Source organism: Lissotriton helveticus, chromosome 4_1 (genome assembly GCF_964261635.1).
Source record: "Lissotriton helveticus chromosome 4_1, aLisHel1.1, whole genome shotgun sequence".
In the NCBI taxonomy this organism is placed as follows: domain Eukaryota; kingdom Metazoa; phylum Chordata; class Amphibia; order Caudata; family Salamandridae; genus Lissotriton; species Lissotriton helveticus.
In genome coordinates, this window is record NC_136063.1 from 1,239,176,292 (window position 1) to 1,239,248,380 (window position 72,089).

Below are 72,089 nucleotides of genomic sequence, written 5' to 3' on the forward strand. Positions count from 1 at the left end.
TGGAAAGATTTTTTTCAAATATGTACAGATACATAGCTATTGAAAGAAGAAAATAGGGGGCCCAAATGGGTTTGCCAAGAATACCATGGTTGATAGGTTAAGGGATGAAGATGGATGCAACATCAGTAGAATTTATAGTGAGTTGATCGTCATGCAGCCAGATGACCTAGAAAGATTGGCCGAAAAATGGGACCAAAGGCTAGGGATAGAAGGATCCGGCTTCCTTGATTCCTTAGTCAAGGGACATAATATACTCTGTTCATCGGAATTTGTATTATACACCAGACAAAATAGTAAAGTTGGGGGGGTCTGTGCTGCCAAACAGTTAGGGCAGATGTGGTGCACATGTTCGCGACCTGCCTGCGGCTGGATGTTCTTAAAAAAGGTATAGAACATTTCCTAGGGCTAACCCCGAAGGTGAATGTGGTTTTAACCCCAGAAATAATGCTACTGTGGGTTAGTAACACAGGATCAGATGGTGCCCAACCATACTTTATGTTTTTGGCAATGGCAGTGGTCAAAATCTGTATCGCCACAGCATGGCTAGACCTGGTGGCCCCATCTTTTCTTGCCCGGCTCCTCTCCACTTTTAATCTGGGGAAAGGAATCTATGAAAGAAAAGGCCTAAAGGCCCAAAAAATGGGAAAAACAATATGGGCTCCAGTCTATTGGTGGATGGCGGAGGTTGAAGTCCCCAGAAATAATAACAAATTGAAATCTTGCTCACCAAAATAATGCTGTTATTAATATACAGGTTTTTTACCCCAATGTCTATATTATCTGAATAATCATAGCCTCTAAAAGGTAATAATGTATTGAAAACATCATGCATATATGAAAGTTATGTTGCTACTTAATGTATACGTTTATATCCCAATGTATATTTTATCACTATGGAATCTCTCGGAATAACTGTTTGTATATGAATTTATCTATGTGCCCCGTGCAAAAATATTTCGAAATAAAAGAAATTAAAAGAAACAGTAGAGCAGTGAAAACATCACCCAAAAAGAATACACTTCTGGTTAGAAAAATAGAGATTCAGTTCATGCACAAAACAAGACCAAAACAACAAAAATCTAATAAGTAAAACCGAAGTTATGACTTTTTAAAATATCTTTTATTTGGCTATGCTTGACATGGTCAAATCTCAAAGTTCAGGCCGACCGCGATTCACCATGAGTCGCATACCTACATGTTAGGCAAATTTCAGATGCAGACCAACTTAAATCTATTTTATTTTGAGCAAGGATATGGACATCAGAGCAACGTGTGCCATATAGAGAACGCCTTATGAAAATCTTATCTCACCAGTTGGCTTTTAGGATCTCGTGGATAGCCCATGTTCAAATAAGACTGGTTAAGGCAGGATTGGCCACATTTTGCCTCAAGTCAACATCAATAACCAGCAGATCCTGTGATCTTATCAAAAACCACTACTGGAATGTGGCTCTAAAATTTCTGCTGTTCCCTCGGGCAGTCTAATGGATCAGTGCCTATCCTCTAAATGTGATTTTTATTTCGAATATTTTATCAACTCTGTCAATATGCCATTGTCTAGGTCTCTTTATATTAAATTTAGGCTGGGGACTTTACCAACTGCTTCTTTTACCTCCTCTCAGAGAAGTAATATTAATCTTTGCATCATATGTTTTCGGTCAGTGGAGAACAGTGAGCGACTACTGTTCTTCTGTGGTACATACACCAAATGGCGTGTCCGCTGCACTATCCCTCTGTAACCACCTCCTTAAGCTTGATGATGGCCCCCTTACCTTGAGAATATACAGGACAGATACTAGTAGCTATGTTGTTTACTCAGCTACCAGTTACTTAAACTCAAAGGCAATTCGGAAATAGAGATATCAATATGGTAACGCATCATGCACTTTAGGTTTAATTGGGTTTATGGCTCCTTTTAAGTTTTTTTAAGTGACTTTTATGCTTTTCTACATACATGGCTGCTAGACTATAGGGTTTCATCCAAAGTCCCTGTTAAGTTTCTCATTTGTTGGGAATAGAATGTTCTTTTAATGCTGTTTGTTGAATTGAAATGTTTATGCTCAGTCATGTTTTTAAACCTATGCTGTTATGTGTACTTTTCTAGTTCTTTAGAACCAAAATGAAGGCAAATAGTGATGATGATGACTTTATTGTAGTTATATACCTGGGATTACAGGTCTGGTGGAGCAGGTCAATAGAACTTTGAAATAAAGAGTGGCAAATGTGTATGCTTCTACGTCTTTGAAATGTCCTGTTGCTTTGCAACTTGTGTTAATGAATCTACGCTGCACATCTGATCAAAGGACAGGATTCTCTCCCCAGCAAATTATCATGGGCAGAGCATTGAGCTTGCCGGTTGTACATGCAAATGCACTTGTGAACATTACTGGTGATCTGATAATGGACTACTTCACAGGATTGACTGATTTGGAGAGTTCTGTCTCTCATCAGGTTGAAGCCACCAAAGCCCTGCCACATCAGGAGCAACCATGAACTTACTTCTGGAGACTGGGTCTCGGTGAAAAAGCATGTACAAAAGAGTTGCCTGGGCATCACGTCATTTCCGCATTCGACGGTAGTGAAGGATTACGAGGGCGCCGAAGGCTCGAGGCTACTACACCAGTAAAGTAGAGCGCCTACAATGATAAAGAAAAAGGAAACACAAGTGAGAACGGAAGTACAAACACTGGAAGGACCGACCCCACAAAAACCTGGCATGAAGCCTCAGATTTGGCGCATGGCACTGCCATATGGGTGTTAAAGACGTCTTATCAGAAATCTAGTCCAGCCCTGAAGAAGACCTTTATGACATGGAGTGCTTGGTCCCACCTACATAAGGTCAAAACGCGTCGGCACTGATCAGATAGTGGTTCGGAGCAAACTAGGATAAGGAGAATTAGTTTTGGTCCCAGGACTCTGTTTGAATTTAAGAGTATAGGACTACAAAAGCGAATTGTAAATTTAGTTTGTGCACCCAAAAAAATCACTTTTGAAATATAATTGTTTTTTTAGTCTTGTCATATATTGTGTATATATCTTTGTATTGTAAGTGTGTTTAATCATCATAATTATGTATATGTCTTAGATATAAGTGTTTTTGTATATAAATCCTTTCATGTGTTAATATAACAAAAAGAGACATGTAAATATATCTGATGCAGGAAACTCTAGAAAAATATGGTTGAAGCAAATAAGTAAAATATTTTGTTGCCCCAGGTCAATAAAATGGACTTTTGTGGCCAAATGAAACAGTGAGATCCATGGTATTTAGAGGTATCCTAGTTTATGAATTTGTTAATATATGATTCCAGCCTCTAAGTCCCTAAATTGAATCATCCCATTGTTATATGCTTCGAGCCTTGCTGGCATGGCCCTTTTCAGGGGATTTTAGTCACTACAATTGCCGGGAAGTGCAGAGGTCTCCCTTACTGGGTGCATACTGCCCACCATTACCCAGCACCTCTCATAGAAGTCCTGCTGTTGGTTGAGAGGCTGCAGGAGCAGATTAATTTTTAGGCGACCAGCAAAAATCTGAAACAGCACATGTTCAACCGAAGAATTGGGGACTGAAGCTGAAGCTGGAGAGTCTAGTCCTCTGGTTGTGACTGAACCAGACTCGGACCCCAACTAAGGGTCTAGTGCTGTAGAACTGCGAGTGGTAGCAGGAGAATGTTGGTCAAGGAATTAGGAGAGAGGGAGACTGGTTCAGCACAGAGAAGGTGGGATTCAGGCAACTGATCTGCTTGACTAAAGAAGTGACGGGACTGTACAAGGTTCATTCCCGAGGTCATCCTAAGTCGGACAGTGGCTCAGCAAGGTAGAACCCCTGGGGATACGTTTGGGTATATAAACATCACATCTTGCTGAGCTAGTCAGAGGAGATTACGACATCCGTGAGATGCTGAGTTTCCTGCATGCAGATACTCCAGCTCGTAGTCATCTAGCATCTCTTGCTGGGTGTCCAGCATGAAACCAAGACGGGGTCCCACAGTCTCTCACTTCAGGTAATAGGGTTTAATTTATCCTAGAGGGATTCTTGGCTTAACACCTACATACATCCTACATACACTTAGGTCAATCTAGTTAGGGTAGCATCATAGAATTACACATTTTATTGTCATGTATTTTATTTACTTGTCGGTATTTATGATTATAGCAAAATGGTAGAAATCTACCATCCTTTTACTTTCCTAGTGCTTCTAATCATTTATATCTGTTACTGTCTAATGATTGTTTCAGCACACCTATTTAACACTAGAATAAAGATGGTTCAATAAATGCTTATTGAAAAACGTCCCTACCATTTATTCTGTGTATCTCTTGGAGACTAAGTGAGCATGAGTGACTGCGCGAAAAGTATTGCAATATTTCCACTGTCCTGAGGGATCAGGATTGTCATGTCAGATAGTTACCAGGAACTATTCTCTCCTTGGTAAGATGAGTTTCTAGTAGCACTGTGAGCTAGCTGGTATACAGGCCAACATACCCGGTGGGGGTGTCTGGAATCAGTCAGGACACCAATCCTGCAGTGTATGTTGTCTAAACATGCAGGACCCTGTATAGGTTTTATAGGAACTACATGACAGAGTTGCCCTACACCATATCTACGAGGCCATAAAAAGCCGCGCAAAGTGATTTTGCAAGGCCTTCTGAAACCCCTCGTGATAATTGCATTTTGCCTAATATTCCTAATTGTGGTATTTAGGGGATATAAGTGTATGAAAGTCAGTTGGGGAATGAAGAGAAAGAGAGCGGATGGAGAGATAAAGGAAAGTCAGAGTAAATTTGATGACAACATGAAACATTTGGAAGAATCTAGAAGAAAAAGTCTAAGAACCATAAGAACTGGAGCAGCCAGAATTATGCTGCTCCAGTCCCTGGAGCAGCATAATTCTGGCTCCAAACCTCTTATGCTTTGACCATGCTCTATATCCGTGCACATGATCTCATATATTTGTGTGATTTAATATCATTAATGTAATGCAGTGCGCTTTAACACATACAGACTCTGTTGGAAACCAAGTTCCCTAAAGTGCAAGCTACAATAGTAATCACATATGAAGGAATTATCACAAGTAAAAACCAAGTCTAAGATTATAAAAGATGTGAACTGTCCCAAGAATCACTATAATATTTACTAAGCTCGTTACTATTACTATGATGCGACAAACAAGCCCCACAAACAATCTTTATGTGATTTTATCACATCCCAATTGAATGTCTCTTGCAAGTTTCTATTTTTTTTAAATAGGAAAACCAACTCTCTGCATGGAGTGTTACTTTTTACCTAAGGTTCTCTAAGCAAACTCAGCACCTAAAACAGCACATACTCCCTGGCCCTTTAACCATGCTAAAAGCCCCAATATTATGATTTTGACGATAATACTTCATTCCTTATCACAGTTCCATTGCTGACCATTTTATTCTTTGTAGCCGGCAAGTACTGATGGCTGTGCCAACTATTTGAATTTGTATGAGTGTAGGTGTTTCTCCGGGGGGTGGAACATGACAGCCATGAGGGGTCACTTGTTGGAGAGTGAAGCACTTGAAAAATACTTACCCACATAAAATCTGGGTGGACATCCAGATATAAATAATCAGTGAGGCAGAGGAGCTTGTTGTATGTGTATAGAAAGGTGGTTGATCATTAGTTCCTCCTCCATTAACGGTTCGTAGATCCAAAGCTTTTAAAATGGCGGCAAACTTCTGACCAGTTTCTCTCTTTGAATGACCAAATGCAATCTCCGAACTGTCCAATAATTGTCCTCTTCTTGCTGCCCTGGGGATATTTGGTGGGTCTCAAGCAAAACCGTTTTGAAGGACCTGCCAAAACCCACATTTTTTGATGTATTAATGGTGTAGGGTATTGATTAGTTTTAGTATATAAACATGATTGTTTTCTTTTTGGATGGCTTAGGATTTATATACATGTTTCCTATAATAAGTGGTGGAGTTAATTATTGATCACCCAATGAAGTTGCGGTTATCTTCAAGAAAATATGGCCTGGTATTATGCAGTGTGGACCAAAATTGAGACACCTGCAGAAGCATGTCCCCCTATATTAGAAGAAATGGCCATTGAGCAAAATTAATTATGGTCCGGCCAAGTCTTGTGTGACGTTTGCCATGTTTCTTGCAGGCAAATTATGTTTTTACAACTTATTTCATCCAGGCTCAAGCTGTCATTTACGAAAGACTTTTGGCTTTGCATGTTCCATGAGCACATGTGTAATTAAGAATTTGGTGTTTGTTTCTTAAGAGACCCTCGTTCTCATTTTCCCAACAGTCTCTCTCTTGCGAGATGAACATCAATGGTGATCCCTCGACAACCAGCAGACTCTCTTATTCGTTGGTTGGTCCAATGAGATTGTAATTTGTTCTACTGATAATCGTGGGGAGGCTGAGCCCTTGGGAGCACAGAGTACAGAGTCAAACTGCTGTGTGGCCCTATGTTGTACAATGAGATAGGAATATTTGATACTTATATTTATCCTATACCCTGCCAAATTCTTCTGAAGCGCTTCTGCCTTCCTGGTGATCTCTTTGTTTCTGAATAGTACTTTTGTAGCATCTTGTGCACTCTTTTTGATTACAGGGACAAACACAATGTAGATCAAATCTTACAAATCCAGTGCCCCCAACTCAGGTAGGGATGACTATAGTTTGAGTAAATTGCCCCAATTTAGGTTATCTTCTTACCCACGGGAGACATATATTCAGGTTGAAATATTAGGATTTCCTCCACATTCTCAGGCTCTTGTTGGTCCAGTTTTTTAAGGAAATCTGACAGACAGAGTTCATGGACAGAATGTATCCTCTGAGTGAAGGCCTTGAGAAGAAATTGGCAAGGTGGTTACTAGTTCAGACCGTATTGTATGTTTAATGGTCATGTAGGCTTTTGAATCCCCCTGAATGGATCTTACATTTCTTACTGTCTTAATTGTTTAGATGGGGAGGCAAAGGACTGAATCAATTCTAAGGGTGAAGAAGGTTTAATGGGTGGGCACTTTCCGTCTGAAGTTTCTAAAAATGGGGTAAAATTCTATTTTTGAATTTTGTTTTGCTTGTTGTTTTATTTCTTATGGCGTTTTCTATTCCTTTTTTTAAAAGTTTGTTTGGAGTAATATTGGCTTTTAACACGTTGCCCACATTGTAATTGACATTACAGTTTACAGTGCCTTCATATTCAGTATTTAGTTCCTGGATGCAATTAAAGCCATTCTGATCCCCATTCCCTTCCACTTGATTCCGTTCCAGAATCTGATCAATCGTTTGCTGTGAACCAGGCAATACTTTGTCACTGTAATGAGCATCTCCTAAAGTGGGTTTTAAATTATTGAAATTATTGCTTAATGTATTACTTTGTATTCTGCAAGCAGTTCCAACATAATTTCCGAAAGAGCAGAATTTTGTTTGAGAAGTAAGTAGCAGGAACACCCCTACAGTGGCTTGTCAACATGTTGCTGTGCATTGATTATGAATTAATTTAATGTACCCAAATCAAAATTGAATATTCTTCATGTTTTTGCCAAGTATTGATGTATTGGAATCTGCAAGTCCAATTTATCAGCATGCACCATTGTCACCTGGCTCTTAGTTGTTAACGTACTGTCTATGACAGACCACCAATTCTGTATCTGTAAGTCCATATCCAGTCTGCCCTAAGTGGGCTTTTCATCCTTCATTGATAGACCCGAGTTATCAGTGCTGTCTTTGTGGGGCAGTCATTCTTCAATGTTTCCTTGTGCAATGGCCAGTTAGGTTCCCTATGAAATCTTCTGGTGAGTAAATCCTAAGCTTAAGCTTCTTTTCCTTTAATAGATTTAAGCTTATTGTATTCATTGCAACTATTGCTGGATGGTACGTCAAATGGACCAGTTGCATACAGCAGTTCTTCATCCCTTATATAAAGATCCTCTTCGTTTTCCAGTTTCCGAGGGCCACTATTTTTCCCATTCCCCGGCAGGATAGACTTATTCGTATAACCACTTATATGTTTTCCATTGTGTACGACAGAGGTAGGAGTACTTTTGTCAAGGACAAGAAGCACTAATGAACAAAAGGAGGACTACTGTCCATGCTGATTTGGGAGACAGGAGGAATCCAAGGACGTTCTGATGTGAGGACCAAAGGAAAGGAGTTTTAAGTGTAGTTGCCAAGTTTTACTGTGTGCAAGTGGAAAGAAATGAGACACATGATATGGGATTCTTGAATGTTCTTTTGTACGATTAATTGGTGATCACAATTAAGTTTCAGTTAGACTCCCATTAGACTGACACAGGTGCAGACCTCTTTGCTTTTTCTCTGTTGTGTGGCTTTTTGCCATGCAATACTACTGATTTTGGAGCACTTCTACATAAGTCTCCGTAATACTGACACGTTTCTGCTTTACTGGCTCTAATTGGGGTTTCCGCAATTAGAGCTACATAGAGAAGGCCAAGTCTAGATTACTTTGATTTACTCATGCCTAGGCAGCAGGAAGGCAGCTGCTGAGACTAAACTATATAAGATGATTTGGTCTGGCAGTAGTGATTCTGTATTTCTACAATGTAGTCTTGAGGTTAGTGTATATCCGTTTGTCTTTGAATTTGTAATAAATCCATACGTATTCTTATTTGTCGACTTTGGGTCCTCAATATGTGGCCAAATTAGTTACACTGTAAATTGAATTTGTGTGTGATGTGAACTCCCTTTTATTCCTCAGGCTCCTAAAAAGGTCCATTGGAGGGAAATTTCGAGGTAGGGCTCAGTGCTCTAGCACTCACAAAGCATGCAGTTCTTTCATCTTTGCAATATCGATGTTTGTGTCCAGAATTTGTTTCCAGTACGGGAAGACTGTGGTATCCATCTTGAAAATTAAGATTGCTCGAATCTCGCATTCAGTTGCTGGCACGGTGGCGGCATATTTACTCAATTGATCACTCCTAGGGGTTCCACACTTTACTGCTTATGAGCTACGAGTGATTATTAATCACACCAGAGTGGCGAAAGTGAAGTGCCTTGTGTCAGTAATGTAGGCTTTCATAACAAGCAAAAGAAATCAATGCGCTCGGCTCCTTACTGCTATGTACACATTCTAATAAATATATTCTGACCTGCTGTCTTTTTTTTTTGCAAGGGTATCAATGCAAGATATTGTGCTTCAGCAAAGTCCTTCATGTCGCTCAAAGCCTTATGTGTCACAGTCGAAGTAAATGTGGATTGAGAGCGAAAGGCCGAGTTAAATCTTAGCAGGTACATTTCACACTCGTTTACTCTGGACTGAAAAGTCTGCAAACCGTTTCTGAATCCAAAAAACTTTGGTGTAAGGGGCTCAAATCGCTAGTGGGTCTGCTATATGTGTTTATCATTAAAAAAATCTCGTGGTACTTAATTGTGTACACTTGTAAAGACTGAATGTAATACCTGTCGGTCAAGCACAGGGCAAGGATGGAGCTACAAAAAAGAAAACTCGTCATAAAAACCGCTTTTAAAACGCAAGTCATTGGCTGTAAAACCCTGCCATCCCTTTCCCAAACACGCTGTAACGTTATTGCTTGTTTACTAGACTGCTCATCTGTAAAAAGTCATTTTCTTCAGCTCGTGAGAAATGAGCTGTGTTCCCTGCTTGCGATAAAAAGTATGAACAATGAAATGTGAGGAATGTGTGATTAATTCAGGAGGAGGGCTGTTTGTTACCTCATGTCCACTTTCATTTGCAGTTTGCAAGCATCCATTTTTGGCTGAACTATATTTTGGCACACAAACATTTATGAGTTCAGTTTACTGAAGTAATGCGGGGCTGAAATTTTGATTTTTCAAATAGAGAACAGGATTTCTTCTGCCTTCAGACAGCTTCATGATTCCAATAAGAAGGGACATGAGCATGTTCTTGTATGGATGTATGACATTACAACGCATGCTTTTACCACGCATGCCTTTACAACGCGGTTTTTACAACGCATGCATTTACAACGCATAGTACTTAGGGGTGCTGGATAGTGAATAGTTTAATTTACTATTCCAACTCCAGTCCCCGTGGATAGTAGGGAAGGTGTTGGATAGTGAATTAAATCTATTCCCTATCCTAGAGCGCCCCCCAGCGCAATGCGTTGTAATGGTTTGCGTTGTAAAAGTTGCATCGTAAAGGCACTGCGTGGTAAAAGTTGCGTTGTAAAGGATGTTTCCCTCTTGTATGGTGTATGCAAAATATCACAGAGAAGGCCCTTTGAGACTAGGGGACAGATTTATCAAATTGCCACGCAAAGCAGCGTAGCAAGACACCTTGCTGCATGACAGGGAGAGGAGGAAGGCTCCATATTTAATATTATACTGCGCATTCCTGTCATCTCCTAGTGCTGGTGCACTATGTTCTGCCTAGGGCCAGCGCAGGTATCCTTGCAACATGTTACCTTACTACACAAAAAAAATTATTTGAGGCTTTTTCCTTTCTATGTGTGAATGCAGCACACATAGAGAGTGGAAGGAACAAGGAGAAAGAAATATATTTCTTCTTGTTATGTCCCCCCTAGGAATTCGTAGCATTTTGACGTTTTCCCGGGTCCACCACTCATGATAAATCTAGGAATGCACCAAAATCCATTGGTGGAGTGCATCGGTACACCCACACTCTACCCATGGAACTCGTCTTTGGGGAAGAGTAGCGCAAGGCAATGACTTGTGCTGCGTTGCATTACTCCAGATTTACCATGCCACACATGGCTATGAAAGGTGGCCTTGTATTTGCTTGACAAATCTCATTCCAGGTTTTTCATGGCCCTGTGCCCCCTTGAGTGGCGCAAGGGCAACACAAAACATTTGATAAAGATTCCCCTAGGTATGCCCCTCTGGGTTTCTCTAACCCTGTCATGCGCTCTCATCATTAATGCAGCCCACACTGTAGACCATTCAACTTTGCTTACAGAGTTTTTGGTTTAGATTTGTTATTGGCCTTTTAGAGTGAACACATGAATACGTTTCCGAATACCCTTAACAACAGAGTATGACAGGCATTTTACACTGCTGTGCATTTTCTTGGTGGACTGGGGCACCTATAGCCCGGTTTTGAAATCCCAGTGATGCCCCTTGTGCCTCTGTCACTTTATCCATATTCCCCAGAATGGCTGTTGCAGGCACAGGGAGGCTTCAAGAGAGGAAAAAAGGGAAACCTAGAGGATAAAGGTAGAGACAACATGATCAGAGAGAAGGAGAGAGAATTGATAGGTGGAAAGTGAGAGATAGTGCATCAAGAAGAAAGGGTGCATTGGTTTGAGAATTTTTGCCAAGACTGCTAATAGTTCCCCAGTACGGCCTCGCTTAACAACCAACTTAAATTTACTTGTTCACTATGTACAGTATATTTACAAAAAACCTCTCATTTTGCAGATGTGAGGAAATTGGGTATTTTATGGTGTGGTTGTGCAACACAGTGCACACAAACCCATCTTGTGTCCAGTCAGGCTTGTTTGCTAAATCGCTCAACCCATGGTAGTTGTGGATTCGAGCAGTCAGAAAAGAACAAGTGTAAAGCATTGAAGAGTACCAACACAGTTGAATAAGAAAGAAGCACAGCACAAATAAAATCCATCAAAATGAACAAAATCCACCTGAGGGGTCCAGAGTTATAAATTATTAAACAAATAATAAATCTCTGCTTTTCATTCGAATCGCAAACAAGCATTGCAAACCACTGCAGTTAGCGATAACTTGGACAACTTTTAAAAACATTTGCAAAGTTGTGCTCGACTACTCATGTTAGAAGTCATTTTCATGTGCAATAGTGATACTACATCTCCCAGAAGCCTTAGAGGGAAATGTGGGTTGTGCACTCTCCCATACTGCTCTGGGACTGGTCAGGTGATTGAGAGGATTTAAGCCAGCAGCTGTTGTGCCTCAGTGCTTGGCTTTCCTCTTTTGGTATTTTGCTCTGCTCTCCTTGTTTAGAGATTTTTCGCTGTGAATTCTTGTTTCCTTGAAGTATTGAATGCTGTCACGAAGACGCTTCCATCATTTTAGACTTTCTAAACCTACAGTCCCCTGAAGCACGAGGTTGCGTTGGGACTTTAATCCTTCTCTCTCCCGAAGCCCGAGGACATGCTGTGACCCCCTGCTGATTTCCCTCCCCTGCATTTCAAGGTATGCTTTACGCGACTGCTTAGCATGTATAGTTCATGCTACTTTCTTCTACATTCTACTCGCCGTTGTTTAGAAGCGAGTGTGGATTTCTGAGTGCATACATTTTTTTTTATTATTAGCTCGGCTGCCACCCATTTTTCACCCGATAATTCCTGTCAGATACAACGCAAGTACGCGTTATTTCTGCACTCGGAGGCGACGCCAGCGGGGGACGCCCCGCCTTTCCTTTTGAGCTCCGCTTCCAGGAGCAGCCGATGCCGCCTTTTGCCTTGGCCCAGAGTAAGGGCATTGATCATTTTTCATATTGTTTTCTTTAGAACGCACGACTGCGCGTGTTTCCAGGGCATTGTTTGCTGAGCTTGTTCAGTTCCTCCTGCATATACCTACAAGCCAGATAAGCGCTGGAATGCTTGAACTTTTCAACTCATGGACGTTGTGTGACCCCTTTCCTGGAATGTCAATAAACTCTTCCTGAAGATAAAAATCATACTAAGCACTCGTAAGCCCTATTTTTGATTTCAACTACAGACAACAAGAGTATTATTTCAACCTTTTGCTTGCTTTCACAAGACCATCTCTTTAACGATCTACCAACCTTTAAAGACAAGTAAGTGTGGAGGAGTGCACAATTTGTAGAGTTGGCTTAAGTTTTGGTGTATAGTGATTGTTCAGATATTAAATATTGTCATCACTAATATATATATTTTGTTGTTCCTTCCACTAGAAAACTTCCACAACTTATTGGGCTTGACCTTCTCCCTGTTGTCTGTTATTGGGACTTCTCTGGTGATCCTTCTTGGTCTCTTCATTTTTTAGGGATATTAGCTCCCTTTCGTGTCTTCTGACTCAAGCACAGGGGGGCTGTATCTCTGAGAAAGGAAGGGGCATTCTCTTCACTCTCGGGGAATGAGCTCTTTGGCTACGAGCCCTGTTATATGCCAACAACTCAAGACCGCTTTGGGCAACCAACTCTGGCAGGGATCAAGTCACAGGGGCCAGTGAGGCTTTAGGTCAAATCAGTTTCAAGTCCAGATTTGGATCTCCTCTTGGGGCGAACTGCCATAGACTTAAGTAGAGTGGTCTTGACGCAAGGGATACAGGATACTGAAGATGATGGAGGATGCTGATCTGGTGGTGAGATCTTTCTGTGGTGACCTTTGTCACAAAGGTCAATGTTCCTCAAAGTCCGGTTGAAGTCCAGCCGAATATCATTATGGTCATCTGTTCTCCAGTTACAGCAGAACCACTGGTTCTCATTAACTAAGGCTAATATCTATCTTGGATGACCAAACTGCACTACAATGAGTCTCCTTTGTCCAGCAGACATGGATTTTTTATTCCTCATTAGCCTTGATTACCAATCAATGGTGTATCGTACTCCAGGGCCTCCCTTTGATTAGCACCAGCCAGAGATCTTTGTTCCACACTGAAGATGAGTCACTCTATACCATGCCTACTAACCTCTAACCATAGAAAATTTCTTGTCATCCTTCTACTGCAAAGTCACCAAAGGAGTAATTAAGCAATATAGTATAGAGGCCTATTCATTGGACTTGATTTAAATACATTGCTTCACCCAGTTGTCATAAGGAAGCCAGAAATCATTTTGCTTTTTCTTCGGTGACCTATCCAACAAGATTAGTGTATTTGATTGACTGTAACCATTCTATTTTTCTCAAAATATTCTAAAACACAATTTTTGCAAATTTCTCTGTGGGCCAAGAGTATCAGGTGGAAAATATTTTTGGGTGGTATTCGTCATAGCTTCGCCATGCTCCATCACCCCAAAAACTACAAGGACTTTGCTTACCTGGAGTGGCTCTCCAAGTATAGAAGATATTGTGTTACTCGCATCCTCCCAGAACTCCTGAAGAACAGGGCACTCCAAAAACGTGTGAATGTTGTCTCCCTTTTCCTTACCACACTTTGAACATCTGGGTGTGGGGCCTTTCCCCATTTTAGCCAGTTTATAAGGAGTCCAGTAAACTCTGTGAAGACTGAAAAGGTGGTTCTTCCTTAAATTTGCAGTACGGACTGTGGAGAATAAAAAGTTACATGATACTTGCCATAATTCTTCATACTGCCCTCCAGGCAAGATCTTCTCCCAGAGTGGCGATGGTAGATTGAAGTCTCCATCTGCCAATTCCATTAAAAGCCAAAACCAGCTTGCCACTTCATTTTTCCGAGATATATTCAACGCCATCCTTGATTTCAAATCCTTTGTTAATCCAACACTAGCCCCAACCAAAAGAAGCCGTCTTTTTATTTCATAGATATTTAAAGCTCATTGTTAGTTATATCTTGGCATTTCTCCCATGAGATCAGTGTTCCATCCACTAACAGATGACCCCAGTGTTCTATTCCAACTCAAAGGAAGAGCTAGACTGTTTGGACCTCTCTGGTGAGCTGGGCGAGGTACAAATAGAAGCCAGTCCACTGTAATAGTTCAAATTTAATTCGTTCCTGATTTTGTACCATGTTTTTGCAAAGGACTGCAAGATTTTAAGTCTCAATCTTTTGAAAAACCTTGGGTCACCATATTTGAGAATAAACCCATATTTGCCCCCTTCCACCTCCTGCAGCATTGCTTTAAACATATTCCCTACATCAGAAGAGTCCGGGAAACTGAAAAGCATTTTCCCTGATTTTAAGAGAAATACCCATGCGTAATACAACAAATCTGGCAATCGTAGCCCCCCTTTATCATATTTCCTCCTTAACTTCTTCCTTGAAGTGGGGACCCCTTTTGATGACCAAATAAAGCTAGTAATTTTGGATTGAGTCTTATTAAGCCAGATTTTCTTAAACACCATCGGATGATTCTGAAACAAGAAGGTATACTTGGGAAGGATGGACAGACTGATTTGCATATAGCCATGTCTGAACTGGGGTGCCAGAGTGGGCTAAAGAACGGTGATGGATCAAACCCAGATCTTTTGACTGGGTGGGAGTGTTTGATTGGTTCAGATGCTCCGTCCATCACCACCCCCTTTTGTACTTCTGAGTTTTGGGACATAGTTTCACAGGCTTTACTTCGGCGGTCAGTGAAAGAGAAGCAATTGCGACTGCACACTCTCCAAGGCAGGCATCTTCAGCTTTTGTGGCCCTGTAGGTGTAACAGGAAGTCAGCCAGCTGACTGTTGGGGTCACTACTTCTGTCTGGGCTCGGGGCAACTTTTAGCCAAGCAGGGCACCACAGGCACATTTTTTCTAGCCCAATGATTATAGTCAAGTCTGTGGTACAGCCTCTCTTTTCTGGGTCCAGGGAACACCAGAGCAGTCCTTTTTCAGTCCTCTCTTCAGTGCAGACATGAACACAGTTTTGGATACCTGGGGTGCCATTTGTATGCCCAGGACTTGCCCTCAGAGATGCAGTGACTACTAGCCAATGGGCTATCAGGTCCCCTCCTGCCTGATAAAGGCTTCCTGCATGGCATGGCATCTGGCTGTCCCAGAAAGCAATATTCTGCCCAATACCAAGATAGCAGAAACCCTCTTTTGGTGATAGCCCACCCTAGATGTATGGTTATCTGAGGACTACATGCCTACAAGAAAACTGGCTTGGCAACTGAATCTCCCTAACTGTCTCTGACATCAATCTGTCTACTGGAACAAAAGAGTAGCACCTCTTGTGTGTGTCCACCAGTTGCCTTTCAAAACTGCAACCCCTTTGAAGCAAGCCTTTTAGGCTCACACCATGTTTGGCTTTAATGCCAGGGAGAGGTAACACCTCTACCAAAGGCAGGTTGTTTGTGTTCCTTCCTGAGATTCATTAATTGCTCCCTCCAGGTGGGCAGAAGTCTGTCTCATGGCCTGCAACTGTAAATGGGCATTGAAAAACTTGGACAACAGAGTGACCACTTTCTAAAGTTCCCATTTCATTAAAAGTGACGTTAAATTAGACCTGGGCATCAAATTGGGTTGAATGTAATGATTCTATTGATACACTGAAGTACCAATTTAATAGACCCATTCAGAAGTTAGCACAGCTGAATTGTCAGCATGTAACCCTGTACTCATCAATGGGACTACTAGTCTTTCTACAGAAAAAAACAACAATTTCAGATTTTTACTGTTAGGACACATAAACACACATGTCCTCCTTTTAATCATACAGCACCCAGCCATTAGGGCTCAATAGGCCTACCTTAGGGGTAACTTATATATATTAAAATAGAAGGTCTGGACGTTGTCATTACTTTAAATGGCAAAGTCACGTTAGCAGTTCTAAAACGGCTCTTCCAGTCAGCAAAGGCAGGCTTGGAATCTTATTTTGCTTTGTCACACTAATAGAGGCACAATAAGTGCTGCAGTCTATGAGGGACACTTAAACTTACAGGACAAAGGTACTCATGGTACCATATACCAGGGCCTTTTGAGCAAGCTAACATACGCCAATTGTGGGTGAACCAAACTGACACATACCTTTTAAGGGTCAGAGCACTGGCACTGAGGTCCTGTCAGCAAGCCTATGTGCACCTTTAGAGTCAAACCACCAGCAACATCAGTCCAAAGCTTTGGAGGTGAGCATGCAAAAAGTGGCATTTCCTTATAGCAGACTTTACTGTAGTTAGTTGATGGTCAAAAATAAGTGATTATGTATGCTCCTGTACTCCCCTATAAATGTCCCTAAAGAGATAATATAAATTGTAGCACCCAAATTGTTTGCCATATTCTTTTAAATGTACAAATACAGGCTCTAATGTTGTTCAATACTGGCTTTAATGTTAGCAATTTACCTAGTTCTTTCCTTTGAACTTTACAGAATGTATTTTGGCTGCCATGCTTGCTTTATGGATGTTGATTTTTGTAAAATGTGTATTTCCTCATTATCCTCAGCGCTCCCTTATTTTCCCATTTCTTTTGTGTATACACAATATTATTTTTTCATATTGTTTCACTATGTGAGCACGTGAACACTAAGAGACATAATTACTAGAAAGTTACAAAGGGCAGGAATGTGCTGTATTTAAAGAATCAGATGCATTCCTGACTTTATCAGTGCGCTGGCACCATTTTGGGTGCTTAGCACCAGTGCATGCACTCTTTTATCATGGTGCAAGGGTGCATGTGCTGTACTGTACTGTAAGGTAGATTGTTTTTGTGCAGAAGGGGCACCTTCCTGCATAAAAAAAATCCACTATGGCATATTCCTCTTTGTATATGTGCTGCAGAATGTAGCACACATAGAAAGAGGAAGTAACAAGAAGAAATAAAGATATTTCTCCTTGTTATGTCTCCCCTCAGAAGGTGTATCTTTTTAACACATTCTCAGGTCTACCACTTTGGTAAATCTGGGAATGCATCAAAATCTTTAGGTGTTGCTTGAGAACACCCACACAGCGACCATGCAATGCCTTCCGAGGGAAGATAAAGCGAAACACATCAATTTGCGCTGCATTGAGTTCCTCCTGATTTATGAAGCCAAGTAAGGTGCCCTTACGTGGCTTCACAAATCCCTTTTTTGACTAAGGTGGCTATTGTACCACATTGAGTACTGTAACAGCAATGCAACTCCTCTCAAAAATATGCCGCTAAGTACTTCATTGAATCGTTTGTCATGTTGATTATACATAATAATAAAAAATGTGAGTAAAATATTTTCTCTAAAGCAAAATATATTCAGCACGGCTCATTATAGAATTTTTACCTCAAGCCGATTCTTAAATGAATGTACAGTTACAAGTAATATGTAAGTGAATGTATATCAAATGATAACACAAATGTGATTGTCTGATGACAAACTGCATGGAGGCACTGTTATTACCTCCTCGTCCTGGTCTCCCCGTCCCATTCCTGATACGTGAGCAGCTAGTCTGCTCTACAGAACCCCTACCTAGCTGAGCTGTTGGCACTTCCCCCTAGGGTGACGTCACCATCACGTGACTACTAAAGGGGGAAGTGCCGGATGAATCATCCTGTTTTCTTTTTTCTGCAGTCTACGACCGCGTTCCTGGCTGGGCTGTTTCCTGGAGGCTTCCTTTTTCTGACGGAAGAAAAACGGGTAAGTCTCCCTGCTGTTTGTTTGTTTTGTACGGCGACCTGCTCTAGCGGCCGCCTCTGTTTTATTTTCACTGCCGCTTCCCCCGAGCTACATTGGGCTTCCTTTCCTCATGGGGGCATTTTTGTTCCTCGCGGCTCGCGTTAGCGGCCGGCTTTGTGTTGGGGGCGCTTGGTTGCACGCGGCTCGCGTTGGCGGCCGTTTCTGTGCTCTGTGCTTCTGGGTGCTCACCTGGCTTGGGTTGGCCTGCTCCAGCGGCCGTTCCTGGGCATTCTCCGGTCCGTTTTCGCCCTGCTTTAGCGGGCAGGGGCTTTTCCATGGAGTTTGGTGTCTTGCACCATTTAAGGGGGCGATTTTGGCGGCTGGCTGGGCTTCTTATACTGGCCCAGTTTTCTTTCCCCTCCCATAGGTTTTCGGGTCCTCGCCTATATCTGGGGTCCTTTTTGGGATGTTTTTTGTCCTTGTTTTTTGCCTGTTGGGAGTGTTGTTTGGACTTGTACTTCTGCAATGGATTCAGTCGCTTCTTCTTCTGCGACCCCTCTGGATGCCCTGCGCCTCATTATTAATGAGGCTGTGGCTGCTGCTTTCCTGGCTAGGGACGCGGCTGAGCCTCCTCCCAAGGTGCCTCGTGTGTCTTTAGATCCACAAGATGCTCCTGGGGGTGACGTTGATCCTGGTGAGGATGAGGGTGTCCGTGGTCGTTTTGTTCAGGGTGCTGAGCTCGCTGACCTGTTTGCCCATGTGAGGTCCAACTTGGGTTTTTCTCCTCCTGCGGATGCTGTTGTTGAGGATGAATTTTTTACGCAGTATGTCCAGCCTGCTCCGGATTCTTTGCCTTTGCATGGTGCGGTGCGTAATGTGCTGTCCCACGAATGGAAGGAGGTGGACAAGTCTTCTTTTCCTCGTTTCCTGTCCAGACGTTACCCTCTTGAGGGTTTTTGCTGATGAATTCCCTCAGGCTGTGAAAGTGGACAATTTGATGGCTGGCCTTTCCTCTCAGGGATTGGTTGTTTCTGAGGACGCCCTTCCTGCGGACGCTGTGGATAAGCGTGTTGAGGGGGCGGTGAAGCGTTCCTATGCTGCTTCTAATTTCTCTGTCCGGGCGACTGCGTATTCCAACTATATGGTTCAGTCTCTCCTTAAGGACTTCCAGTCCCTGTCTGTTCTGCTGTCCGAGGGCGAGGATGCCACTCCTCTTCTGTCTTTGATGGAGTTGCAGGTGCGTTACCTGTCGGACATTTCCTTTGACAATTTGGGGGCGGCGGCCGCCGCTTCTGGTGCTTCCATTGCTGCCCGGCGTCATATTTGGATGCGTTCCTGGAAGGCGGACTCTTCGCAGAAGTCGGTCCTCCTTAAGTTGCCTTTTGAAGGTTCTAAGGTGTTCGGTCCTCAGCTGGAGGGCATGGTCAAGCAGTCCGCGGAGAACCGCAAGCTGGTGGCTCCGATCCGTCCTCCTGCTCGGGGGCGTGGATTTGGTTATCGTCGCGCTTTTGGGCCTCCTGCTCGTGGCGCTGCTCAGCCCTTTCGTGGCAGGGGTCGTGGCCGGGGGGCCCCTGGAGGTGCCAAGCCCCGGGCCGCTGCCGGTGTTGCCACCCCCGCTTCCTCCTCTCCTCAATGACTGTCTGCATTTACCCGTTGGTGGTCGACTCCAGCGCTTCCGCGCCCAGTGGTTGTCGGTTCCGGATGCCTGGGCGGTTTAGACTGTTCCGGAAGGTTGCCGGATAGAGTTCTCCTCTCCTCCTCCTCCGGCTTTTGTTCAGACTCCCCTGCCCCGTCTTCCTTTGCGAAGGGTGTCTTTGTTGGCGGGTGTTCAACTCCTGTTGGAGAAACAGGCTATTGTGGAGGTTCCACCGCTGGAGAGGGGCGAGGGTTGCTACTCAATCCTCTTTCTGGTTTCCAAGAAGGACACTTCGGATCTTGGTCCTGTTCTGGATCTGAAGCGTGTCAACCGCTTCGTCGTCCATCGCCCTTTCAAGATGGTGACCCTCCAGTCCATCCTGCCTCTGGTCCTTCCGGGTGGCTTCCTGGCGTCCCTGGATTTGATGGATGCGTACCTGCATGTTCCTGTCCATCCTGCCGACCAGCGTTTTCTGCGCTTTGCTGTGGGGACCCATCACTACCAGTTCCGGGTGCTGTCTTTCGGCCTGTCCTCTGCGCCCAGGGTGTTCACCAAGCTCCTGGCCCCTCTGGTGGGTATTCTTCATTCTATGGGGCTGCTGGTGTTTCCATATCTGGATGACTGGTTGATTGTCTCTCCGTCTTTTTCGCAGGCTCTGTCGGATGTGGCCCAGGTGTGTCATCTGCTGGGTTCCTTTGGGTTCCTTATCAACCACCGGAAGTCCTCCCTGGTGCCCTCTCAGTCCCTGAAGTTCCTGGGGGCTTTCTTCCGGATGGACCTGGGCATGGTGTTCCTCTCCCAGGAGCGCCAGTTGACTTTGTTTCGCCACCTTTCTTGGCTTCTTTCCCAGTCGCAGGTGTCTGCCCGTCTCTGGTTGCGGAGTCAGGGGGAGATGGCGTCCACTCTTCATCTCCTTCCTTGGGCCTGACTGCATCTGTACCCCCTGTTGCATCATGTCCTGTCTCACTGGGATCCCGCCTCCTTGGACTTCGAGACTCTGATCCCTGTCACTCCGGGGATTCGGGCGGATCTCCAGTGGTGGTTGTCTCCTCTCTCCCTTTCCGGGGGGTTCGATCTCCTTCCACCTCGGTCTGTGGTCGTGTTGTCCACGGATGCGAGTGCTTTGGGATGGGGGGCTGTTCTGGGTTCTTCCAAGGGTCAGGGTCGGTGGTCCCGATTCGAGTCCCTCCAGTCCTCGAACTGGAAGGAGCTGAGGGCGGTCTGGATTGCTCTCCTTTGGTTCGCTCCTCTCCTTCGGGGTCTGGCGGTCTCTGTGCAGACCGACAATCAGGTGGTTCGCGCCTATGTGAATCACCTGGGGGGCATGTGTCATTCTCTCTTTCTCCTGTCCCGGGAGATCGGCCTTTGGGCCGAGTCTAATCTGTTGTCTCTGACGGCGGTCTATCTTCCAGGGAAGGAGAATGGGCCTGCGGATACTTTGAGCAGGGTGTTCCCCTCCTCATTGTCCCTCTGTCTGTCCCCGGATCTGTTCGGCCAGATTGTCCTTCGATTCCGCCTCCCTTGGCTGGATCTTTTTGCCTCGGAGGATTCCGCACTTCTTCCTCTGTTTTGCAGCATCATTCCGTCTCCGTTGGCTTGGGCGACCGATGCTTTCTCGATTCCTTGGTCGGGGGGTCTGCTGTTTGCCTTCCCTCCGTTTGCCTTAATTCCGAGGGTCCTCCGGAAGATTCGTTTGGATCGGGCGGAGGTTCTCCTGGTGGTTCCGGAGTGGTCTCGGCAGTCTTGGTTTCCCCTTCTGCTGACTTTTGCCGTTTGCCCTCATTGGAGGTTTCCCCTGTCCCCCTGCCCCCTGCGGGCTCCTCTTCTCAGTCTTGCCTCCCTGCGTCGCCTCCGGCTGGGGGTTTGGCACTTGAGAGGTTGAGTTTGCTGGGTCTGGGTTGCTCGTTGGAGGTTGCCCAGTGTCTTCAGCTTTCCCGGCGTCCTTCCACCTTGAAGTCTTATGCCCGTCACTGGAAGAATTTTTCCACCTGGTGTCTTGGGAGGGGTCTCTCTCCTGCCTCCTGTGAGGCCGTGCGGGTGTTGGACTTCTTGCGGGATGGTTTAGTCTTGGGACTGGTGGTTTCTTCCCTGCGGGCGCAATGGGCTGCCGTTCTTGCCTTTCGGGGTTCCTCTGTTTCTTCTGTCTCCCCGTTGGTGGCTCGCCTTCTGAGGAGTTTCTTGCTTCAACGTCCTGTCTCCCGTTCCCCTGTGCCTCCTTGGGATCTGCCCTTGGTTCTTCGGGCTTTGACGGGTCCTCCGTTTGAGCCTTTGGACTCCGTGGCCCTGAAGTTCCTTTCTGCCAAGGTTATCTTCCTGGTGGCCATTACCTCTGGGCGTAGGGTTGGTGAGATTGGTGCGCTGATGGCTTCTCCCCCCTTCTTACGCTTCTGCGCTGACAAGGTTGTTCTCCATCCGAGTCAGTTTTTTCTCCCTAAGGTAATTTCAACTTTTCACTGTCAGGAGGATATTGTTCTCCCTGTGTTTTTTCCGGCTCCTGCCTCTCCTGAGGAGGAGCTTCTCCATTCTTTGGATGTGTTGAGGGCTCTCCGCATCTACTTAGAGCGTACGGCTGGTTTCCGTAAGGTTGATTCCCTGTTCGTCACCTACGGCCTGTCGGGTCTGGGGCTTCGCCCTTCTTTGTCCACCTTGTCTCGTTGGGTCAAGGGCGCAGTGGTTTCTGCTTATGATTCGGTCCACTGCCCCCTGCCTTCTTCTGTTCAGGGTCGGTCGACTCGGAGTGTTTCGTCCTCCTGGGCCATGTTCAGGGGTGCCTCTTTGCGAGACATTTGCAATGCTGCTACATGGGCTTCTCCCCACACTTTTGTTGCCCATTATCGTCTGGAGTTGGGGATGGCGGCCTCGGCTGCTTTTGGGACTAGTGTTCTGTCTGCAGTACTTGATTTGTAGTTTTGTACTGTTTTGATTGATTAAAATGGACCTGTTTTTCTGACATTCTTCTGGTCTGTTTTTTTCTTACAATCACCTTGTGCTTGGGTATGGGCTCACGTATCAGGAATGGGACGGGGAGACCAAGACGAGGAGGTAATGCCCGGTTACTCACCGGTAATAACCATTACTCCGAGTCCTGGTCTCCCCGTCCCATTCCTGAGCCCTTCCCTCCCTCCCTGGTTTGGGTTTTCCGTGGGTGATTGTATGTGTTTCGTTCTGTTGTCTTTGGTATTTTCAGGATGATTCATCCGGCACTTCCCCCTTTAGTAGTCACGTGATGGTGACGTCATCCTAGGGGGGAAGTGCCAACAGCTCAGCTAGGTAGGGGTTCTGTAGAGCAGACTAGCTGCTCACGTATCAGGAATGGGACGGGGAGACCAGGACTCGGAGTAATGGTTATTACCGGTGAGTAACCGGGCATTTACACATAGTGATAATCTAGCAGTGATTTGGCACACAAATTATTCTGCCCAGTCATCTCTGCATTTGGAAAAGAGGTATTGGTGATTTACCTAATTCTCTAGATAGGTATGAAATAGAGCAGAGATCTCACCTTCTGTTAAATATTCTATACACTGCCCTCCCTAGTGTGTTATCTCTTACCTCCACCCATCTTGCTTCCAATAGATACTCTAATATTGGCTTTGAAGCCCTGTAACTTTCAACTTCTGTAAGAGGTAACTGGAATTTTTCTAACTACAGGTTCTGGCTCCATTGTATATTTAAACAATCTTTGTTGGGCCTAGATATATCACTGCTCTACTTTAAGGCACTTACAATTTAGTTACTCATTAATCCCAGATTGGTGAGAAATCTGCTCTTCTCAGAATACCCTACTCTGCCGATGAAGTCTGTAAACACTTGGCTGGATAACCTCGGCATTAGTGATTTAACCTCAAATAAAGATTCTACTGGATTGGTGTGCAATACATTAGGCCTGTGTGAAATTTACATATTGTCCTTAGTGGAAATAATCCAAATTCCCGAAAAACTATGAGAAGTTATGTTAAGTGCCGATCCAGCATTTCACGCAGTTTAGCGTGAAATGCATTTTTTTCCATTATTTCTGGATGCAAGGATGCATTTCATTCTTACAAATAGAGCAAAAACACTTTGACACAAACAACAGCCAGATCCATTCTGTCTCTTCAAGTTGTTTCCATGCTCCCGCAATCGGATTTTTACCCAAACTGAATCAAATCTAAGTCATGGTATGCAATGGCAAAATTTCGGGCATTTCCGTAATTACCAAAATGCCAAATTTGCATACAACGGTGTAGACAAAATTTCACCCTGGCTCACAATAAATGTCTTTCCATTACCATCCATAAAGGTGTTTTCAGCAATCCCTTGTTACGCATTCTTCATGATTATTTCAATGTGAAACATCTATAGTATTCCTTCACGTCAAAATACCCATAATTATCGTAGCACTATCATGGCTTTTTGCCCTTTCTATAGAAACCCTCATATATATTTGTTCAAATTCCTTTTTGTCATTTTACTAACCACATTGTCCACAAGCTATTACATATAGTTACATTTAGAATGCCAATTTTATTTCTCTAATTTAGCTTGGTCCGGAAGCCCAGTGTGTTTTGATTTCCCACGCCAACTTCCTCTCTAAATTATTCAGCAATGGTTTGGTGTTCTCTTTTGCCATAGCTGAGGCTGATTGAGTTATTTTTAAGTCGAGCCTGGGAAGCGCATGCTCTGCTATGCGAGGCATGCTGTATTCGAGTATGGACCTGACGCCCCGCCCATATTTGTCATTGGCTTGTGTCATTGTCCTTCATGAATGCTGACTTCTGATTCGTTATTAGGCTTGTTAGTCCCACCGTAGTACTGCCTTGTCTTAATTTGTAATCTCCCGGATGTATGTCATTACGACGCAGTGATTAGACAGCGCTACCATTACAATGCAGTTATCACAACGACTTGCGTTGGAGGGCGCTGGATTGTGATTGTTTTAATTTTCTATTCCAACTCCAGCCCACGTAACAGTAGGGAAGGTGTTGGAATAGAAAATTAAAGTATTCCTTGAGCAAGAGTGCCATCCAGCGCAAGTCATAGTAATGACTTGCGTTGTGATGGCTGCGTCGTAAAGCCCCCGCGGTGTAAACATCGAGTTGTAAAGGATGTTTCCCAATCTCCCATTAGGATAGGCCTTTCACTTCTGTTGTTACCAGGTATGTCTTTTTTAGTCTGTTAGCTCTATTTTCTTTAATGATTTTCTCATACTACAGTCCCAGCGTTCTTTCCTGCAAATTTCAGTGCACCATGCGAGCTTCAACAGTGCACCATGCGTGCTTCAACTTTCCAAGCAGCTTGGAACAATGGTGGCCGCTTCTTTGAAATGAAAAAGGTCTTGCATTTATAAGGGTTTGAGCCATATGCACTGTAAATGACAATGCCATTTATTTATGTGTTAATTATCAAAAGAGATAAATAAAGGGCTTAGTCATTTACAATGCCAATAGCTTAAACTCTCACAAACGTGAGACCTATTGCATTGCAAATGCTTGTTTTACCTATGTATGTAATGTATTCATCTGTCCATTTGAATGGCCAATCTCTCTTAGCCTTTTTTGTTCTTTTATAAAAACCAGTCCACGTTTTTTCCCTAATTCACTATATTCCCTGAAACCTTGTTAAACTGAGTGGTCGCATCCATTTAGGCTTACGACTTTTATTCTGACACCATCAATAACATGTCACCTGCATATAACAACGTTTTTATGTCTTTCCCCATATATTAAACCATTATGTTAGTTACGCTATTGCAGTGCTGTAGCCATGGCTTCTTATTTCAAATAAGAGTGGTGACATTGGGCATCCCTGTTTTCTCCCCAATTGGAATGAACATGATTTAGATCTGAGCCAAACTACTACTATTCCTTCCCTAGACCCTTCATTAAGAAATATTACGTTACAGCTGAATTTCTCACTGAACACATTTTCTTTTAAGTTCAAAATAAAGTTTATTAAAATAAAAGAGGTGTCAATACAAAGTCAAAGTAAAATACAATATCAGTGGCGAGGTCAAATACAGAGAAAAAAAGAAAATGCATGAAACAGTACATTAATGGCTAGAGGAAAAAGATATACAATACATGAGGCTATCTGAAGGAGAGCAAAACAGAAGGCATTTGTGAAAATTAGCGAGCTATAGAAGAAAGAAATGGAACGAAAGGTGAGTCATGGAGGTTTAGAAACCTCTTGCTGAGAGGGAGATAACCGGGTAGAGCGTTTAGCACAACCATCTAGATAAAGGGTAATGGGAAGCCATAAGGCGTGTCTCTTCGGGGCTAGGGTAAGAGGGTAAACAAATGCAGTGTCTAATCTGTGATTATGGCAAACATTAAACCACCAAGCTTTGAAGGTAATATTGTTCGAATTCTTCCAGTTAACAGTTATCTGCTGAAAGGCAACAGCTAGTAATAGATCAATAATTTGTACATTAGAGTCAACATGTGCCCAGGAGGGAGATAGGCTTCCTAAAAAAATGTCAACAATAGAGAAGGGAGAGGTAGTATGGAATATGGAATTGATTTGATCCCAGACTTGAGTCCAAAAGGTGTGAGTAGAAGGACAGGAGAAAAGCATGTGGAGGAGTGTGGCATTAGGTGCAGAACAAGACCAACAGGAGTCTGGGGCTGAGGGAAATCATTTGTGAAGTAGAGATGGAGTGTAAAGAAGTCGGTTGTATATAAAGAAAAGTGTTTGTGTGAGGGAGGCAGCTCTGGAAGATTTGCGAAGTTTAGTCCAGAGTTTGTCCCATAAGGAGGAAGGCCAGGACGTGTTGAAGCTGTTTCCCAAAGCCGTTCCACCGTTGACTTCGGTCGGGGAGATAAGGGTGTATGAAAAGAGTGATAAATGGAAGAGGCTTTAGGTCCAGTGCTTAGCAAGGCGTGAAGACATGAGGTTGGGTTAGGGGGGTCAGAGAGGGGAGGGGATCGAAGAAGAGAGTTGTAGGCAGACAAGACCGCATCTTTTAACAAAGGGAATTTATGAGCGAAAGAAGAAGGGAGTGAAAAAGTCTGACTTAGGACAGAAAAAGATAAGATATCCGAACCTTGAAATAGTTTGGAAACCCAGAGTAATCCTCGTTGTCTCCATGTTTTCCAATAAAAATGTTTTTGCTTAATGAGAATGCTATTGTTGTATCAGATGGTGGATTTAAGAAATTCAGCGACAGAGGCAGGAGGGTCCGGAGAGGAACAAAGGAGTAACTTAGCGGTGTGTTTGTGAATAGGGGTAGAGAGAAATTGGGGTTTGCGGGAAAAGGAGAGGTATTCAGCGAAAGAAAATGGAGAAAGGGAAAGACGTTCGATTGTAACCCATAGGGGGGATGGCTCAACGGGATCCTTCAGCTAAAGGGAAGCTTGCCGGAGGAGGAAAGCCTTATGATAGATGGGGAAATTTGGAAAGTTAACCCCACCCTCTAATTTAGGAAGACGAAGTCGGAGCAAGGACATACGCGGTTTCTTATGGGACCAGAGAAAGGAGGAAAGAATGGTATTGATTTTCCGAAAGAATTTGGTCGGGATAGAAACAGGGATATTGGAGATGACGTAAAGGACTATTGGGGTCAACATCCTCTTAACAGTATCAAGCCGGTCCCACCAGGAGAGGTAAAGGGAATGCCACCTGGAGGTGAGATCGGAAAGTTTCTGGGAGCATTTGTTGAGGCAGAGTGAAACGGTATCTGAAACAGAAGGGGTAATATGCAAGCCAAGATATTTTATGTGAGTAGGACTCCATGTAAAGTTGGATGCGGCAAAATCTGGTTTAAAGGTAAATTTGGTAAGGGGTAGGATCTCGCACTTGTCATTGTTTAATTTATAGCCAGACAATTGAGAGTAGGCCTGAACTTCAGCGAGGAAAGTGGGGATAGAGACAGAAGGGTTGGATATGAAGAGGAGAATGTCGTCAGCGTAGGCAGCTAGTTTGATATGGGTATGAGAAAGTTGAAAGTCATATAAATGGGGATTCTGACGTAACCTGGAGAGAAAGGTTTCGAGGGCTAGAATAAAGAGAAAGGGAGAAAGAGGGCAGCCCTGACGGACTCCTCTACCTAGATTGAAAAAGGATGAGATTAAGCCATTGGCACAGACCGCGGCTCTGGGGTTAGAATAAAGGAAAGAAATGAGGGCGATGAAATTGGGTCCAAACCCAAACCACTTTAGCGCAAAGAAAAGGAAAGACCATTCGACTCTGTTGAATGCCTTCTCGGCATCCAAAGCGATTGCAGCCAGGGAATCGTTGAAACGTGAGGATTTGGAAAGGACGTTAAAAAGGAGTCTAGTATTATCTGTGATATAGCGGCCTTTAACGAATCCGGATTGTTCGGGGCCTAGGAGTTCTGGAAGGAAAGGATCTAATCTGATTGCTAAAGACTTGGCATATAATTTATAATCAATGTTGACAAGTGATATTGGTCTATAATTTTTGCAGTGTTGTGGATCTTTACCCTCCTTGGGTATAATACAGATGTGGGCGTCGGAGAATGTGCCAGAGGAAGCACCGCTAGATACAAAGGAATCAATGAGGGCATGCAATTTTGGTAAAAGTAGGGAAGCAAAATGTAAATAGAATTCGACCGTGAATCCATCTGGGCCTGGAGCTTTATCTTTTTTGAGAGAGTTGAGGGCAGTGTGTAATTCGCGTGTGGTTATGGGTAATTCGAGGGTAGATAAATCGACTGGAAAATTAGAGGGAGGTTGAATGCTTGCAAAAAAGGTATCAAGGGAGTGAGTAGAAGGGTGGGTGTCAGAAGAGTAGAGTGTGGAATAAAATCGGGAGAACTCCTCTAAAATATCAGAATCTTTATAACGTAAAACAGAAGTAGTATCAAAAACAGATTCAATGTTCAATTTGTTTTGTTTGACTTTCAAATAATGTGCAAGAATTTTCCCCGCCTTGTTTTTCCCACCATAAAATTTGGAGCTAGATTTCAACAGGTATAATGAGGCGTCTTCAGTAGCTTGCTTGTTGTAGTTCATTTTGGCGCAAACAAGAGCATTCAAGCTGTCTCGGGAATGGGAGGTATAGAAGGAGTGTTCTAGATGCTTGATTTGAAGTAGGAGATCACTGGTATGCTTGCGTGCAGCTCTGCGTTTTGTGGCAACGTGTCTGATAATGAAGTCCCTGGCAGCAGCTTTATAGGCATCCCAAATGGTGTGTTTGGGTAGAGAAGGGGTGTCGTTGAGGGTAAAAAATTCAGTGGAGAAGTCCGTGAAGGATTCAGTGAATTTGGGATCAAGGAGAAGGGCATTGTTGAAGCGCCACCTCTTGGGTCCGATAGGTTTGGGGAGGATATCGATATTAATGAGTACCGGGGCATGGTCAGAGAACATTATGGGGTCAATATCAGCTTGAGTGAGGGATTGCGATAAATGATGGGAAAGGAAGATGTAGTCAATACGAGATTGTGAGTGTTGTACAGGGGAGTAAAAAGTAAATTCTTCAGAGGTGGGGTTGCAAATTCGCCATGCATCGACAAGTTTGTGTTGAGAGATGGCATATGTGAAAAGTTTGTGCGATTTATGAGGAACAAAAAATGAGGTGGATTTCCTATCTAAAAAGGGATCAAGGGGCAAGTTACAATCACCAGCTAAAATAAAATTGTCATCTATACATTCAGTAATACGAGTGGTAAAGGAACTCCAAAAGGCGGGATTGCCGCCAGTGGGGGCGTAAACATTAAGCAGGGAGAGAGAGGTGCCCTTCGAGGAGAGCTTAACAAACAACCATCTACCTTCGGGGTCAAATTCAGATGACAGAACTGAATGAGTAAAAGATTTGCGAATTAACAGGGAAACACCATTCCTCTTACCATCACCAGGAGCGGAGAACACAGCCCCCACCCAACCTCTTTTAAGTTTGGCAGCTTCAGTGTCAGATAGGTGAGTCTCTTGCAAAAAAGCAAAATCAACATTCAGTTTAGCTAAATGGGAGAGAATTTTTTGCCTCCTAATTGGGGAGTGCAAAGCTTTAACATTCCACGATACAATACGTAATGACATTAAGTAATATTAAAAGAGTAAAGCGTGAAAGAAGTAAGAAAACAAGAAGAATCCTCAAATAAGTGCGTAGTACATATAAATGGAGAGGAAAGACAGAGATAAAAAGGTGAGAGAGTAAGTGGAAAAAAGAAGAATAAAGAACGCGATAAAAGGATTACAGCAACCAGGTAGACATGACGGGGCGCTAAATAGGGATCTGCAAAAGAAGGAGAACAGCGTGATTAGGTAGGAAAATACATCAAAAGTATACCATGGCAATAAAACAGACAGAGAAAAATGCATAAAACAGCAACAAAGGTCGACTAGTCAAAAAAGACTAGTCAAAAACAGGGACGGGGGTTAACAATCAAAGAGGATAAAGAAACATGAATAAAAGGCTAGCAGGATACTAGGAGAACCAATTACAGCAATGTGAAAAGTCACGGAGGAAATGAGGATGAAGAACTGGAACTGGAGAACTCCATGTTAGCAGGACCGCAGGAATTAAGGAAACTTCGGAGTCTCATTGGATCTTCATAGGTCGTGGTCTTATTGTTGTGGGTAACTTTGAATAAGCAAGGATGAAAGAGGCCATATCTGGCTCCAATAGATCGAAGATCCGCTCTCATGTCAAGGAAGGCTTTGCGTCGATTGGCAGTGGCCTTGGCGTAGTCTTGGGCGAAGAATAGGGTGGAGCCAGACCAAGTTAGGCGTGGAGAAGCTTTAGCAGCCAGGAGCACCTTCAATAGATCCGTGTATTCAAGAAAATACATTATGACACCCCTGGGCTTTGTAGATGGAGAGGCTGAAGATGAGAGTCGGCCAAGCCTGTGAGCACGCTGGATATTGAGCGTAGTGTCTTCAGGTAGGTGCAGGAGCTTGGGCAGAAAGGACTTGAAGAAAGTTATAGGATCATTCCCCTCACAACCTTCTTTCAGGCCGTAAAGACGAAGATTATTACGTCTGTTTCTATTTTCAAGGTCCTCCACCTGCTTCTGGAGAGAGGACAACTGCAAAACCATGTGGGGAATCTTGGTGGCAGATTCCTGAAGAGATGACACAGACTTTTCCACGGTGGAGACCCTGGCGTCCATTTGACACCAATTGTCAGTTAGCGTTTGCAGCTTGGCATTAGTCTCCTCCATGTAGGGGCGCAAGGCCCTAATCTCCTCAAGAAGCAATTCCATGGAGATGACTGAGGAGGATTTTGTAGGAGAGGGGGATCCTTTTTTAACCTCTTTGAGTTGGTTTTAGAAACATTTTGTGAAGGAGTATCCATAGTAGACATCGTGTCACTGGCGATGGAGGGTGCAGAAGCTTCTAAGTGAGCTAGCGCTGTCAAAAGTTTGGAGTTTTTAATATAGTTGCGCTTAGGGGTCCTGCTGGAGCAATTCGCCATCCAAGCGTGCGTAAAAAGGATTGTAGAAGACGCACGAGTTAGGGCTGAAGGAATAAAAATAGATAATAGGAACAAACAGCGCCCAAAAATGTAGGAAGTCGTAGAAGGAAGCCAAAAAAGAGTCAATGGAGTGATGTGGCAAAAGAAAAATACCAAAGTAGCCAAAGGAGAAAGGTAACTCCTATTTCAAATCGCAAGGAAATTCCGGGCAGAGAAAACAAGAAACAAAATGGCGGCCCGTTCTGAGGGAAGCGAAAAAGACGAAGTAATTGCCATTTGTCATGCCAAAATGCAAAAAAGAGTCACCTGTGTAGGTCAAAAGATGTCTTCATGATGGTAGAGTGGGCGAAGACAGAGCAGGAAGCCTCATGGCGCTGGAGTGCAAACGTGAAGAAAGTTCACGTAGGGATTGAGCGCCGCTGCGAAGCACAAAATGGCGGCCGCGACCGGAACGAATTCTGGAATTTGCGGGCTTAGAGGCTTCAAACCGCGGCGGAAATCACCGCATGGGAAGCCTGGCGTTGTCCCACATCGTGCGCTGCTTCTCCGGTGCAATGTCGGTGGCGCGAACCGCCAGTCAGCTCCTGTACGGACGGAGCTCTACCGCCGCACCTCCATCCGGATCGGGTGCTTAGCCACGCCCCCCAACACATTTTCTTTAATGCCATTTGCAAATAGTTCCAGTTTAGATTATTAGATTATGTTACTGCCTCTTTAGAAAGTAATTACGTTTCATCTTACATTCTTACTATTTTTGAGAGTAATACGATGATGTCATGGATATTTATACCCTTTGTGAAACCCAACGTTTCTTTCCGCATAATACAGTTCTAGTGTATTTACCTAGCAATTCTTTAACACCTTAACATCAACACTTACCACTGAAATTGATCTATAACCAATCACATGTAGATTTTAAAGTAAACGTTGGAGCAGTTGAAGTAAAGGCTTTTATTAAAGTTGTATATCCAACACAGCTGTGGTCAGGAGGGCAGAGCGAGAGGAACATCTCATCCTGAAGGTCATCCGCTGGCGTCTGTCAACATTCCAGAATGCTCAGCTGATGACGGGGAAGGAGGTAGTACGGGGAGAGGGAAGGGACCGAATGCGTTACAGTGTACACACTACACTTGACAATTGCATAACAGTATAAACACAACACATCTCCCTCCTTGAGGAAACAGAATTGGCAGATGTGTAATTAGTCACATACAATGTCATCCAATTTGCTCGGGAGTACAACTCTGCGTCCACATCTTGTTTTTATGGTTTCTTTTTCATCACTGATAGGTATACAATCATTTTGTCCTGCTGAGGCCAAACTCTGGGTGCTCTGTGGAACATCCCCATCGTCCTCCCTATCGTCCTCCTATTCCCAGAATTCACCTCTACCACAGTGGGTGGATCTATGCACACCCTTTTCTTCTCCTTTTGGTCCATTGCGCTTGCATGGGGCTAACCTGGAGAAATGCCATTCTCTTCCGTTGCTTAATAGGGCCGAATTACAGAACACTTTTTCCACTCTGAGGGGTTGTGAGAATTTGTTTTTGCCTTTAGCTATGAACCCACTAGTTTTAACACACACCATTTCTCCCACAGATACCTTAACAGGTTTGCAGCTGTGTTTCATGTCATAGTGAGTTTTACTTTCTAATTGTGTTTTTTGTAATCTGCGCCTGATAATGTCTGGTGACCACTCAGCTCTTTTAGCTGCAGTTTGCCAACATACATTGTCCTTGGACATGAGTGTCCTCCCTCTCATAAGCTTGAATGGGCTATGACCTGTGCTATTGCATGGTGTTATGCGGTATGCCCACAATGTTTTGCCAAATTCATTTCTCCACACTAGGTCGTTGTTGGTGGCTAGGGGTATAATACCTTTAATGACCCTGTTAAAACTTTCTATGGCACACTTGCCGGCTGGGTGGTAAACTGACACTGTTTTGTGTATGATCATGTTTCTTTTTAAGTAGTGATTAAATAACTCTGAGGTAAACTGGGGACCATTGTCACTGACAATGCATTTGGGTAGCCCTTACCTTATGAAGAGATTGTCAAGAAATTGTAGAACACTCTGAGTGTCGGTTTTGTTCACAAAACCCACCTCTGGCCATTTAGAAAAGTGGTCTATCAGTACAATGGCGTACACCTGTTCCCCCTGTTCTGTTATGAAACGCATGATATCTACTCCTATTTTTTCTCACGGCATGTTTGGACATGAAATGGGATGGAGTGGGGGTCTGTATGTGACCTTTGACTTGTCTGAGTTGGTGCATTGTATGCAATCCCTCACAATTCCCTCAGTGGCAAGATCCACTCTTGGGCAACAATATGAGTTTCTGATCCTGCTCTTGGTTTTGCCAATACCCAAATGCCCTTCATGGCATAATTCTCAAATTATGCCAGTCCGTAAAATCAATCCCTCTTCAATTGAGAGCTCATCCTTCACTTCCCAGTAAGGTAACAATTCTTTTTCTACATTCTTCTTTATCAGCCATCCATTCATTATCATGGCACACACTGTGCATAATGTTTGGTCTCTACTTTGTTCACTTAACCATTCTTCAAATGAAATTCCATGCTTCTCCTCATGGACACTTGCCACCCACATGTTTTCATCCGATTCACATTTGGATTATTGCACCAATACCGGCATCCTATATTGTCCAATGGAGTCTGCAAATACCTTAGGGAATCTTAGTTTGACTTCCTTGCTAATTTCATCCTCACTTTCTATAATGAAAACAGGTTCTTCACTGTTAGAGTTGAGTGCAATCCCCAGCTTCCCTTGATCTATGCATCCTAATACTGAGGGACCTGACTTGGATACATATAGTTTGAACAAAGCATCTCTTCCTTTGAACATGAACTTAAATCTTCTAAATCCCTCTAAATCAATTGCTTCACCTTTAAATGTTTTCATGCTAATATCTGGGGGTTCTAACTGTTCACCTAGTCTGTGCAAAAACTTCTCCCTCCACACTTTTGCATTAACAATTGTGTATGGCGAACCTAAGTCTGCTACAATTAATATGTTCACACTCTCAATACACATTTCGCAAATGGTTTTTTTCTTGTCTTCATCTACATCAAAAATACAATCATCATCAATATTAAGTACAAACATGTTCATGTCATCCTCATTTGAAAAATTTGAATCTGAGTCATTCTCAATATGAACATATTTAACAGATTTAGGTGTCTTTTTGTGGCATACCTTCTGAAAATGACCCATGACTCCACAAAATGAGTATCTATAAATGGCTAAGTGATTCGTACTTCCGCATCTGTGGCATTTTCTAATAGCCTTGCTTGGATTTTCGAATTCTCTGTCTTTGTTGGATTTATCCCTATAGTTAGATCTACCATCCTTAGGCTTTTTGTCAATCACTTTGGCAACAATATTTTCCTCTTTCTTTTCGTTACTTGCTGCTATCACTGCTTTTGCACATTTATTTATTAATTTATTTCAAAGGTTTTATATAGCGCTGCTTGACCCAAGAGTATCAGAGCGCTTTACATGGAGGTGAACTAACGGGCATCTGCCCGTTAGTTCTGCTCTTCTGACAATATCATTACGTTTTGTAGTGGATTCTCTCCCTTTGCCCACAGATTGTAGTGTATGTCCGCATTGGACCCTTGCATGACAATTTGATCACATATGAATTGATTGTGAAGGTCACCAAATCTACATGTAATTGCCAAGTTCTTCAATGCTGCAACATGATAATCAATAGATTCGTTCTGACCTTGCTTTCTAGGAAAGAATCTATATCTGTCCACACCTACACATACTGTGGGTTTGTAATAACTATTAAGATCATTTATGGCATTAACATATACATCACCCTCTTCTGCAGCCCTCACTTTTTTGTTGATCCGTTTGAAAACTTTTATTCCTCCTGCACCCAAACAGTGCATCAAGACTTTATACTTCATTTCTGCTTTTATATCTTCCTCATCCTCTATTGTTTCTATAAAGTTGGTAAAATGTTCTCTCCCTTCCTCCCTTTTGATGGGGGTTCTCCACCACCAACTAAAAATTAGGAAGGTAAAATTAAATTTAGCAGATTACTTTTAGCCATTTTCTTGTTTGTTTGATAGGTATGTTTTTATCCCTAACAATGTTAAATTCCATTTAACATTGCTTGAAACGCTTAAAAATGAAGTTAGAATTACAAATGGTGAGCCTGTTGCAGTGCTACGCATAAGTTGTGTGTAATTACACAGAGTCCACAGGTGGTGCAGTTAAAGACAGGAGTAACTGATCCCGTAAACCTTGATTTGGGGCTTGAGGTGTGTGGTAGGGCTTTACAGTTTGGTGGTGCCTAAGTAACAGCAGTGGGATGATGTTAGCTGTTGCTCTATGGCAGTCTGGTGTCATCGCTGGCATCATGTTGAAATGCAAAAGAGCACTTCATTCTATGCAGCACTTCCGGAAATCTCATGTTTCCTCCCTACGCAATGTGACAGACTTCAGTGTAGCTCAGTGAAGTACCTTGGCCTGCCATTGCACGGCTCCAGGCAGCAACTGGGCTTTGCATTACATCACAGCCGTCCCTTGGCCAATAATGGGGTTATAAAGCAATGAGCCATTCTTCCAGCCCTCGGGGGCCTATAGAGCCCCAATATGCAATTGTTTGTGTGTTTCATCTTTTGATGACCTATGACCCAGAGGAGGATCATGCAGCCTTTACCCAGAACATACAAGCAATTGAGCAGTTCCAGAATATGTGAAGCATGTCTGCCTGGTGAGCGCAGCATCGAGGGCAATTCAGTGACGTTGAAGGGGAAATGTTGTGAAGTCTGGCAGTGTCAGGTAGGCTCTGTATAGGATGTTGTGCTCTATGCATTGGAATCACATGTTATAAAACACCTTACATGGTATATGAGTATCCTGTCACATTCCTTGGGGGACAGAGGGCAGCCTATATCCATCTCTCTCTCTTCTGTTGGAGTGGGCCAGAGGATCCGTAGTCTTATCTGGCATGGCTTTGGCTATCTAGGAGACACGTCTCCATCCAGCCTCCTTTGGGAACATCATTTGAGTTAGTGGCTGGGCTGAGGACTCAGAAACCTTGTTCCTACAAATTCACTCTAACACGGCAACCAGGTGTATTTGTTCCAATGGCTGTCCCACTAAGAGGCTAGTCTGTTCAAACAGCAGGTCTAATGGGACCCAGGCATTCACCTGAAACAGGTCAGCAAGTGTACCCACCCCTAAAGACTCCCTCTCTCTGCCCACTAAGATTCTAAGAGCCCATATAGCTCTCAGGGTGTTTTTGTGTGCATATGGTGCCACCATCATAGAGGTTTGCAGTTCCTGTGGGTAACCACCATGGGCAATATGAAGCAAATTATTGGACGCTGTAGCCAGAACCGATTTTGGTAGGGACAATTTACAAACTGTTCAATGAACTCAATTGATCTCCCCTGAACACCTCTACTGAATATCAGCCGGATAACGAACAAGCTGGTAATTTGTGTGGCACAGCCAGGTAATAGTGCTCAAATATAGGGGCTCCCATACCTCGTCAGTCAGTCAAAAGTTGTAGTTTGGCAAGAGCAACTCTATGCTGATTTGTGTTCAATATCAAGTCACCTGACATCGTGTTAAAATACTGAGCCTGCTGCAAGGTATGAGAATGAGCAAGTTGACAATGTTATACAGTAATCACAGCAGAATCACCATTTTGGAGAGGGATACATGGCCCTGCACCATAATGAAGGAGTGAGCACCAGAAGGTGATCTGGGACTGGATAGAGGAGATTGCCTTCATTAGATTGCTATCTAGTTGGTCTCGAGCAGCATGGTAAGCATTGATACCAGGTAATAAAATGCATGAGTTTCCCGTGTGATTGGGTGAGAACCAACTGTTAGAGTATGCATGGGGCAGAATGGGTGTGTCAGGAGTAAACAGATTTTTCCCCAATTAACTCTCAGACCTGAGACTACCCTGAAGGCACCCATTGTGTTTGCTATGTTGTCTACTCCCTCACAGATGTCTGTAACATATATTAAGACACCACCTGCATAGAGGGAAGCAGCATGCTTCTCGCCATTCAGAGGTACTTGCTAATTTCTTACTGATGGGATGCTCCAATGGGAGGCATTTTTAAAAAAAGTTGATTTATTCAAAAACAAACACAGACATGGTGGTCTGATCTGATCAGCAGGCCACCATGCCTGTGTTATTGCCCATTCCCAATGGGCCGTAAATTGCAACGAGACTCATAAATATTTATGAGGCAGGTCCTTTGTGACCTATTTGGGAATCATTAATGTGTCTGAGACACATAAGTACATTTAATTTTGTATGTGTCTAATTGCAAGTCGAAACTCACAAAATGAAATGTTAGTGCATCTGGCCCCAAAGGCCTGGTTTAGAGTTCGCTGGAGGGTTACAGCATCATAAACATAAGGGATATCCCATCCACCATTTTGAAAGTGCCATAGGATATAATGCACTTAAAAGACGAAATATCCAACAGGTTTATGATGGAGTAACCCATCTGTCGAACTCTTAATCAGGCCCCTAGTGTATTCTGATTAATTAAATGATAGTGTATGCAATATAAAGTGAGTACACAAGCCATCTTTGGTCATGTAACTGATAATAATATTATTAGAGATGTCATCAATGATGTCATTTGAGATGCCATGGGTGATGTCAGGTGCAGTGCATGGGGTGAAACAAGTTATGATTAATGTTCGAAACACAAGGGCAAATACCAAGGTGCAAGTCCAGGCCCTGAGGCTAACCCTCTACAGGAATTTCACACCCACAAAGAGAAGTCAACCCACACTGCACTGGGGCTAGGTGAAACTGGGGTTTGATACCTGCCATGGGTAGCTGGTTCTCTAACAAAATATCATGGAAAGAATATTGTGAGACACATCTATTGTGTCTCAAATATCGCAATGTGCAGCATCAAAGGCAATACAGTGACATTGAGGGGGACATTTTGTGAAGTCTGGTGGTGTCAGGTAGGCTCTGTATAGGATGTTGTGCTCTATGCATTGGAATCACATGTTATCAAACACCTTACATGGTATATGAGTATCCTGTCACATTCCTTGGGGGACAGAGGGCAGCTTATATCCATCTCTCTCTCTTCTGTTGGAGTGGGCCAGTGGATCCGTAGTCTTATCTGGCATGGCTTTGGCTATCTAGGAGACAATTCTCCATCCAGTCCAAATTCTGAACATCATTTGAGTTAGTGGCTGGGCTGGGGACTCAGAAACCTTGTTCCTACAAAACCACTCTAACACGGGAACCAGGTGTCTTTGTGCCAATGACTGTCCCGCTAAGAGGACAGCCTGTTCAAACAGCAGGTAAAATGGGACCCAGGCATTCACCTGAAACAGGTTAGCAAGTATACCCACCCCTAAAGACTCCCTCTCTCTGCCCACTAAGATTCTAAAAGCCCATATAGTTCTCAGGGTGGTCTTGTGTGCATATGGTGCCACCATCATAGAGGTTTGCAGTTCCTGTGGGTAACCACCATGGGCAATATGAAGCAAATTATTGGTCGCTGTATCCAGAACCGATTTGGTAGGGACAATTTCACACCCACAAAGAGAAGTCAATCCACACTGCGCCAGGGCTAGGTGAAACAGGGGTTTGATACCTGCCATGGGTAGCTGGTGCTCCAACAAAATATCATGGAAAGAATATCATGAAACACATCTATTGTGTCTCAAATATCGCAATGTGACAAATATCATGGATCAGAATATAGCCGTTAAGTTTACTGAATTTTAAATATTTTTTAATATGGTTGTTAAAATTTCGATTCTGTTATATCACTGGAATTGATATCATTTTTACATATATGCTGTTTCTTTTTTTATTTTAATATATTGCATTTGTTTTTTAAAAGATTATTTTTGTTTAATAATTTTAGGAGTAAGATGTTGGGTTTATGGAGAAATCAGAAGGAGAGTAATTTAGGATTTAATTTTTTTAATTATGTTGTTTAATAGGGGTGGGTGGAACCCACAGAGTTTCACTCATCAGAATTCAGTGTAGTTACAGAAAAACTCAGCAAGATGCAGAAGAATTTTGCCAATGGTATAAACATATGCATCTTGTGCTGCAATTTAGCACTGGTAGCACTATCAGCACTGAAAATTAGTGCAAACGGTACCAGGCGTTGTGCAGGAACCTGCGTCCATTCAAGTTGATTTTGATGCCGCTTGAGTGGAAAATCCACTTGAGCGGCAGCAAATCTAGTCAAACGCTGGCAATCACCCACGTTAGAAAATCTAGATAAGGATGCCACTTCTCTTTCTCACTCACCACCTCACACATTCTGGAGCCTTGCAGGAGAAAGATTCTGGCATGTGGTGATTGGTAGAATTTGCCTAGTACTCCGTGTTAAAGAGCAATGCGTGCTGGACAAAATTCCACTAATTACTCAGGCGGAATTAAATATTTTGCCCAGCCCTAATGTTTAACATGTATGTTGTGTTAATTTTATTTCCAATTTAAAACATCAATTATGCACAAATTCAAATTTATTATATGATGATTTGAATTATTTTACATGTTATTTAAATACTGCTATATTTTTACCATTTCTGGCAAGTGAGTTTTAGTAGATAATTCTTTTGGGAAATGTTGTTCTTTGATGATTAAAACTATTTTATTTTTGGTTGTATAGTGAAAATAATTGTATTTAATTAATTTTAGGCTTCTGCGATACAGCAATCTAAACTAAACGTTTTGTCCAAGGGGCAATTTCATCTCTTTACAAATGTGGGAGAAGTTCGAGAACTACTGTCTAGTGTACAGAGTTCGCAGTGGGGCAGAAAATGAGGGGGATCCAAAGATTGTTACTGTATAGCAATTTTTGTTTTCGCTGCCTGTGTTAATATTTGACAGGTTACTGGTGTGGTGGGGGTTCCCATAGAAGAGAGAGAGAGATCCCCTGAGCAGTAACATGGGACCATATATACAGGGTGATGGGATGTGGTAAGGCGGGAAATTCCCTCTACAAGGGGTTTCACTGATGGGTGGATGTCAGGATTGACATTTTTTGGGTGAGCAAAAGGCAAAAAATGGGCAGACGAGAGAGCCAGAAGGATGTAGATAGAGCACAAAGTGAGAAGATAGTGCTAGGGGTGGGTTTATCTATAGGTAGTGAAGTCCTCCAGTAGTTAATCAGTAGGGTTAGGTCTTTTTTTTATGTTCTTCATCTTTGTTCCTTATGGTATGGAGAAACCTATTAAAGTAGATATGTGTGATATCAACAGCTTATAGAACAAACACAAATATGGTGCTATAATGAGTTGATTGTTTATGCTTTGGCAGTAGTGATCTTCTTTTTGGAGACACGTCTGAAGTTAAATCACCCAAATGTAACCATTCCTAGAGTGTTAACCATGCATATTTGTCATCCTCAGGGGCTGCGATGAGTTGAATTGTGATCTACTTAACAAATAAGGTAAATTGACATGATTTAGATGTGAAGAGGAATAATAAAGGAAATGGTATTTGGGTTAAGGTTTTATTATTTGGTTTTTTTTTTAGTCCTAATTCACCATCAGATATACACAGAGCAATTTTGAAATTTCTCTGCGGTCCCCCTCTTGATTGGCACCGACTAGAGAGCTTTGTATCCAGATGGATGCACTCTACACAGAACCTCTCTTTCCCATATTTGGTGTGTTCTGACCTTCTCTCTGGATAACCCACGAGAACAACCAGAGGGGTAAAGTATTACAGTGTAGAGGCATAATCATTGGACAATATTTGTACCACTGTCAAAGGTATTTAGCCAGCCTACACATAGTAACCAAAAATCCTTTTTCTTTTTCTTCGTATTTCTCGAGACCCTATCCAGCTTCATCGCATATTAATTAAGAAGCGTCAGAGATATATTTTTAATCCAATATTTACAAATTTCTCTTTGTGCAAGCAAAACTAGATAAAACATTAAGTTATTCTCCTTTGGAGACTCATAGTTTGGTAAGACCCCAAAAAATACCAGCCCAATGCTCATCTGTATATCCATCCCAAACATGGCTTTAATAGCTCTACTTACACTGACCCAAAAATGTTGTCACATTGGGCAAGTTAAAAATATATGCACAACATCTGATTTTTCCTGAAAATATTTCGGACATTTTCGGAATGGCTCCCTTCACAAATTTGGAGAGCATTAAAGTAGATCAATATACCCTGTGGAGACAAAAGATGTGATTTCTCCTTAGGTTTGCAGCTTGAACAGTGGAATACAAGATGTTATAAAATACTTGCAATAATTCTTCTGGATAAAGACCTGGCAAGCACTCTCCCCCCAGTTCTGATCGAAGTTCAAAATTGCCCCCAGCCAGCTCTACCAGAAGCCAGTATAGGTTTGCCACCTCTTTCTTCTTCTCATTTTTCCTCCTCAGGGTGTTCTCAAGTTCATTGGATATACCAACCATTGTTCCAACAGCTTTATGCCAACTTTTGATTTGCAGGTATTTAAATGTTGATAGTTCATTATCTGAGATGCTCCTCAGATGTTCCCATTAGAGCATAGAACCCTCTGGTGCAAGTTTGGTCCAACACAATATTCCAGCTGTTTTCAAGGGAGTTATTAAAGAATCTTTGCTCCATTCTGGTGAACCTGGAGCATCCCAAATAGGAGCCAATGCACTGTAATAGCTAATTTTCAAGGTTTTTCTGATTTTGGACCAAGTAGAGACTAACCCATTTAAAATCTTTAAGCATACCATTTTGAAAAATCTTGGATCCCCAATTTATACATAAAACCTTGGTCTCCTCTTTTTAAGTCTGACAACATTTCCTTAAACATTCTCCCGTTATCCGAGATATCTGGTTTGTTCAGAAGCATTTTCCCTGCCCTCATAAGAAATATCCATGCATAGGAAACTAAGGGTCTCATTTATGAGGCCGTGCGTCACTTTAACGCTGCTGGTGGGTCACTTTTTGTGACTCACCAGCAGCGTAAATAATGTGCCTTGTTGCACCATATTTACAAAGTGACGCATCTAGGTAGATGCATCACTTTGTAAACCCCTGTGCCACATTATACCTGCGCCAGGTATAATGTACGAAAGGGGGGAGTATTGACGCAAGGAAGGGTTGTAGAAGTGACGCAGTGAAATCTATGAGATTTCACGGCGTCACTTTTAGGACGCCGTTGGGTCAAAATCTTGCGCCTGCCTCACAGCAGGCGTAAGACTGATGCAAGCCCTTTTACATGGGGCTTGCCCCATGTGAAAGGGCGCATTGCTGGAGTTGCGTCACTTTTGTGACACACTCCAGCAATGCATCACTTTTGCGCTTACAGATACGTCAGAAATACTGACGTATCTGTAACTCCTTGCGACATGATGCGTCATACTGTAAATATGACGCATCATTGGTGTCGCAAAGAGTGCGCAGTGAAAAGTGTTGCATCGCTGTTTTCACACAGCGAAGCGTCACTTTTCATAAATGAGGCCCTAAGTCTGGCAAACACAATCCTCCCTTGTTCTTTTTCCTCCGTAGTTTTTTCCACGAAATACGTGTACTTTTAGAGGCCCATGTAAAGCTGTTTAATTTTTGCCTGTAGTTTTTTCAGTCCCTTTTATTTGAAGACTACGGGTATATTTTGAAATAGAAAGATACGTTTTAGTAAGACCATCATTTTTATTAGGTTAGCTCTACCGATTATTGTTATAGGTACATTTGTCCAACTAGTTAAAGAATTGCATATCTCTTTGATAACTTCATGGAGATCTGTATCTATGATTCTCTCAATACTCTGTGTGATCATGATGCCCAGGTACCTAATTTCTTTTTCATTAGATGTGTGTGTGTGTATCCATATTCCAAGCCATACATTCTGTTTTGGATGCATTTATCTAGTACCCAGATTCCTGACCATACTGTGATGCCAAGTTATATATTATTGGGATTGCTGTAACTAAGTCAGACATGTACACCATCAAATCGTCGGTGTATAAAGCCACCTATTTTTCCCAACTCTTATATTTGAAGGGAGATATTCCGGCATGACGCCTGATCTTACCAGCAAATGGTTCGATGTACAAGTTGAACAATAAAGGTGATAACGGGCTCCCCTGCCTTGTCCCATTCTGAATCTTAACAGGAGCACACATGTTCCTTTAACAAAAACTCTGAGTGGGAAATTGATAAATCAGGTTTCCTGTTCTACAAACATTTTCTCCCAGATTACACAATCTCAATATCTGCATTAAATAGGGCCAACTGACTCGGTCAAACACTTTTGTAGTGTTCAGAGTGATAACAGCCAATGTACATTATGAAGCGTTGCTAGGTCTATTGCCCCAATCAGGTTGTAAGTGAGGTCTTGAATTCCTCTCCCTTGGATGAAGCCCTTCTGATCCTTATGTAACAGACCACCTATAACCCCTTTTAACCTATCTGCTAAAACCTTGGCAAAGATTTTATAGTCAAGATTAAGCATAGCGATAGGTTTATATGAATCGCAGGAGCTGGGGGATTTTGACGGTTTGAGGATCAAAAGCCACTGTGGCTTCATTCCATGATTGCGGCATATTTCCTCCCTCTTCAAGGATATGTGAAAATAGCTTCTCCATTACTGGGATAATGGCCTCCATCAGATTCCTATACAATTCCACAGGTAACCCATCCGGTCCCGCTGCTTTACCAGATTTTCCTGCTGCTATAGCTTTTTTAATCTTACTTCTTGTTATTGGACTGTTTAGATTGCTATATTCTTCCTCGTTGATTTTGTTTGGGACGTCTTGGTCAAGCCAGTCTAAATTCCTTCCTTTCGGACAGTTTGATCTTCTCCGTACACCTTTTTGAAATGCTTGTGAAAAGCCTCTTCAATCTCTACAGAACTCTTAAGTATGTTCCCTGAGGCCTCACATCTAATTTCCTTTATGCTTCGCCTTGCTAGGTCCTGTTTGGGCATCCAGGCTAGAATATTTCCACAGCCTTCCCCATACTCGAAGTGAGCAAGCTAACTCGCTTGCCATTTCCTTTTTAGCCTTGAGTCAACCACCGCTGCCAGTTCTAATTTTAGAGTTTGCAGCTCTGCCGAGATGTCCTTACTCAGCAAATTGCTCCCTTGAGTGTTGTGCCTTTGCTCTAACTTCTGGATGCTACGCTCAATCTCCTCCACCTCAATTCTGTGTTTCTTTTGTCTAGCAATCTTTAGGGATGTTAGACAGCCTCTCAGAAAGGCTTTATATGAATCCCACACTGTTTCTACTGGAGCATTATCAATGTTGTTTGAAAAGAAATCCCCTGTCTCTCCAGTTATTCTCTCTATCACTTCCTCTTCTAGCAGGATGGCGTGATCTAAAGTCCATCTCCTAGACAATAGTCTGGCTGGAACTTTTAAATCTAGGGTAACTGCTGAGTGATCCGATAGATGTTCCCCCACGTGTTTTACATCTTTCACCCAGTTTTTTTTAATCAAAACGGATTAAAAAGAGATCTACCCTGGACTTATGTCCGTATTTGTTAATATGGAAAGTATACCCTCTTCTATTTTCCATTTTGTCTCTCCACACATCTAGCCATCTTAGCTGTCGTATAGAATTCTTAATCGTTGATCCCATCTTACAGTTTTCTGTTGCTCTGCTCTTTAATGAGCGATCCATAACTGGGTCCAACTACACATTAAAATTTCCTGACAAAATTAAAGGTTCAGAGAAATGTATTAATTCAGAGATCAGGCCTCTAAAGGGGCTGGATCGTCTATAGTAGGACCATAGTATCCTGCCACTGTAAATTTATTAGAGTGACACTGTATTTTAGCTAGGGCCCATCTCCCCATCTTGTCTATTTTACTTCCTTCTACTGTGATATCAGGGTTTCTTTTGATTAATATAGCCACCCCCTTTGTTGTTGCATAGTGTAAACTACAGCCTGGACCTAATTTCTGGTCTTACACAAGTTTCTCATCTCAGTATCCATTAGATGACTCTCTTGAAGTATAAGGAATTTTTCTAGGGCGTCCTTCAGATATTGAGAAATCTTTTCCATCCTATAGTTTGATCTTAGACCGTTTAAGTTTCATGACAAAACCCTCAGATGTGTATTTTGCTAAATTATTTAGCGTACCATGTCACTAGTACAGAAACAAGAATTTTCAGGAACCTACTCAGATGAATCAGACACATTTTTTTGTACTTTTCTCCCACTGCTCTCCACCCTATGCTCCCCTCCCTCTCATCCCATTTTCCCCACCTACTGCCTCCCTCGGTGAACTCCCTCTTTCTCTTATTATGGCCCTACCCTGGCCTACGAGTCCCCCCCCAGGAGTCAGGAAATAAACTCATATTTTATAGTAACTTAAAGAACATGTAAAACTATATTTGAAGACTACTATTCTATTCCTATACACCCAAAATTCTTACTTCAGACCAGCGGGATATAGAGAATAATACTATAAGTAGCATATTAAAATAGGTTTCACTTAGCTAACTCCACCCCACTAGATAGATTGAAGGAAGTGTTCCGCTTCCTCTACTCGCCCAAACACTTGCATTTTGTTGTTATGTATTACTTTTAGTGTGGCTGGGAATTTTAATTGAGCAGCTGCACCCTGTTTTCTAAAGGGATCTAATAGCTTCCCCAGCTCCAACTGCTTGGTTGCTATGATGGATGAAACATCCAACCGTATTTCGAAGGTCATTCCTCTGCACATTGTGAATTCAACCTAACTGCCTTATTTAAAATGTCATCCTTCAGATTATATGTTAAGAAGTGGACTAAGATCTTCGTAGGCCTGGTTTTATTTGGATTCAGTCTGAAGGGGTCCCTGTGCACCCACTGAATGTCCAGCATAAGTGCTTGCTCTGAAGTTTCAATATGAGTGGCTTGCTTAATCAGTTTGACAACAAATTATTTAAGATTGTTTCCTTCTACCCCTTTCGGGATCTTGGGCAGACGTATCTTATTTCTCCTTTGGGAGTTATCATGAGATTCTAGCTTGTCCTGAAAGCCTATTTCCCTTTCTTTTATCCTGCGTATATCCTTTGTAGTTTATTCTGATTTTGAGATTAGCTCTGCTACAGTGGATTCCAATGCTGTTGTTCTAGCAGCTAATTTATCCTCCAACTTTTCACATGACTGCTTTATTTCCGCTTGGTTCCTCTCTGACACTGCAAACCTTTTACTAACTTCAATTGTTAACGTTTGCAAAGTGTCTGAAAATGACTGAGAAATATTCTGGGTTGCAAGGTTTGCAGTGTTTACCGTGTCCATCCTTTGGCCTCCCACTCCCTCAATTTTAGTCTCACATAAATGATTGTCTCCAAAGGAACCCGTCTCCCCCTGATTTGTTGGGATTTGTTTAACTGTTGTGTACCTCTATCTCTATCTTTATCCTCTGCCATCCTTGTTTTCACCTCACCTTCAAGTAACTGGAACCTATTTGGACTTTGGATTCCTTCCGGGTAATCAGGGTATTCAGATAGCTTTGGGGTACCACTTAAGGTATTTTCTGCTATTGATTTTAATATTAACTTACTCGGAGCAACCTTGAAATAACTCCTCAGCGATGGAGTAAGTTTCACTTTCTGAGGATTCTGAGAGGGGTTTTTTATTTTCTTGGATCTTTTCTTTTTAGGAATAGTCTATTCTCCTGATATTTCTTTAGATTTGGGTGGTAATACCGGTGGTGGTGGTTTTATAAGTTTTCTGCATAAATACTTTTCTTGTTTTGTGGTAATACCCCGACTGTCTTGGTTACTTAATATTGATTGGTGAATAGAATTAGCTTGGTTTGAAGTTGTACTCCTCAGGGTGTATCTGCTTTGTTTCCCTGTACATGTGCTTGTACTTTTGTTAATGCCACGGCTGCCTCTTATCAACACTACTTTGAGATTTTCCTCCACTTCCTTAAAGCTAGTTATCAAATTACCCTCTCCCACCTCCTCCACCTTGCCCCCCGTATTGGGCTTACTCCTTCAATCCCGCCAATCTGCTCACTAGAAATGAGTTTCCCTGCTGCCTCCATCTTCGAATGGTTTCCTTGTGAGCCCAATGTGACTTGCAGCAAGTTTGTGCTGCCTCTGCCTCTACCGTCTTGGATGGGAAAGCGTGCCATGGCTCTCCGGCCACGATCAACTTCTTGAGCTGCTTGGGCCAGAAAGGCTCCCAGACCACTCGCCCCCCCAGAGACTGTTCTCCAATGGATGCCGGCACCGCCGCCACTGCGAACCCCGCCCAGTTGGCCGAAGGAAGGAAGATCCAAAGCATCAACTTAGGACCAAAACGCTGTCTCCCTTAAGTGTCCTTCTTTTGTTTTTCCTTTTAGTGCATCAATTGTAAAGCTCATGCCACCACAGAAGGTAACTTCATACATCGCTGGTTTCTTTCACATTATAGAGCATAAATCATCATTAGCCTACATCTCTGTCTCAACATTCTTCGCTCCTGACTCCCGGAGCCTCTGCGACCGGCTACTCGCTGACATGTTCTCCGCTTTACCATTTGGGTTAAGGTAGCCTTATCAAGACTAGTGCTGAACTTCATTAATTATTATGGCAAATTGCAGATAAGATAGAATCTCTTAAACAACCGTACAAGCTTGCTATGGAGGCAGAAGGATATCTAATTCTCTGGGGAAATTTGAATTTTATTCAGGATCTAAAATTACTTCAGATAGGATGAAGAAGAACCTAAAACCTAAGACAGTGGGGATACTTGCAAGCCTCAAAGAAGAGGTTGCATTAATTGATCACTGGCGCCTAGATCATCGTTTTTTTCTTAGACTCACTTGATGGAATAAAGATGCTTTTACTTAAACTATCCAAATTATGAAATGGATTTCCCAGAGCTTTCAAGCTCTTGGATCATTCATTCCCACTGTTGTTGCTATTTTTTGAAAAATAATTTGTGAAGACTTTTTTGTTTCAATGCCTTTTTGCTTTATTTTTAGTCAATTTTTATTATCTTTACTTCTGAATTTTGCTCAAAATGTTTATTTCTAAATAATCACTGTTAGACCTGGCATCCTTGGCGTGGTTCCCCCTGACTTTTTGCCTTCTGACTTGCTGATTTTGTTTTTGCTGGCCTTAGGAATCTGTGCACTTTACCACTTCAATTACAGTGCTAAAGTGCATATGCTTGCTACTTAAAATATGGTAACATTGGCTTATCAGCTGTCACATGGCCCATAGGAACATTGTCGTTTTTCACTAACTTAGCATGAGCTTGTTACAGCTTGCATGCTGCTTTGCACATGTTACTACACTTCTTCCTTTTTATGCAATTTTTTCAGAGACTGCTTTCTCATGAGAACTCATTGCTGTGTTTGCTCTCTGCATGTTCCTGGGATTTTGACTGAACATTATGTGAAAGGGCGAACATCAATGCCCCTTGTTATTTTTTTCTGGCCAGTCCCTTAGCCCTTAGACAAAATATACTGATGCAGCTGTTGTTTGGACAACGTACTTGCGTTTTTAGTACGGTGCACGAATGGGTAACACACACTTGGAGAGGGATCTTTCCAGGGAGACGAGTGCCCATGATCTAGATCTACCATCTATAGGCTAAGGTATGGAGCCTGCTTACAAAGCCCAGCGATCTTCTAATATATAATAATACTTCTTCTTAGCAAGGGGAGGGAGGTTAAGCACTATAGTCCTTTCTCCACTGTCTTTTTATGAGGACATTTCTCTTCATGATTTATGGACTGACTGCTATGCTGACAATATTTGTACCATACATTTTCCTGCTGGTTGTGGCAGATATACTGCATGTTATGGCACTTTATTTCAATAAATATTTTAAACTGTTTCATGTCCCTGGCAGATCCTATTGTGGAAGATGTACAAGCGAGAGAGTGAAAAGGTGTGTCTTGTTACATTGATTCCTGAGAGAACTGGGAGTGTTCTGTTCTGGGGTGTCTGATAATTTGTTTCTCTGGGAAAGAGTAGGACACCTTTTTCTGAAAAAGTATTCTGCCTTTGTGGCTCTCTGTTGGTTGAACCTTCACCAGGATTTGAGTCACCCGTGGAGTCTGATGAAGAGGTATCAGAGAATGTGAGAAATGTATTTTTGACCTTGCTTGAAAGTCTGATAGAGCTCTTCCTGATTCAATTTTATTACAATAATCCTCCTTAAGATAGGGGTACACTGACTCAATATAAAATGTTTTTTATCTTTCTCGAATTTAGTCAATTCAAAATTGATGGTGTTATCTTTAAATGTCACTATCTCTTTTTCAATTTTTTCAAGGAAGGCATTAGTTTCGGCCATGGTGTGGTTGTCCTTGATTGCTTGGATTTGTTGTTCCATTTCAGCTGCTTGTTGCTTGCAAATGCTCTGGGCTGTATTGATGGTGTGGACCATCAGGTCAAAACTACATTTAGTACTAATAAAACAGAAATCTTTTTTGTACTCAGGGTCTTCTGTGAATATTGGCGGGATATTTTTTCACTTGTAGACCCCAGGGAATGGTTCTTGCCTTAAGATGTTCAAGAAGAAGGAACCAGTGCAGTTTCTTTGCAAAAGGGCTTCTTACATAATCTGTTTCGCTTTTCAGAATAATTTGGTTGTTGTGCTATAGTACTCAAAGTGATTGCAGAAAAGGGTGAAGGGGCATTAATTAGATTTTGTATATACTTCTCTGTAAAAGACAGTTTATCTGTCTTTGACATCATATGAAGGAACAAGGTCTCTCTGACCCAGACCTTCAAGTTAGTCAATTATTAGAATTAATGAATGTTTATGTTACACCCTCGCGGGAAAACCCGCTCTTAAACCAGTGTTACACACAGGGATTGGTCCTAAGACATACAGCTAGATTGGGCAAGTAATAAACATAATACAAAAGGTTATCTAGCTCACAATTTTTATACTGCTTCCCATTAGCAACCTGAGCCCAAACTTCTTAACGTGTTGATTTAAATAATTTATTATGTTTTTTCTTGACACAATTTTTGTAAGTTGATCAAGTAGTTGATTATAGGACAGATCAAGATTATACCTCTTGCTTACATCAAAACATAAAACAAAATAACACAAAACTTGTTATTTTTATTGTTATTGTTAATTGTGATTTATAGAGAGCTTAATTCCGGCAGGTCTCCAAGCGCTAAGAGAAGATTAGCTATAGCCCCAGAAGTGAGTGTAGTCTTTAGGTGGTGGATGTTATGTCCAAGCTTCTGTGAAGAGTAACGTCTTCAGATTCCTGAATGGGAGAAGGGCTCTTTCGGAGCGGAGATGGCCTGGCAGCCTATTCCAGAGTGGCGGGATGAGGACCGAGATGGCTCGCCCACCTTTAGTGGAGTAATAAACCGTGGGCATCTTAGTAGGCTCTCTGCGTCAGACCTTGGGGTGTGGCCTGGGACGTAGTTTACCAGGCGTTTTTTAATGTATTTGGGTGCCTGACCACACCAGGCCTTGTGGGTGATTCAGAGGCCTTTGAATCTAGACCTCTGTTTAATGGGAAGCCAGTGTAGTTGTTGAAATAGGTATGAGGCCCGGGTGCGTCTGGGAAGCTTAAAGATCAGCCTCGCTGCATCATTCATCACCACCTGGAGTTTGCCAAGCAACTTGTCTAGCATTCCAATGTAAAGTGAGTTCCTATAATCAAGTTGTGATAGGATCAAAGCGGCCACCACCGTCCGCAAGGTCGAGAAAGAGAGGATGGGTGATCATTTCCTCAGCTGTCTAAGCTGACCAACACAGGTCCCAAACACGATCGATACTTGGTTGGCCAATGAGAGTTTGGCATCTATTTTAATGCCCAGGCTTTTTACCACCAGGGCTGGAGATGGGGTGTCTCCCAGCTCATGTGGCCAATAGTGGGTGGTCCATGGGTTACAGTCCGTAGTGATGGTTAAAAACCTCTGTTTTATCGGGGTTGATCTTGAGAGAGATGGCCATCCTCCAGTTTATCACAAATCTTAGTATATCGTTCAACCATGTGTGGGCTTGTGGGGTGTTTTCTATTTATAGGATAATTTGAGTGTCATCCGCACAGTTAAATACCTGGCAGTCCATCTGGGCCAGATCCCTCACTAGTGGTCTGAGGTATATATTGAACAAAAGTGGGGACAATGCAGACCCTTGCGGGACTCCAAAGGTTAAGGACCCCCATTCGGACACACATTCGCCCATCTGTATTTCTTTAGGGTGCAATTACGTCAGGGAGGAGCTGATCCACCGGAGAATTGTCCCCCCAATGCCGATGTCCTGGATTCTTTCTAGAAGCTGGAAGTGATTGACCATGTTGAACGCTGCCGAAAAGTCAAGGAGGACAAGCGCGCAAATTGTTTTGCTATCATTTTATCCAATACTGACAGCATCACCAGCTCGGTACTGTGGTGGGCCCTAAAGCCTGCAACGCCTGTCCCAGAGATGTTCTTCCATGAACATTGATAAAATTTGCAGAACGTGTTGTTCCATGATTTTTGCCAGAAAAGGAAGTTGGGATATGGGCCTGAAATTTTTCATATTGGTGGTGTCTGCTCCTATCTTTTCGAGACAGGGAATTACTCTTGCTTCCATAAAGAATTCTATCAAGCAAGGCCATGTTTCAGTGAGTGCCAGAATGTTTGGGGCCTCATCTTGTAGGAAGGTGAAGATCTCTAGGGCATACTTCTGTAGAGAGCGCATATTGAGGACCCTAATTATCATGTGCTTGCTATGGCTGGGGTCAGATCCCTTAAGGAAGTGTGGAGATTTAGGTCTAGATTCCCCCCTCTCCTGTGAGATAAGGAGTTCTTCTGCCCGGAGTAGATTCACTATTTGTCATTTCAGGGGGCCAGACCTATGTTCCAAACCCCTTAATTCTACCCCTGAGTATGACAGGAAATGCCCAGGGGTCCTGGCCCCTGGACCCGGTCTGGCACGGACGGGTGCAGACAGGCTTGCCTTAGGCGTGCCTTTGGCGAACCAGCAGCACGCCCGCTGCACCCGTCCGCGGTTCATCTGCTCCAGCATGCTATTTAATGTGTCTTGCGACCCTCCCCGCCAATCAGCCCAGCTCAGCAGCAGCTAACTACCCCTTGCGGCCACTAGACTGCATTTGTGAAGCAAAAGTGGAGAAGAGGACAGCCTGAATGTATAGAGTCAGGTCTTTCAGGTCTGTCTGTGCCTAAAGAAAATACATGTCAAATTCATCCCAAATACTTGAGCATAATTAACAGAATAATTTCATATGACAAAGAATACACAAATAACAAGACAGTTTTCAGATATTAGACCAGTCAACTTTTGCAAAGCAACCCTACTCTTGAATTCAGTGCCAGAATTAAACAATATTTGGTGGTTGCCAACCACTAAATTCGAGAAGGATTAAAAAACATTTAATAATGAGTCAGTGTACCCCTACCTAAAGGAGGATTATTATACTAAAATTAAATCACAAAGAGCTCTATCAAACTATCAAGCAAGGATTATTCAGTGCTACCAGGGATCGAAAGCTATCATGAAACTTTTCTGCTGTATTTAACCATCACAGTGGAATTCCTTCATGCACTCTGCCCCATTGGAGCGTCCAAGGGTAAAGAACAGCACAGGCTCCTTAGAAGAATTCATTTGGGGCAGATGTCAACCAACAAATTTGACTCACGGAAATTGAAATTAATTGACTGGCAGACCGGCCCAAACAACTGGGGTCTAGATTCCCCCCGAATGGGACAAACTTGCATACAAACTAGCTTTGTTGCTCCAAGGGAGCACCACCAACAGAATCACAATTAACCCAACACACACCCTGGGTCAAGTTCCAGCAATCAAGCAATGTGCCAAACAACTAAACACCAAACAAAGGGAGTACCAAAAAACTGTGTCGGAGTCAGTCAAACAACAACGAAAATTAGCAGCAAAGATCCACTCCCAACAGGTCTGGAATGCAAAACGCAAAGCCACAGAGGTAAAATGGCTGAAGATCTTTGAGCTGTTGGCGCCATGCAATTCCCAAGAATTCTGGTAATACCTAAACAATCTAATCCATGGGCCTTCCAGCAGATAGAATCCACTTGATGTGGACACTTAGGTAGCTCATGTGAAATCTCTGTACACTGTCGACTTGAAAGTATCTCCTTCAAATAGTCCTACCATACCAGGGGGGGAATGGACAACATCAAAGTAGAGCCCACCGGATCCCCGGCTGATCTAATTCTTCCAGGCAAGGCAGTGGTCCGCGCTGCCTTAAAAAAGATTCGGCACAACAGAGCGCCCAGTCACAATGGACGCCCAGCTCCCTATTTAGGGAGGACATGGACTTTTGATCCTACAACCTCGCACAGCTATGTGCAGAATGTAGGCTTTTGAAGGATGCCCCAAATTCTTGAACAGGCACATTGCTGCTACCAATATACATAAAGGGCCAAACACCGACCCCAGGAACTACCGGATGATTTCCCTATTGGACATTAAGGGCAAGGCCTACAAAAGTACACTATTGCAGGAACTAGTTGATTGGGTTCGTATCGAAGGTCTTCTGCCCTTTTATCAGACCGGGTTCAGACCAGGGGGCTCCACTGTAGAGAACATCCTCGCCCAATTGGTACATACCCGGGGCTAAAGCAGGGATGCGTCCTGGCACCAATGCTATTTAATCTGTACACCACTGTTATGGGCCAAGCACTGCATGGACCTACTTTAGCCACCCCTAAGATCGGCCACACAAAGATCCAGCTGATGCAATATGCTGATGACCTTGTTCTTTTGGACCATGCTAAAATAGATCTTCAAAAAGCGCTTACCGTCCTCTCTGAATAGAACACTGAAAACAAGCTGGTCGCCAACCGAAGCAAGTCCAAAATTGTGATTTTCAGCCATTCCTAGAAGAAAAAACTCGCGAAGTGGAGCTTGGGTCCCCTGATTCTGAACTTTATCCAAACCTACAACTACCTTGCAACCTGGCTTAGCGAAACTGGCCGCCCCTTGAATCCACCTCCACATACTCTGGCAGAAAGAAAAGATGGTCACCTATGCCCTCTGTAAATTATAATCCATCTTAGATAGTCCAACAACTATGGCCATTCAAACAGTATTGAGGGCTATATTACTGCCGTCCCTTAACACGCCCAACAGGCATTTCCAGGGAGGTTCATGCAGGACATGGAAAAATACATTGCACAGCATACGAAAAGATATTCCATTTACCAGCCTGCACTAGAAACATCTTGATTTGCCTGGAATTCGATCTTAACCAACATAAATTAGAGGAGCTGGCTGCCCAGGCAAACTTTTTTTATTTACCAACTGCAGCTCCAGAGAACACCATGAAGGCCCTCATAAAATTCATTTTTCAAAAACCAAGTAACCCTTGGTCTGCCTGCCGTGCTTCAGCCAAAGATCTTCTGCAACTTGCAACAGAGTATAATCAACTATGCTACCATCAAAACAACAATGAAAAAGCAACTATGCCTTCGTTTTCACAGTCTGGACACAGAATCCTTGTAAGCCAGAGACTTTAATGAAACCTAAAGTTTCCCTCACATTCTGTTTAGCCACAAGCCTCACCTTACGCAGCCCATGGGGAGAAAGCTCTGTATCCGACTCTAGCAGTAAGACTACATCCGCTCCCCCTAAAAGAATTATATCCAACTGGGAAAGCATGGTTGGGCATTACAGAGTGTCGCCTCTGCAACTACAAAAGAGATTCTCTGGCACATATCTTATTTAGCTGCCCATCTCAGAACTATCCTTCTCCAACTGGGCACCCGCACAGCAAAGGAGGCGGTCCAACAGTTCTACACTCTGGACATTGTGAAGCATAAGGCTAACTTTGGGAAATTTGTTTACCATACCCGCACAACATTGAAGGACAAGTCTCCACAGACTGAATCTGGTGAACAGCCCGGTGGCCCCTAAATGTCAGGGACACAGTCCCGGAGGTCTGGCCATCAATGAACAACTGACTCACCTCAGGGCTCTTTCATCCTTAAAATCCGCTCCCTATGTTGCATGTTTAAAAAAAGGAAAAAAACTAAAATAAATGATTTTAAGAATCCCACTCACATTTAATTATTCTTCAACCCTCAAAAGTTTTATTTTTAACATTGTATCTTATAATTGTTTTAAGTAACCCCACAAATAAAGAAAAGAAAAAAAGAATTATATCAAGCAAGGCCAAAAAATAGATTTCTCTTATTATCTGAGACCTCTTCATCAGACTCCACGGGGGACTCAGATCCTGGTGAAGGTTAGTCCAACAGAAACCCAAAAATGCAGAAAAAGGTCAGCAAAAAAACAAGTGCCTTAGGGGTGGGCGGAATTTCCGTAGTCGCGCTACGCAAAGCTCCGCGAAATGGCAAATAATCTCCGCGAGCACGCAAAAAATCTGCGAACACGCAGAATTGCTTGTACTGCCTGTTCGCGATGCTTTTTTCCTGTTTGCGAACGCTGTTTGCATGTTTGGGGAGAAATATCTCGTGAACATGCATTTTGAAAGCGCGAACAAGCAAATGATTCCGCGAAGCTGCGGATCGTGGAATGTTTGGCAATTTCGAGCTCTCCAAGGAACGCAAAATTACCCAAATTCCGCGAGTGGAACGGAATTTACTGCCCAGGTCTACTTAATTGTTATTAATGATAACCCTCAGAACCAACCATATGGCATAAAATACTTCAGGCTGGTTTGATGAGAATAGTATGAATGTCTCAAGAAATTTGCCACACGAAAAATTGCATCAATTTCAATAATCAGGAACTACAAGAACCATGGTTCCATTGCGAGATGTTGGACAGAGGACGCTACCAACCAACTACTACGAATAACAGGTTATATGGTTTTCATTAACAGATTTTGTTATTCGGCCATAGCCTATGCCAATATGGACATTATTCATATACTTACCTACAATCTCATAGTACAAATATAGCAATAACTATGTGGCTGATTAGGATGGCGGATGGACTTGCGTCCGTCCGCTACCCCCGAGGTGGAGGGACCGTCCGCAAGGGCAGCGGCGTTCCCTCCAAGCCAATTAGGATGTGACCGCCACCCTGGCGGTCACATCCTGTATCTTTAACATTGCGGCGGGTGCTGCTTCAAACAGCACCTGCCGCAATGTCAAAAATGCATGCATTGCATTTGCATGCACAAAGCGGCAGGCACCACGCGGTGCCTGCCGCTTTGTGCATGCAAATGCAGGGGGGTACCATAGGTATCCCCCATGTGCACCCCCACCCCCCCAGAAACAAAGGTCCACATGCTTTTCCATGGTGGAAAAACCGCCGTTGAAAAGCATGTTTACACACGCTTCCTAATTTGGCTGGCAGTGTCTTGCAGACACCAAATAGCAGGCTACATCCCGCGGATCAGTGGCGGACGGACCTGCCGTCCGTCGCTGATCCCACCGCCATCCTAATCTGGCGGGTGGTGTTTACAGGGACCGCAGCGGTGAATCCGCATCCTCTGGGCCGGTGGTGGCTTCCACCGACCCGGAGGATGCGGATTCATCGCCATCCTAATCGACCCCCTATATTTGGAGGCATTTAGCAGGACTTCCCGAGATTTGTAGTACACATTTTATTGGTTGATCAATCGCCGCATACACTAAATTGCATCATATTTTTCAGAGTAATTTCACACTGGCATATCCTTACTTGATTAGAAATATGAAGAAACTTAGGAGAGGTAATGTTGATAACATAGGACTTACAGTTCTGGTTTTATTATTGTATTGACTGCTCATAAAGTTCATTATTTTTTAGAGAAATCAGATTTACTGTAGGTGGAATTTAAATATCCTTCACTTTATATCAATAATAAAATGTTCCATATTTTCCAGTTACCAAGGTAGTCTGTTTTCCTCTGATCCCCCAACTGTAACGATGTATTTCAATCTAGCAGGCCTTTCAATGCACCTTTTCTATGGTTGGAGCCCTTTGCATGATTTTTATCTGGAAGTAACCAATATGCCTTGTTAAGAGAAAGGTCCAGTTTTGCATTTAAACGTGTCAACTTTCGGCATGAATTCTGAAGAAAAGTAAAGGATGTAATAAAGATGCTTAATGGAATTTTGAAATCCCTGTTATGCTTATTATCATGTTGTGAATGATCTGAAGGAGTACAGTCCTCAGTGTCCTCTGCTACATGCCCGCCCGCCTAGCTAGCAAGTCATAATTCAAGCATTTCCTTTCTTCTCTGCTGGAAAATAACTGAAGAGCACACACATGATGTAGCCTGTCTTGCTCTTCCCCACTTCCATCATATCCCCCTTGAAGATTACTTCCTCAACTGTGTCACCAGTTGCAATACATGGACCTACCACATCTTGCTGGGTCTTGTCATCCATCATAAAATGATGCATTGAGTAGTGTCTCCCTCAAACAAATAATCTGTCATCCTGCTCAGTTCAAAATGGTGAATGTGCGTACACTTGCCATGGGAAATAACTTAAAAAAATTAATTATAGGCAAATAATAAAATGCCTTTTCAGTTTAAAGTGTGGCTGAACAATAATCACACAATGGCGACTGCTAATGTGTTTTTATAGATTTGTCTGTCTCTCTGTCCAAAAATATTTTTCATATATCGTCACTGAAAAAAACATTAAAACAAATGTGTTATGCTTTGGATCAAATGTGGAAAACCACTGATATTTGCAAGCTATGGTTCACAGTGCACACAATACACGCCATAACCTGGTTTGACGCCCACAATGTAGCCCTTTTTTGTGTTTCTGTACCATTGACAAATTTCTTGTTTTGAGCATGGCAGTCAATACAAGTTATGATGTGTCTTCTGTCTATTAATAACCATAGCTGGTAAATTTCAGTGGTTTTGCACACTTGAGCCAGAACTGTTTTTGCTGTGTTTGTTTCAGTGAATTTCATGTTTTTATGAGATTCTTAAATTTCACAGTCCGCAGTATATAGCTGAAGGCTTTGCACAGTGAGGTTTGGCCATAGGGTCTGCTCTCACCATACCTTATAGGACTAACCTTGCTGTCCTCTGTGTTTGGCGTGCACAGCTGGTGTTTTTCAAAGAGCCATCCTTTGGCAGTCCCTTTGAAACATGGCTTTGTGCAGTAGGGGCTGGACTCATGGTCTCACTGTATGGACAGGCCCTGCCTCCCTATCCCAATGCAGATAATTAACCCGTCTGATTGCCAATGAAGGCACCAGTATCCTTCTAATTACATCCTGTGGCTGTGTGCAGCATGGCTTTTTACCTTTCTGTTTTAAATGGGAAAAGTATTTTTGCATTTTTTATTGTTAGTGAACATTTGCAACTTTACTAGTCCCAAAATTGAGGCCATGAGATAGTGTTTGTAAATAAAATAATTAGGTTAGTGTTGCAAGGCTGTTTTTACTGTTTGTGGTGCATTTTCTGCGTGTCTTGGTGCCCCCAGCATTGCCATGTGGTCAGTCACCTTTAATAGAGTCCTCTAGGGCTACAAATTTGTTTTTTCCACAGCATAAAGTTTGTGATTTTATGAAATAAATAAATTAACAAAAGAGGGAGGTAGAGTAACACAGAAGGATTCTTACTCCATAGACGTACTCGTATAAACAAAAGGAATCCTACTGGGTAAAGAAGGAGTGTTCATCACAGTGGTGTGGGAGCACTCAGTGTTTGATAAAATGCCCCTCACACACCAAAAGGCCCCTTGGTGTCATGCTTCATCATTGGGGTCTTCGCACCCTTCTAACGGGATGCGGCGTGCTACGACCTACGACTACGCAGGAGCACTTATAGTAATGACTATATGTGGTGCATGTGAATGGGTATATTATATATGTGAGTGGTGGGTTGAGGTGAAAAAATTAAAAAGTACCTGGCTCGTGGGTTGACTAGAATTTTTTTTTATTCATGACCCTGGGCTGGTACTATTAAAAGAAGTGAAGTGCGAGGTGAACCTGTTGTGATTATGGACAGTACCTCAGGTGTGCGTCGACATGTTTCGGAGACAAAGCTCCTTCTTCAGAACGGGGGCACAACTTCCCCACCTTACTCACGTTTCACTAATTGTTGGAAAATGTATTTTATGTTAATTTAACAAAAAGTGAAAAAAGCTATATATACATGTGTATGTAATTAAAGGCTACTATGTGCCTACAGCGGATTTGGTTCAAGTAGATGCGAATTGCATCACCTGAAAAAAGAAGAAAAGAAAAAATGGTCACCCAGAACATGGGTAGTTCAAACAGGTGCAATCACCTGGAACAAACCAAATGCTTAATAGCCCTGTGGAAAAAAAGGGGACACTTACAAACACATACAACATAGAAACATAAACCACCCTAATAATGTTATAGAAGCTCTGTTCATACTTGTCAGGTATTGCTTGCTTGCTTCATGAGCATTCAAGAACGTCTGGGGGGTGATTGCTGTGTGCAATCTAAAGTAGAAAATAATGCAGTTTTTAATGCAGGTTTTAGCGTGTTGTTTTACTCACTTTTGTTGCCTTTACAGATGCTTGTTGCAAAACCTATACTCACGGACTCAGGATTAATCGTCCTCCGTTTTACCCCACACGCTGCTCCGCTGAACTGTGTAGGGAGCCCATGGTGTTTGGTATTTATACTCGAAATTCAGCGTTAATTACTTGCCTTGTTACCGGCTAGGCGGATGTAAGTTTGTGCCCCTATATGGGCAATCTGAAAAAAATAAGGAGTTAAGAGAGTAAATTACTTAATTGCAAGCCCATTTTAGGAAGATACGGGCCGTCCCGGTGAGTTTTTGCCTCGTAGTCCGGTTAGTGTAATTCGCGCATGCACGTAAAACACTAAACGTTCCGCGCATGCTCAGTGAGTATCGTTGCTACTGCGCAAGCGCTAAGGATAGATGGTTTTATCCGCGCATGCGTGTAAGGGAATGGTTATTCGGGGATGTTTGTCCACCGGATAATTGACAGGTCATGTTGGAAATTATAGCTGCAATCATCGAGTTGGCTTTATTCACCCATAAATAAATATTGTTAATGTCCCAGCAATCGTACAATTGGCAATATTAACCCATAATTAGCTATTGCTTCCTTTATGGCTGTAGCTAAGCGATGGGCAGATTGAAGGGCTCAGTATTTTACCAGGGATGTCCTACACAGGTTCATGTTAGGTGAAAGCGACACCTATGGGAGTATGCTGGCAAATCAAGTGGAAAGCTGTCCCCATGGGACCTCATCATGAAGCCCACTGATATGTGTGCCCAGTCGAAACACCCATCTCTGTTCCTTCTGGATTTGGCCTTTGTCAGATGGTAATTGTTCGATAACAGATCACTTCAGGTCGTTGACGCAGTGTTGGGCATTGAGGTAGTGCGTTGCCATCTTCGTTGTGCTTTTTTTGCAACGGACATTGCTTTTGTGTTCCCCAATCCGTGTTTTGATGGCCCTTGTGGTCATGCCCACGTATTCCATGCCGCATGGGCACGTGATTAGGTACACCACGTTTTTGCTTTTGCAGTTGGTCATTATTCGCTGTTCCCACGTGGTTCCGTTACTGAAAGTCAATTGTGTGCTTTTCTGTGTCAGGTGACAACTGCTGCAATTACCACAGGGGAAATGGCCCTGTATGCCTAAGGCAGGTTGTCTGGCTTCATTGGTGGGTTTGGGTCGTGTGTGCACCAGTATGTCCTTCAGGTTCTTGCCCCTGCGATGTGCGAACATCGGTTTCTCCAATTCTAAGGTACCGCATGTTAGTATGCCCCAGTGTTTATTAACAATTTTCGAAACCTCGTTTGACATGGTACTGTATGTTGTGACGCATATTGGTCGTCTAACCTCCGGTGTTGCTTGTTGTCTGTCCTCCAGTAGAGCCTCTCTGTTGTTGTTTTCCCTCTCTTCATGGCTTTATCAATTATCTTCACAGGGTATTGTCTCTGTTTCAGTTTTTCTTTAAGATCGCGGGCCTGGGTTCTGAATTCAGATAACTCTGTGCAATTACGCCTTAGGCGTAAAAATTGGCCATATGGTAAGTTCTCTCTGATGTGTCTGGGGTGGAAGCTATCATACCTCAGTAGGCAGTTTCTGGCCGTTGGTTTAAAATGGGTCGTTGTTTTGAGCCTACCCCCTTCTGCATAAATGTTCAAGTCCTAAAATACTAGAGATTGGTTGGAGACTGAACTGGTAAACTTCAAAAAGGCGTTCTGGTTATTTAACCATGACAGGAAATCATCCGCCAATTGTTGGTCACCCTCCCAGATGACCAGGACATCATCTATATATCTTTTCCATGTTTTGATGTTATTCCTGTATGGGTTCTGTGAGTGGAGGATTTTGTTTTACTCTAAGTGATGCATATATAGCCCAGCCAGACTCGGAGCTAAAGAACTGCCCATGCTGGTCCCATGGCTTTGTAGTTAGATGGTTGACTTATACTGGAAGGAATTCTACTGTAGTGCCAGAGAAATGCACTCCAGAACGAAGCCCGAGGTGTTTGATATTGCCATGGTGTTGTAAAGAGTACCTCTTCGATAATCAGGTGTGTTTCGTCGTGTGGCAAGCTTGTATACAAGCTCTCCATGTCCAAACTCATCAGGAGTTGGTTCGTTGGATCAAAAGTCTGGTCCTGTATGAGTTGCACGACAGATTTGGTGTCCTTCAGATAGGTGTCTGTAGATTGTACCAAAGGGTGCAGAAATGCGTCCGCGAACTTAGATAGGGGCTCTAAAATTGAGCCAATACCCGATACTATGGGTCTTCCTGGCGGGTTTGTGATGTTTTTGTGAATTTTGGGAATGCAGTAGAAGTAGGGGATGCGTGGTGCTGTCTGTGCCAAGAAAGCGGCTTATTTTTTACTTAGCCAGTCATGCGCTAGACCTTCGTCGTGTGGCAAGCTTGTATACAAGCTCTCCATGTCCAAACTCATCAGGAGTCGGTTTGTTGGATCAAAAGTCTGGTCCTGTAGGAGTTGCACGACAGATTTGGTGTCCTTCAGATAGGTGTCTGTAGATTGTACCAAAGGGCGCAGAAATGCGTCCGCGAACTTAGATAGGGGCTCTAAAATTGATGTTGATGGTCGGTGTTTTGTCTTGGAAGATCATGGAACCCCCAGATACAGGTCTTCGACCGAAGTCGTCCTTCACTCCTCCGGATACAATGTTACCCATTGAATTGCTAACATTCGAAAAAGCCATCATGACAAAAACGTGGTGTACCTAATCACGTGCCCATGCGGCATGGAATACGTGGGCATGACCACAAGGGCCATCAAAACACGGATTGGGGAACACAAAAGCAATGTCCGTTGCAAAAAAAGCACGACGAAGATGGCAACGCACTACCTCAATGCCCAACACTGCGTCAACGACCTGAAGTGATCTGTTATCGAACAATTACCATCTGACAAAGGCCAAATCCAGAAGGAACAGAGATGGGTGTTTCGACTGGGCACACATATCAGTGGGCTTAATGATGAGGTCCCATGGGGACAGCTTTCCACTTGATTTGCCAGCATACTCCCATAGGTGTCGCTTTCACCTAACATGAACCTGTGTAGGACATCCCTGGTAAAATACTGAGCCCTCCAATCTGCCCATCGCTTAGCTACAGCCATAAAAGAAGCAATAGCTAATTATGGGTTAATATTGCCGATTGTACGATTGCTGGGACATTAACAATATTTATTTATGGGTGAATAAAGCCAACTCGATGATTGAAGCTATAATTTCCAACATGACCTTTCAATTATCCGGTGGACAAACATCCCCGAATAACCATTCCCTTACACGCATGCGCGGATAAAACCATCGATCCTTTGCGCTTGCGCAGTAGCAACAGTACTCAATGAGCATGCGCGGAACGTTTTAGTGTTTTACGCGCATGCGTGAATTACACTAACCGGACTACGAGGCAAAAACTCACCGGGACGGCCCGGATCTTCCTAAAAAGGGCTTGCAATTAAGTAATTTACTCTCTTAACTCCTTATTATTGCCGGCTTACCCATATAGGGGCACAAACTTACATCCGCCTAGCCGGTAACAAGGCAAGTATTTAACGCTGAATTTCGAGTATAAATAGCAAACACCATGGGCTCCCTACTCAGTTCAGCGGAGCAGCGTGTGGGTAAGACGGAGGACGAGTAATCCTGAGTCCGTGAGTATAGGTTTTGCAACAAGCATCTGTAAAGGCAACAAAAGTGAGTAAAACAACACGCTAAAACCTGCATTAAAAACTGCATTATTTTCTACTTTAGATTGCACACAACAATCACCCCCCAGATGTTCTTGAATGCTCATGAAGCAAGCAAGCTATACCTGACAAGTATGAACAGAGCTTCTATAACATTATTAGGGTGGTTTATGTTTCTATGTTGTATGTGTTTGTAAGTGTCCCCTTTTTTTCCACAGGGCTATTAAGCATTTGGTTTGTTCCAGGTGATTGCACCTGTTTGAACTACCCATGTTCTGGGTGACCATGTTTTTTTTCTTTTTTCAGGTGATGCAATTCGCATCTACTTGAACCAAATCCGCTGTAGTCACATAGTAGCCTTTAATTACATACACATGTATATATAGCTTTTTTCACTTTTTGTTAAATTAACATAAAACACATTTTCCAACAATTAGTGAAACGTGAGTAAGGTGGGGGAGTTGTGCCCCCGTCCTGAAGAAGGAGCTTTGCCTCCGAAACATGTCGACGCACACCTGAGGTACTGTCCATAATCACAACAGGTTTACCTCGCACTTCACTTCTTTTAATAGTACCAGCCCGGAGTCATGAATAAAAACAAATTCTAGTCAACCCACGAGCCAGGTACTTTTTAATTTTTTCACCTCAACACACCACTCACATATATAATATACCCATTCACATGCACCACATATAGTCATTACTATAAGTGCTCCCGCGTAGTCGTAGACCGTAGCACGCTGCATCCCGTTAGAAGGGTGCGAAGACCCCAATGATGAAGCATGACACCAAGGGGCCTTTTGGTGTTTGAGGGGTATCAAACACTGAGTGCTCCCACACCACTGTGACGAACACTCCTTCTTTACCCCAGAAGGATTCCTTTTGTTTATACGATTTTATGAAATAGTCTGAAATTTCAAAGTGATGGAACATTGACATGTGATTGCCAGTACATGTGATTTTTATTAGCTAACTTTGTGGTTTGCAGGGGATCCTGGGGAGGAAAACTTTGGGATATCCACGCTAGCACCCTGTACTCCCCAGGTGTCTAGTTTTCAGAATTATCTGGGTTTGGTAGGTTTCCCTAGATGGCCGCTGAGCCCGGTACCAAAACTGCAGGTGCCCCCTTGCAAAACCAGGTTGTTAAGTGATAGATCATTTTGGTGGCTCCTTAAAACATTTTGGGCATTTCCCCGTTGCAGGCACTTAGCCCACCCACAGAAGTGAGTAGCACTTTTATTGTGGTAGGAAATTCGTTTGGGCGCGGTGATTCCACAACTTTACCACACAGAAATGAGAGGAAACAGGATTTTTTAGCTAAATTAAACATGATTGTTTAGCTAAATTAAGGTTTTCAGGGGATTCTGGGTAAAACAAACCTTGGGGATCCATACAAGCCACACCTCCCTGGACTCTTCCAGATGTCTACTCTTCAGAAACAGCTGGATTTGGTAGGTTCCCCTGGATGGCTGCTGAGCCCGGAACTTAAAACGCAGATACCACTCTTGCAAAAACAGGTTGTTTTGTGATCGATGGGGGCACCTGCATCTTTGGTCCTGGGCTTGGCAGCCATCTCGGGAACACATTTCCTACCACCTGAATTTCCAGCAGTCTCCTGATAAAAATGATACCTCACTTGTGTGGGTGCCCAAAGCAGCGTCTATCTAAAAACAAATTAAATAAAACCTGCCCTTTTGGACCCATTTTAGTTCCTTCTCAGTTTTACATGTTATATGTTTTAGGTTCTCTGCTTTAGGCACCCACACAAGTGAGGTATCATTTTTATCAGGAGACCAAGGGGAATGGTGGGAAATTTTTTGTCCGCGAGGTGATCCCACAGCTTTTCCACACAGAAATGTGAGAAAAGTGGGACTTTTTACCTATATCTGAGGATTGCAGGGGATTTTGGGTAATAAAACACTGAAGAATCCACACAAGCCACACCGCCAGCCAAGCACCATCCATTCACACCACCAACCATGCACCATCCACGCATACCACCAACCATGCACCATCCACGCATACCATCAGCTAAGTGTCATCCAAGGCCCATTGTCAGCCAAGCGACAGTCCACGCACACCACCAGATGTGCCCTCCATGCTAACCCTGGGCATAGGACTATGTTACGCTCGCGGAGAGTCCGTAGTTTGCGCTACTACGCAAATTGCACGTAGCACTGTGCAAAAACGGGTAGCAGGAATTTTTGGGATGTATGACGTTACAACGCATACTTTTACAACGCATACCTTTACAGCGCATTTTTTACAACGCAACATCCATTACAACGCATTCCATTACAACGCATGCCATTACAACGAATTTTTAAAAACTACCTTTACAACGCATTCTATTACAACGCATACTACCTTTACAACGCATACCATTACAATGCATAACATTACATTGCATGTATGGTAAGTATTGGATAGTGTAGGGGTCAAATTTACTATTCTAACTCCAGGGGGGTGCAACAGTAGGGTAAGTCTTGGATAGTGTAGGGGTAAAAATTACCATTCTAACTCCAGGGGGTGCAACAGTAGGGTAAGTGTTGGATAGAGTAGAGGTAACAATTACTATTCTAACTCCAGGGGGTGCAACAGTAGGGTAAATGTTGGATGTGTTGTAATGGTATGCGTTGTAATGACATGCGTTGTAATGGTATGCGTTGTAGTGTCATGCGTTGTAATGGCTGCGTTCTAATGGCATGCGATGTAATGGATGTTGCGTTGTAAAAGATTTGTTGTAATGGTAGTGCGTTGTAAAAGTTGCGTTGTAAAGGTTGTTTCCTGAAATTTTTGCTTGCTCGCGGTCCTCAATTTCAAGTTGGCAACCGGGAGCGAGCAAAATCACTATCTCGTGAGACTTTTTCTTCATTCGCGATCAGCTACATCAACTTGCTGATCGCGAGCGTGGAAAATATACCTCCCGGTGAGATTCTCAACGCGGGGAGGTCAGGTTTCTCATTGTGAGTGGTCACGTATACTCGTGACCGCTCATGATGAGAAACTACCAGTCTGCGTTGAGAAATATGCCACTCGAGTACAAATGTACTCAAGCGGCAGAAAACGACCGCTTGCACTGTGCAAGATGCCGTTTGCAATAATTTCACAGTGCGGACAAGCATCCGGCTCTGGGCAATCAGTGCGACCAGCATTTTCCCTACTGCACTACGCAGTTTGCGCAGCTATGCGTAGCTTGTGTAGTGTGAAGTGCACTTTGCCTAGCTACGCATAGCGCTACTAAGCGACCTATGCCCAGGGTTACTCCAAGCAGACTGCTAGCCAAATGACAGTCCACAAACACTGCCAGCCAAGTGCTAGTCCACACACATTGCCAGGTTAGCTCATATCCACACCACTGGCAGCAAAATGCAGGTTCACACACAGTCAGCCAAACGCCAGTACACACAGACCATCACCTGAACTCCAGTTCACACACACACAGAAACTTTTGCTAGTGACTAGCGGTTTTCTGCACCAATTGGGGGACAGATGAGTGTAAAAACACCAGTGATCTGCTGCTCCTAGACATGCCTGTAAGCAAATCTCTGATGCCTAGTGCCAAGGGGGCAGAAAGACTGTGGCTATTTTTGGGGGGATGGAGGCTTTGGTATCTCCATTCTGGGCACCCCTGAACTACTAAAATAAAAACGTCCCTGGCATCCTAGTGGGCGGTCTGCCCCGTGGGTAGATCGGGGACTATTGTCCCCATATGCCCGCGGGGGGTAGAAACCCTGTCCATTTGTTTTTGAGTGGGGTGGGGGCATTGGCATGCCCGTTCTGAGCACCCCCACTCCTACTCTGGCTAACAAAGTACTCTATGGTGCATAGTAGGCTTTGTGCCCCCCCGGTGGGCAGATAATGGGCTATTGGCCCCATATGCCCCTTGGGGGGCAAAAATACTGTGGCTATTTTATGGCGGGGAAGGAGCATTGGCATGCTGATTCTGGGCAGCCCCCACCCCTAAATTTACATTTTAAAAATTCCTGGTTTCTAGTGGACTTTCTCCCTCCTGGGGAGGGCAAATACGGGGCTATTGCTCCCATCTGCCCCAATGGCATAAAGTCAGTGGATATTTTATTCAGGTGTGTGGGGCATTTCCAGGCTGCCTGACTCCTCCTAAATTTGCATAGAAATGTAGTCCCTTGTTTCTATTCTGCTTTCTGTCACCCCTTGGGGCAGATCAGGGGCTATTGCCTCCAGCCGACCCCTAGGGCGTCTGAAAGACTGTGCCTATTTCTGGGTGGGGTGGAAGCATTACAATGCCCATTCAGAACAGCTCCCACCCCTACATTTGCATTAAAAAATCCCTGGTTCCTAGTGGGCTTTCTGCCCCACAGGTCGCATATTGGGGACTGTTGCCTCATCTGCCCCCAAGGGGGGGCAGAAAGACTAAATATGCCCCAAAATGTTGGGAGGAGCAATGGCCCTTGCCCAAGTGTCTGCTCCTCCTCCCCGGTGTCTAGTGGTGGATCTCTGCTTGGGGATCGCCCTCCTGCACAAACATCATACAGGGATCCACTAGCGAAGGGTACCATTGGAAAGGGGACATTCTCCCCTTTCCAACTATACCACTCCTATCTGCCTAGGTACTCCAGGGGCTAAGATAGACCTGCAAGCACCAGAGTAGTGAAACTGAAATGAACTGATTGGCTCATTTCAGTTCCACCTTTAATGTATTGACGTTAGCGCAACATGCGCAAGATCATTATTACATTGGAAAAAATCCTCTGGAGGGCAGGGTAGCTCTTCCCCAGCTCCAGAGACTGAAAAACTAAATGAAAATCACTCTGTTGTTTACAGCAGAGGGATATCTGGCTGGTGTGCACAGGACAAAATGGTTAAGTCCTCGGCACACCAGCGCCACAGCCGAGGATGCAATCGTTATGTCCTTGACATACAAGGGGTTAAGGTCTTCTCCACAACTTTTTAAATAAAATGGTATATATCACTAAAACGATTGAATGGATTTTAAACCAAACTAAGAAATACACACTTTCTTTTTGCTGTAAGCATGAGCAAAGGGAATTAAAAGGAAAAATATCACTTATTTGACCGTAGGCTAACCTTTTCCCATGCATGGATCGCTGCAGAAATTTGCATGCAAGACCTTAGCTTAAAAGACCAAGCAATTGCTAATTTTGTTGCAAATAAGTTCATGAGTTCGTTCATAACTTATAGACAAATCAAAAACTGACTTTTCAAAGGAAAATGTAGCTTAATTATAACTATTACCTAATATAATGTATATAGGTATATATATAGTGGACAGATAGCTTGCTAGCTATAAGATTAATTCTAACATGCTGTCTAACAGCTGAGCCTCGACATAATTGAAATGCCTCATAGGAATAGAAAAATGTGCATTATGAATTACTTGCCATTCCAGAATAATGTTTTTTTATACACTACCACCGTACAGTAAACCTTTTTTGAAATGTATTTTTACAAACTGCCTCGTCCCTCTCTCCCTCTCGGTGATACAAGAAGTCCACGACTGACTCAATAAATGGATCTTAAAATAGCTCAGAAGTGATTCAGTCCTTAGGGTGACAGTTTAATGCGCTCCCTATATTAACATGCTGGTCATTTCATTTCAGAAGATACAGTCCTGCTTTTCTAATTAAAAATAAGCTCACAAGGGAGACCCTGTCACACCTAAAGGCAAAATAGACCGAAGGAAATTCTTAAGCGCCATCATCCTATTTATTATATTTGCATCACTTCATACTTATTCACATTGCTTACAGCATGCCATATTGCCTTGGTCCGAAGGACTCTTTTAGATTCTCTCTCCTAATTTCTGAGCGCCATAAAATATCTTATTAATATTCACCTTATTTCGCTTTGTGAACATACTATTGGTTTAAGTCTGCCTCGCACAATACCAGTTAGTTGGTACTTTCCAGTCCTGGGTATAATTTAAATCACACAGATATACGTTAGAAAATTCCTGAATCTCTAATTACGTGAATTTAATACAATTCACCAGAACTTAGTGTTACATGATTTCACCTAATTGTCACCAACAAGATGCTGATTCATGCATAAAATGTCTTAGTGAGAGAGATTTTCTGCTCAAACCCATCTCCTGCCCGTATACCTCATGACTTATTTACTCGAGGGATGTGCTCATGTGAAAATACATTGCACAAGATACCGGCAGCCCACATATCGTTCCAACATCTGTCATAATCTGAGGATTCTTCCTCCTCTCATTCCTCCAGATCCACGGAGGTCCAATTGCTAACCCCCGATGAAAGGACTCGGTTCAATGCAGCCAGATGTATGACGGTACAACGTGTGCTTTCACAACGCGTACCGTTACCACGCAGGTTTTACAACGCAAGTCGTTACAACGACTTTCGTTGGGGGGCGCTGGATAGTGAATAGTTTAATTTACTATTCCAACTCTAGTCCCCGTGGATATTAGGGAAGGTGTTGGATAGTAAATTAAACTATTACCTATCCTACAGCGCCCTCCAGCGCAAGTCGTTGTAACGACTTGCGTTGTAAAACCTGCGTGGTAATGGTACCGCGTTGTGAAAGTTTCGTTCCAAAGGATGTTTCCCAAAGGAGCCTTTATGAATCCATAAAAACCAGTTGGCCTGCAGCACATACACAACCCACAAGGCAATGCTGTGCGGAGGGTGTTTTCTGGTGATGATCAATCCCTCTGGATAAGTTCAGGGACACAGTAGAACTCCAACTCCTCTTTTCTAAGTGAATAACAATCAAAATAACACTAGGAATCATGAAATGAAAGTTTAAACTGTTTATATCTAGCACCCAAGACTAGTGAATAAAATATTAATTAGAGGGGATTTGTCAGTTGGAGTGCTCATGGAAAGAACTTTGTTTGACATGCTGCCTCTGAAGAAAGAGTGTTAACTCTGAAACGCGTCAGGCAAGGTGTGTACTGATTAAATTACTTGTGCTGCACGAAGGTTGTCCCAGTGCTTTTGAAAATCTTGTTGGGAGTGCTAGCCAAAAGGGCAACTTGTGAAACTTGATATATATATATATATATATATATATATATAAACCAAAAGACTTGGGAAAAAACAATGGGCCCTCCACGAAGCCAAAATCAAAGAGGGAGGGGGAGAGGAAGGGGACGAGGAAACACACCTCAAAACAAACCCGAAGAGGCAAGCGCAAGTACGGTACCAACTTCTGGCGCAGACCGAATAGGAACAATGACTCGCAACATGAGAAAAAAGTGGAATCGCTAAACACACATAGACATCAAGACACCATACCTACAAATCAGGAAATAGAGGTAATGGCATCATCAGAGGAAGATCAAAGTATAAATAATGACGACCAAGAATTACAAGTAATCAACTTATCATCTAAAAATTTAAGTAAATTGGAACTACAGGTTCTCAAATGATGTATGAATTTTTGCCCAACGAATGGCATGAACCTAGCAGAGACACGAATAGATCTCTATAAATATGTACGGAAAATCAAATTAGCCAAATTGTTTATTGACAAAACTGACATGGCCAATTACAGAAGGACCATCGCACAGCCAAGTTTCCAAGTACCAATACAAGATGCTGAACATTTTGTCAATCTCATGGAACTAAGCCAAACCCCACAACAAGGGGGCGGAGATGTACAGGATTACTGTAACCAGCTGGGAGCAGGATTATCCAAAATGAAACCCCGATCCAGATTTTATCCACGACTTCCACCTGGAAATAAAATAGATTTCTTTCATGAATGTGTTGTAAAAGATCTTTACCGGCTGCAAACCCCACAACACAAAGACAACCTAACAAACCAAGAACGCCAAGCTTTAAACCAGTTACAACAAGATGATTCCATTGAAATCAAAATGGCAGATAAAGGCGGCAACGTAGTTGTTCTAGATAAGGAGGCATACATGCGGGAAGCCCATTCTCAACTGCAAAACAAAGAATATTATGAAAAATTGAAAACCAATCCGTTATCAAAAATGAAAGAAGAATTGGACAAAAAATTGGCTAAGTGGTTCAAACAAAATTTAATTGACAGTGATGAATATAAATACTTGCAAACGACACATCCCAAAATGGCTACAATATATTTTCTTCCGAAAATTCATAAACATCCTACTAGACCACCAGGAAGACCAATAATATCTGCAAAAGGAGCCCTGCTGGAACCCATTGCTAACTACATAGATGTGTTCTTGTTACCTTATGTCAAAAATCTCACTTCATATATAAAGGATACAGGAGACATGTTGAGACAATTACAAAATACTCCCTGGCAATCATCTTACAAATTGATCACAATGGACGTTGTGTCGCTATATTCCAACATACAAAACAAAATTGGTTTGGATGCATGCAAGATGTTCCTAAGTGACAGGAGTATACAATTGACAGATCACACCAACATGCTCATGGACATGATTTCAATGTGCCTAGAACAGAACATATTTTTATTTGGACAAGAGCTATATCGCCAAGCAAAAGGCACAGCGATGGGCTTTTCTTTTAGTCCATCATATGCCTGTCTGACAATGGGACACTGGGAAAAATCATGGGCTTGGAGATCAGAAAATGATGTAGCAGTATCGAAAACCGTGGCATGGCTCAGATATATAGACGATCTGTTGTTAATTTGGGATGGTACCAATCAAGAGTTTGAAAATTACTTTGACATCCTGAACAATTCAAATTTTGGCCTCAAATTTACATACACAATCAGTGAATCAAGGATAGTATTTCTTGATACTGAAATCTTTGTGAAAGATAATGTGCTACACACTACATTACATCGAAAAAGCACAGCAACAAATGCAGTATTACACGCTCAAAGCTTTCACCAACAGAGTCTAATTCACAATATCCCTTACGGAGAACTCCTTCGAATCAAAAGAATTTGCTCAAATGACGAAGATTGGCAAAGTCACAAGAACTTAACAATTAACAGATTTGTAAAACGCAAGTATAATCCTGCGAGCATTCAAACAGCTTTACAACGCTCCTCCAAA